We start from the raw sequence: 72,089 nt of genomic DNA, 5'->3' as shown, positions 1-72,089 counted from the left end.
AGGCGCAGGCGCCTGGGTCGACGCCTCAGGAAGGCTGACCGAGCCTACCGTCATTGGCGGGGAGGTACTCCCCTGCGCTTCACCCCGGAATGCGTCAACATCCACGCCTGCACAAAGAAGAAAGTGTTAGATAAATTTATGAAGTAATAAATCTACAAAGACATTATGATTGTACTTACGGGCTTTCTTGACCCTGAACGTACGGACGGGCGGGGAGGAACCCGATGGAGCCGGCCTCTTGGTACCGGTCACCGTCGTCTTCATTGGTTCTCCGGAGGTAACGGTCGTAGCCTCCGGAACAGTGGTCTTCTCACCACCGGGCTTCCCCGCCACCTCTTCACTATCTGACTCCGAGTCAGATAGAACCACCGGACCAGCCGTGGAGGCCTTCTCCTTCCCTTTCCCGCCGGCAGCAGCTTTCTTCTTCCGCACCAATGGAGGAGCATCTGAGGATTCCTCAGAAGAAGACAGGTCAAGAATTCCAACAGCGGGTACAGCATTGAGAGATTGAGGAAAGAATATCGCCTTACCTGGCCGCCGGTGGCTCAGGATCTCGTGGCCCAGCGGATAGACCTCCACAAAACGATCCGCCGTTTGCTCCAGGATGGGCAACTCGCCCTCGTCCAGAGCACGAGTACCCATCCGCGCGGGACCGTCGGTTTCCCGCGGGAACAGAAGCGACTCCAAATTATTTCCCTCTGAAAGAAAAGAAACAGTTAGAAGACAAACTTGTATCAAAAAGAAAGACAAGACATACCATAGGGAATAGAGTTCAAACCGTATTCGAGAAGGATGGGAACCTGAGACGCATCCTTCCACACCCGGCTCATCCCTAACATGACCATCCCGGACTCCGCAAACCGGTAAACCGGAGATTGGATCCGGGATATCTTCGAAAACCATTCCGCCTCCTGGTAGTTGGGGGCGTGAAGGCTCGGTATCGCTTGGCCATTTTTAAACTTCATGGCAAGAGGGATGGCGCGGGCAGAAATGTAGAAGAATTCCTGCTTCCACGCGCGAAGACTGCGCTCGGTGTCGCAAATCTTCAGACCCTTAATACGGGTCGTCAAGGTGTACCACCCCTGGATGCACCTCCAGGTATAGAAGGTCATCAGGCGGTCCACATGGGGCTCGATGCCCAAAATCCGGCACACCCACTCAAAATGGCGAATCTTGGCGATCGCCATGGGGTGCAGCTCGGTCAAATGAACACCGTGCCTCTCAAGGACACGGTAAACAAATTTTGTCAACGGGAATCTAAGATTCCCATAGACAAAAAATGCAGCATAAACCCCGATCTTGCCTCTGGGGGCATCATACACGGTCTGGTGGGATTCAGGAAACTCAGGCTCGAGATGATCGAGCATGAACTTCCTGACAACATACCGGTACTGATCGCCGGGCAGAGCACACTGGCACTCGCCAGCAGTACCCCTGTCGTCAGCTATAGCTTCAGCATCACGAGAAGACATCTTGCAGAGAAAGAAGAGAACGATTTCGAGAGAATGCTCGATTGAATAAAGGAGTATTCGCCGGAAATCGCCTTAAAGATGAAGAGAAGAGTGAAAAGTGTGAATTGCAAAGTAACCCTCTCCCCCTTTATATAGTAATCGCAATTAATGCGGTGAAATTAATGCGGAGGAGAGAGAAATCGAATGTGCAATGAAACTATGACACGTGGCAAAAACCAAGCTGGCAACAGCTGTTGAAAGGACGTATGCCAGTAATTTCGCGGCCACGCGCCCGAAAAATCGCGCCCACGCGCCTGAAAAAGCGACTGGAATGACCATGTTCTGTCACGTCACCATAACTTCCTGCACGTCCTGACACAGTCAGAAGAAACCGTCGCACGACGTTTCAGAGATTTGGACTGTTCTTATCCTTTCACCAACTCTTCGAATTTCAAAATTCAAAAATTTGAAAATATTAAAAAGTAAGCGGGAAAATACCCCTTACCCCTTGGCAAACAAGTAACCGTAAGACGGATGCGGGTACAGTGTAAAGGCAAAACCCTTCACATACCTAGCACCCGCAGGGAATTGAAGCCAAATAAACCTTGGCAAACAAGTAACCGTAAGACGGATGCGGGTACAGTGTAAAGGCAAAACCCTTCACATACCTAGCACCCGCAGGGAATTGAAGCCAAATAAACCTTGGCAAACAAGTAACCGTAAGACGGATGCGGGTACAGTGTAAAGGCAAAACCCTTCACATACCTAGCACCCGCAGGGAATTGAAGCCAAATAAACCTTGGCAAACAAGTAACCGTAAGACGGATGCGGGTACAGTGTAAAGGCAAAACCCTTCACATACCTAGCACCCGCAGGGAATTGAAGCCAAGTACCTCGGCAACCAAGTAACTATAAGACGGCTGCGGGTACAGTGTTCAGGCAAAACCCTTCACATACCTAGCACCCGCAGGGAATTGACGCCAGGAAAACCTTGGAAGTAAAGTAACCGTAAGACGAGCGCAGGTACAGTGTTAAGGCAAAACCCTTCACATACCTAGCGCTCCGCTGGGAATTGAAACCAAGAAGGATCTTCTGGGCAATGCTTGCGGAAACGGAAATAACATCCCCGCATAGCGGGAACGTCGAGAACTACGTTGTTTGAAGCTCCAGGATGGAATTGGTGGTCTTAACATAATTGATCACTATGTTCAAAACTACCAAAACCTCATGGAAAATCCATACAACTGGGACTCAATGCTCCTGACTTGCGAGGAGGTTACAGACCTACCCGCATCATACCCAAAGACCAAGCAGGAAACTCGGGCATTTCTGCAAGTGACAAGGACTTCCGCGGAAAGAATCCCCATGGAAAACCTTACAAAACCCTTTTCAAAACCCTTTGCTCAAGTCCAAAAGTTCACCTCACTTTATTAAACACTCAGGAGAAGAACATTGGACTGGGGGGACTTGAAGAGGTAGGTCCCAGCAGAGCCCAGTTGGACCCGCAAGACTCACCTTAAACAGGGACGTCTGCGCAGAGACCAACTGGATCCGCAGGACCAACCATGCTCAGAGACGTGACGTCCTTACGCGCAGTACGCAAGCTGGTCCCGCAGGAAATGCCTCCCAATGGTGAAGGACTCCGCCTGTCCCCGCAGCCTCGGATACAAGCCATTAGGGAAGGCCACCCGCGCAGCATGGCTACACGCACAAGGCACTTAGCTCTCGATCATTCAGTGTCACCTGAAGGAATGAGCCAAGCCGGGAGCAATCCCGCACAGAGGCGGGAGGGGGAATACTCCCGCCCAAATAAGCCAGTCCGTATACTGAAGGATCTTTTACTGTACCTGACGAGGTATGGGCGAAAGATCTGATCAGAGATACGACAGCTCATTGATACAGTATGGCGAGCAGCATGCTCCTGTACTGTATCACTATTAGCCGCTGCCTACTCACCAACTACTGTCATACCACGTGCGTAGCCGGCAGTTGGTGGAAAGGGAATAGTACACAGCAGGCCTGGTCACTATCAGCCGCTGCCTACCCACCAACTACCAACAAGGCACGTGCGTAGGCAACTGTTGATGAACAGGAACACTATAGCAGCCGGCCATACCTCCTTGGAAACCTACCTTCGGCTATAAATACCCCAAATGGTATGATCATCTCAACATTACATTATCACATTATCATCATAATATACCTGATATCTGCTCTAGCAATCTCTTAATATACTTTTATATTTAAAGAGCAATCTAGTCTGATTCTCACGCCGGAGGGTGGTCACAAGGAGGAACCCCCCCCCCCTTCTCAGTGACGAGCTCACGGTGTCTGTTTTGCAGGTTATCAGAAGAACCATCTTCCAAGGGTCTAACCCCTCGTGGGAAACATCTATCTAACCCCCAGGTTACCAGTAATCTGCCCGGGGTCTGGTTAGTGTTTCTTCACTTGCAATAAGAGCACACCCGTTTTCGCCATCAGTTTTTGATGCTCAAAACTTCTCTCACTTTGCCATTTCATCATATTATGAGCCAATGGTGACAACCACCCTAGTATTTTCCTTAAAGCCGCCTTCCACTCGCTAGCTAGAACCGGATCACTAGCTGAAAACCGGATTCCTTTTAAACGTGACCTTAACGAGGCACGAATGCTATTAGGTAACATTGAATAACTAGCGTCACGCGCGTCTACACCAACTAGTTAAGGTGACCTTATCATTTTTTCCGTGACAATTATTAAATTAGCGTAATGTAGAGCGAGTGCAGCCGTGCCTAAAGTTGTCGATGACGGTTTTAATATCTTCGAGTTTATATCGAAAAACCCGTGTGACATATGGGTTTTTTCTTGATGTTTTGCACTTTTGGCTAACGGACCCGATACGAAGTTGAACGAGTTTAAAGCGTGATCCGATGGGTAAACTGTGGCCGAAGCCGAAAGGCTTCTAGGCAGTGAATTAGGGTACCCATGATTAATATTAAACATGAGTTTAATTCTTGAAAGAATTGTGATTCACAACTTTTCTTAAGTTGTTTTCGAGCACGGTTAATTCGTCGATCGCTTGATGAAGCGCGGAAGTAGCCGTGACAATATATTAACTATAAAGTTTGTGCCAATTCACCAATAGGTTCATACAATGATTCTTTTGTATATATTTATGAGTATTTGTTGTAGATGTGTACTAAACCTTTTGACGAGAAGTTTGTTTATATACTGGAACTTTAATATCTTAAGATGATTCTTACGTGATAAAGGCGAAGCTTAGAAAATTAAAGTTTGCATTTTGCAAAATTCCGCACTCAAAATGAGGTGGTGAAAGCAAGAAAACAAGTATTAGTGAAACAAAATGGGGGGGGGATAAAATAGTGAGATTGATTCCCATATAAAATGTTATTAATGTAAGAAGCGTGAGAAGTGGTTCTAGCCACCCAGCTAATAAAATCGAAGTAAGAAGTCAATGGTTCAAATACCAAGACAAATAATAACGGGTAAATCGGATATTTGGTCACTAATTTTAGTTGGTTTATCAAATTAAAGTAGACGCCAATCTTTCAATCAACACTACTACATTACAACAACTTGAACCCACACCAAAGCATCAATGCCAATTATGGGTGAAAAAAACCATGCTTAGCCACGCTAAAAATCGGATTGTTTTCTATTTAAGAGGGTTTGGGTTAGTATATAAACAAACTTCTCGTCAAATACAACATTTTTCAAACTCAGTTGTGGCTTGCTTAGAGCTTTATCTCAAAAGCTCGAGCTGGGCTCGTAAAAAATTTTCTCACTCATCCTCGGTTCATTTGGAGCTTTATTTCGGAAACTCAAATGAGGCTCATGAGAAAAATTTTAAACTTGGACTCGGCTCGTTTATTATTTAATCATTTTAGTTATAACTTTTATTAGTTAAGTTTTGAAGAATTTTGGAAGGGAGGGAAGGTGAGTTGGAGGAAAGATATAGGAGTAAAATTCTCATACAAGAATTTTCTAAAACATGTTTCCGAGAGTGAGATAGAGGAGAGAGAACATATGAGAGAGAATGTTTATTGATATGCATCTACAAAAATCACCTCTATTGGTGATCTTCTAAGAATTATATACACACATATTTAATACATTAAATAAATATTATTTTATTAAAACCCCGTTTAAGCTCAAGAGCCATGTGTGGATAGCAAAAAAGAATCGAATTCCTACGAAGATGGCGTTTGTAAGAAGGAATATTCAAGTGTAGGATAATCGGTACCCTCTTTGCGACTCGGGCTATGAGTCGGCGGACCACATTACTACCGGCTGCTTAGTGGCGGCGGTAGTGTGAGAGCATATAAGTCGTCGGTGCAAAGTTTCTCTTATCTTTGGTTTTACGGTTATAGATTTATTAGACCTCTATAAATCTATTGAGCTTGGCGAAGTAGAGAAGAAGGTTTTTCATGGTATTATGATCGTCGCTTGTAGGAGAATTTGGAAGGCGAGAAATGAGAAAGTCTGAGGGTAAAGAGGTTAAGACAAACGAGCTGATTGGATACATAAAGTCGACCGGGTATTTTGGTTCAAGTTTAGGCCAAAAGACAAATAGATTGGTCTAAGTGGTGCAATTTCTTGTTCATATATTTTCCTTGTTAGTTTTTCTTTTTTTTTTTTGGTGGCTTCTCTCCGTTTGTGGAGGTGGCTGCTTGTGGTGTTATGTTTTTTTCGTTTATAAAAGTTACAGTTTTGGAAAAAAAAAAGCTCAAGAGCCAGCTCAAGCTTGATATGTGAAGCTCAAACTCGTACTCGATGTATGCATCATCTGACTGTCCCAATAAACTGCTTCAGCCAATAGCCTTATGTTGTATTTTACATGTATTACCTATATTCTCTTAAAAGGATCACAAAGCTTGTATAGGGTCATACCTCAATACATGTTTGACATCAATAGATAAAGATTCCTTCTAGTAAATAAACACTTGGATTTCTACCTTATAAGTTATACTAATTTATGCATATAGCTATAACATCTGCTCAGCATGTATTATACACCTTTTTTGTTTTAGTGATAAAGCGAGTAAGATAAACCAACTTATTGCAATCGCCAAATAAAGTCCGTTTTTGGCCTGGTCATATACACTACAAAAGAACAAAGGTTCACCTCAATATCGATGAAAGACGTCATATATAAAGCTTGGAAGTAAGAACAAAGGTTCACCTTAATACCGATGAAACAAGTAGCTCGTTCTAAACCAGAATAACAACCAGTTTTAGTAGCGGATAAAATACATAAAATGTGCTTGTTAGGGAGCTGCATCTGCATTATGCCATCCCTTAGTACACGGTGGAATGGCCATGAACTCATCAAATTCCTTCACATGAATATCACAACATTTCCACTGCACCATATACATGACGGTCACAAATAAAATATGTTAAAATGTTTAAAAGGTAACAGAACATACGAAAATAATGTTAAAAGTCTTACCCCTCTCATACGATCATGAAAAACAGCAGGACCGGGATGGTGAGTACAAGCAGTGTCATGATTATCAATTTCTTTAAAAGTTTGACCACATCCTTTGTTTTTGCAAATTTGGGGCTGGTTTATGTCTACAATTTTCTTTACCGGAGGAGGCTTCACACTTTCCTGCGAATCTGAATTACCTTCCTCAGCTTGATTCGAAGGTTTTGAATTCGTATCCTTAACCTGTGAGCCTAAAACAAGTAAAAATAGATTAATAACAGCTGAACAGGTTGACCTCCAAGATAAATTTCTAAAAAGCTAACTAGGCCTGGAAACGGGTCAAGCGGGTTATGGTCGAAACGGGTTTATGCAAAAAATTTTGTTCGGGCCAAAATGGGTTCTAAGCAAAATGAATTTGGATCGATACGGGCATCCGGGTAGTTTTGAAAAAGTATCAATTTGGTTGGGTCAAAACAGGTTTTAGCCAGAATGGAATCGGGTTAAAATGAGTAGTTTAAGAAAAAAACTACCTACCCACCACCAGCCCCACCCCCGAGTTAAGAAGAGTCAGCTTAAAAAAGAGAGGTTCCCACCCACCCCTACATCGGGTTATAAGGAGTCGTTTAGAAAACAGTACCCACCTCACTCTACCCCCAAATTATTATGACTCGTTTTAGAAAAAAAGTATCCGCCCACCCTATCTCCCGGCTTAAATTGAATCGTTTTTAGAAAAAAAGTACCCACCCATCACCGGCGGTGTTAGGGGGTGTTTGGGATTTGCTTATTTTAGCAACTTATAACTTATTGAAAAGGTTAAAAAGGTGTTTGGGATTGTATTAAATGTGAGGGGATAAGTTGATAAGTTACAATATTGTAACTTAGTTATCCCAAAAAATAAGTTATAAGAAGGTACAAATAAGGAATCCCAAGCACCCCCTTAGTGGTGGCGGCAACATTGATGATGGGAGCAATAGGTAGGAGAAAACAAACAATGTTCATTGATGATGGGATTTGCTTATTTTAGCAACTTATAACTTATTGAAAAAGTTAAAAAGGTGTTTGGGATTGTTTTAAATGTGAGGGGATAAGTTGATAAGTTACAATATTGTAACTTAGTTATCCCAAAAAATAATTTATAAGAAAGTAAAAATAAGGAATCCCAAACACCCCCTTAGTGGTGGCGGCGACACGGATGATGGGAGCAATAAGTAGGCGAAAACAAACAATGTTCATTGGTAGTGCTAACCCATTTTGACCCGTTACTAATATAAGGCAACCCAGTCTGACCTGTTGACTAACTTAAGGTGACCCATATTAACCTATTGACTAATTTAAGGTTACCAAATCAACCCATATCCAACTTATTTTTTAAACAATTGGTCAAAACTGTAGTGTGCAGAATAAACCAAGTTGAGTAGATTGAGATAAGTTTAGATTCAAACCATGGTCAGAACAAAAGAATCCTTGTCGGCATCTAGGGCAAGCTTCTTTAGCTGACACATTAGTTACAGGAGCTGTTGTTTTGATTGTTGGCTTTGGAGCAGCAGGAGCCTTTGCTAACACCGGCTTTTCTGTTGTGTGTTTACCAGTCTTGCATCTTGAATGAGACAAAAAAACGAGTGATTAACTGACATAATAATGCGCAATGCAACAATATACATACATACAAAAAACAGTATGATTAAAAATAAACAGCACTGCAAAAAACGTACCCAGGAATTTCAAGAAATAAACTGAAATCATGACTCCTTTTTTTGCAACAACTCCACTCTTTCATTCCATCGTGAAAAAAAGGCTGAAATACAAGTAGTTAACATACGTGTATAGGATAAAATAAAGGCACTAACTAACAACAATAAAGTAGGAAGATGATGAAAACTTACTCCCTGAAGTATTAAGAATGTCCAGTCAGTAAGCAAGGCCCATGCACACAAAACAAACGAATTAGAAAGCCGAGAAACAAATTCAGCAACAGAATTTTTTATAACAAAAATACAAATACAGCTAATCACTTAATTGAAACAATTGTAACAAAATAATGGTTAAATGATCAATAAGTGAATAAATAACAAGTTTCACTGTATAGTTTTGCTTTAAGAAAGAACACCAACAAAAAATTTTCTAGCTTTGTAAAAACAAAACAACAATACATATAAGATATTACATTCGCGTATAAGATGCTAAAGGATGTGGTCAAAATCCAACACGGGAGACTAGTGTGATGAAGTTATTGTAGCACATAGTTCCTCATATTTATGTCCATAAAATGGTAAGCTAAGTAATAATTCCTCATGTATATTAATGCTTGTGTATCTAGCGTTTTCCTTTCATCTTCTTAGAATAATATTGATAAACCTAATATATTTGTTCCAGTGCTTGCTATAGTTTAAGTTGTATAACCTAGGGCATTTTCAATAAAATTTAAAGTTGTTTTGCTACTTTCTAGAGTCTAGACTGTTATAGTGCCATAACTGAAATTGAAATTTTCATCTTATCATGTTCAACTACATATACTCTGTGTATGTTTAAATCGCATAACGCACACCTTCAAATCGAGACTTAAAATTTCCAAAATCCTCTATATCTCGGTAATCCGAGATGACTAGAAACCAGATTAGAATCTCTAGCAGAGTAGCAGGGGCCAAGGATGGGTTTCTTTAACAAATACTGGCACCGTACCGAACAAGTGCCAGTATTTGTTTTTTCATGTTTCCAATATCGGTACCGAAACGAAAGAATCAGTATGTTATTCGGTATATGGTGCCGCTCTCATCCCTATGCTTGACTACATATACTTTGTATAAGTTTAAATTGTATAACGCAAGCGTCCAAATCACGAGTTAAAATTTCCAAAATCCTCTATATCTCGGTAATCCAACATAACTGGAAACAAGATTGGAACCTCTAATAGAGATGAGCTTTTTTTACGGAGTACAACCAAACACAATCGGTGACAGTATCTGTTTATTCATGTTTTCGGTATCAGTACCATTTTGTTTCGGCATTATCAGTGGTATCTATACCGACCAATCACAGTCGGTAGTCGGTACCAGTATTTGTTTTTTCATGTTTTCGGTATCTGTACCATTCTGTTGTTTCATTATTTTAAATGGTACTGATACCAACCAAACACAATCAGTAGTTCGGTACTAGTATTTGTGTTTTCATGTTTTCAGCATCGATGCCCTTTTGTTGTTTCAGTATTTTTAATGGTACTGATACTGACCAAACACAATCGGTACCAGTAGTTGTTTTTTCATGTTTTCAGTATCGGAACCACTCTGTTGTTTCAGTATTTTCAATTGTAATGATACCGACCAAACACAATCAGGTATTTGGCTTTTCATTATTTAGTATTGGTACCGGTATTTTGGTTTTTTCATGTTTTTAGTATCGGAACAATTCTGTTGTTTCATTATTTGAAATGGTACTGATACCGACCAAACACAATCGGTACTGGTATTTGTTTTCTCATGTTTTCAGTATCAGCCCCATTCTGTTTCAGTATTTTAAATGGTACTGGCATCAATCAATACAGAACCGAAAAAATTTCATACGGTATTCGGCATAAGTTTTTACACTTTTAACTAGTTTTCAGTATGACGTTACCTACCTATCTCATCCCTAATCTCTAGCAATAATTAACCTACAGTTACGCAATTAATTACTAATATACTCCAACAACAGCTCAATACAAAAACACCTGTTAACCTAAGATAAACTATACAATCAATTGATCAATTACTAATGTAGTCTAATCTAACAATAGCTCAATACAAAAACAACAGTTAACCTAAATCTATGCAATTAATCAATTACTAATGTACTCTAGCAATATCTCAATCAATAGATAAACCTGTTAACCTAAAATAAACTTATGCTATTAATCAATTACTACTAATGTACTCAACAATATCTCAACAGATAAACCTGCTAACCTAAAATTTGCAACCAATTAGTAATGTACTCAACAATAACATCTTCATACAGAAACCTGTAAACCTATTCTTCATTAACATCATGATAATAACGAACGATCTGTTAACTAATTAATAAATAGAGAAAACTGAAACTGACTGACCGATTCGTGATACGTGCAGGAGTCATCAGGATTATCGTCTTCGGTAAACGTAGCGTTGCAGCCGATCCTCTGACACCGAAGCTGGTTCGCCATTGATTTGATTCGATTTGATTGCTTTGATTTGATTAGTTTCCGATTATTCGATGGATGCTTCTAGTAGCAGCGGAAGTTGTCAATAGTGGATTGACTCCGGTGTACGACTCACTATTATATTTCTTTATCGGTATAAATCAGGTTTCGGTTTCTTATAAAATTCGTATCAGGACAAGTTGGAATTGGTTCCATCTCTACTGGGTTAAAACCAGGACCCGACCTTGTAAATCTAGATAAAACCCCGATCATACACGAAAACAGCTCCGGTTAATAAAAATACCTTATTTGCCCACCTCTGTATTCACGTATACTATCGAGCCGGGGGTCTCACCGGAAGCAGCCTCTCTATCCCTATGGGATAGAGGTAAGGTTGTCTACATCTTACCCTCCTCAGACCCTAACATAGCTTTGCTATTGGTGGGATATACTGAGTACGATGATGATGATGATGTATTCACGTATACACCGGGGTGTGTACGTTTTGTTTTGATTCGGTACTTTGGTCTAAATCAAAACCAAAGTCATCGGGTATACAATTTTATTACCCCAATTGATTTGTGTTAATAAGTTTGTTGTATATTGTTAGTTTTTTGATTTTCAGGAATAATCAAAACCATACATGAAATAAAGGTATAAATACATGAAGTGAAAGTTTAAATACATGAAATCTAGTTACAAAAGCTAGAAATATCTTATTATAAGAATAAATCGGTTATGTTTGGTTAACCAAGGATACAGTATAAACTGATAACTGATTTTCGGCTGATCTTTTTGGTTAACTTGGTTTGACCATGTTGCTAATGCAATGTTGGATGTAATTCTAAACAGGAAACGTGAAACAACGAACAAATCTGGGTGACTTAATTTTTAGATTTTTTTTTTTAGTTGAATTATGAAATTTATAATGAAAGTTTGTTTTTAAAAGTATAATGTATGTTTTAACTAAAAAAGTAAAGAAAGAAATGATGTATACGGTAATTGAAAATAGTGGTGCAACTAAAGATTTGAATGATGTGATTCTGGACTTCTGGTGTAGTTCATAATGGTTAATGCAAAAAGCAAGGTGACAGAGTGTAATTTATAAAGCTCAAGGTTGCTCCATGGTATTTTAGAAACAACACTATGTATTAACTACTGATTTGTTTTTAAAAATTTATAACATGTGATGTTTTTGTTGAATGGCCTTTTGATGGTGAATGCAATGGTACGAATGGGGTAGGGATATGTCACACCCCGATCAAAGGCGGCGGAACACGCCGGGGTGCAACGTGATTGGACAAATATACAAGACACTATTTAAAGTGACAATATTTAATCAACTCATTTATTTCATAAATCGATAATCAACACATCTCTTTCACACAAACAAATTGAATACAAGTAACAATTATATTATTTGTTTTACTAATAACCTAATAGTCTTGGTAACGTTTTTGTCAAGTCCTTGAGTCAACAAAAGTCAAACCTGTAACATTTCATAAAATAAAGTTTGTCAACACAAAGGTTGATGAGCAATTCATAAGTTTGAGCATATAAGTATATAGTAAGAAAAGAAAGCCACAAAACTTGTATACAAACCAATAAATAAAAGCAACAACTTGGATAAATTGACAATCGCTAATAGAATTACGTTAGCGCCACCTAACTACAAGGGGTTGCCAAGTAGTCTAGGATTTTATAGTTATCGTTAATTGCATTACGTTAATGACACCTTGCTATGAGGGGTTGCCAAATGGTCTAGGATTTATAGTTCCACCATCCAAAAGCGATAAACACATAAGCATGTAAGCATAGAACACCAAATCGAGCAATTATTTAAGTAAGGTATACAATCACGTTTGTGGGTTTAAGATTCAAGTAAATAAAGCATTTAGTTTGATAAGTATGAAATGTCACCCCAAAACGAAAGATAGAAAACGGGGTATGAAAGTACTCACTTTCAAGTATGAATTTGGTCGGTAAAGAGTGCGAAAACGGAAGGTCGAAGTTTAACGAGCAAGGCCTACGTAAAAGTAAAGGTCTTGTATTAGAAAGATTGTTCTTGAAAAACTTTAAAATAAAAGACAATAAATATAAATAATTAAAGTTAAAGGTTTAAAATGTAACTATTTAATAATTTATAATAATAACCTTTTAAAATGTAAGTTTGCTCGAAGCTGAGTTAAAGTATCTAACCTTATTATTTACTTAACCTATGTTAAGTAATAAGGTGGGTAAAATGCAAGAATGCAAATTACTTTGGGACAAAGATACTAAAACGGGTTTCAACGAGTGTTTGGGGTTGTTGGTTCGGGCCTTGATAATTGGTCAGACCCAAAGTCAACTTTCTAAAATAATAAATGTTATGAGATAACTCAATAAAACTTAATAAGACTTAACCAAGTATTTAGTTCTATTGTTTTAGAACTAACAACGTACGTTAAGCGAGTATTCGGTTTTTGTCGGTCCAAGCTATTTTATGAGATCAAGTTAGATCCAACATTTCCAGGTACTTAAGAAAAAATAAAAATCATTTTGTAAACTATTTTAACTTTTTAAGAGAAATATACAAGTCTTGATAGCTAAAAACACACTTATGTGTCTTAAGTGAGTAAAAATCGGATTGGTTCGTTTTCCATCTCACAATATGTTCCTTGATGGTTTCCACATGCCCAAATATCATAGATCTTGTATAATAATTTATAAATAAAAAATATTTAAGTATTACAACTAAAAAGTTAACAACAAGTCTTTTAAGCAAAGTTTCGGTTTGGTTCGGTTTCCATCTCCCAATGAGTTCATAGATGGATTTCACATGCTTAATATCAAAGAACTTGTAAAAATGATTTTTGAAACTCAAATCTAACAATAAATATGTTTAAACAACTATTTTAACAAAATAGTAAGTAAAAGTTCGGTTTCCGGTCTAGAGCTATTTACGGTCGAACCGAAGCATAGACTCTTAGAACCCATAACCATGGAACTTGTAAGAAGATAAACAAACTAAAATGAGCAGAAATTAGTCATGGTTAGTATGTGCAAACAAGTTATATAAGTGTGTGTATATATCAAGAACACGAAGTCTTTCATGAAGCCTTGCCTTGCGAGGTCGAAACTTAACCGATCGGAACCGGAGAAGCAACTACCAAAGGAAACAAGGGGTGTGTATTATATATATGTTGTACCACCATATTCAAGTGTTAGTAATGTTAGATAAACAAGTTAAAATGAAAGACTATGGTTAGTTTGACTTGGGAAGTCAAATTACTAATAATATGAAGAACAACATTTAGATCTTTGATATTTGAGAAAGAATTTAGAGTAAAAATTGAATGAGAGTAAGGATGAATGAAGAAAAGGGTCTTGATAATAGAGGATAAGGTTGAGAGGATCATGCCTCAAACACTATATTCAGAAATTTTCAAAAGTTATAAGAGAAAAAAGTTATATTATTAAAATAAAAACTAAACCTTTTTTAAATAGTTTATAACTTGTATCTTGGTGTGCTGTGCTTTGGAAACTTGTAATTCACTATTTATAAAACTTCTTAGTAATATTAATGAGGTTTTGTACTCGTGCATTGTTTCATAATATAATAGGTGATTAAACACGTCTAAGGAGTAGTTAGAATATCACATGAGGTTTTGGTTTTGGTTTTGGTTTTGTTAATTTCCCATTTTAATTCTCTCTAGTTTTCTTTGTTGTTGGCCTTGTTGCATTGTTTTGTTTTCTTTTTTTTTTCTTTTTTTTTTTCTCTTTTCCTAGCCTCTGGTTAGTTTTTATATAGTCCAGCCTTAAAAAAAAGTGAATAGTTATAGCGTAATTCAATTCAATAGTATAATTTTAGTCAAGAAACTAATGATTCGATTATAGGTTTTTTATTTTTTAAATGATTTGCATGGTTCAAATCATGCTTATGTATCAACATCAGAACTGAATCACTATTAAATTAACCTCTGCATTCGTTTATAACTAGTGCATATTATTAGGAGTAAGTATTCTATATTCCACAACATTTTATAAATGATTTATCTGTTCTCGTTTGTGTTTGTGAAGTTCATGGACAAGTTAATTTCTTAATAACCGAACACGAATGAGAAATTTCGTTCAATTAGAAGTTCACGAATAGTCCACTTGTCCAATGAAATCTTAACGGACAAACATGAACAAGGTCACGTCTTGTTTAATTCGTTCATAGCCCTATGAACATATATGTTGTTTTTTTTCTTTTAACCCAGAATCTAATTAATTAAGTTAACCGAAGAAAATAACTATTGTAAACTTTTTTCATTCAACTTTAAATTTGGATAGGTAAATGGTTATTAATCTATTATTATGTGTGTTTATTTTCTAAAGAGACACAAAAATAGGGCTATTCACGAGCCGAGTCGAATCGAGCGAAGGTTTACTCGTTGCTTTGGCTTGTTTACAACCGAACCAAACCGAACGACTGAAATTCGAGCCGAGCAAAAATCGAAACAAGCCAAAATCGAATCGAGCATTTTTCGAACGAACGTCGAGCGATTTCGAGCATTATTTATTTCTTTTTCACTTTAAAATTTTCAATAAAAAACAAATTTGAAGGTTGTAAATAATATATTTTATAAATAAATTAGTAGTTTCTAAACAAACGTGTAATATATTGTAATTTTTTTATTAAAAAATAAGTTTGAAGTGAGATATAATGATCATTTAAACAAACTTCTAGTATTCTAAAAACTTGAATCGAACAAATAAAACTATAAAATTGACGGAATCGAAAAATTTAAAGGGGTAAAAATAATTGTAAGCTTGTATTTATGTGTTTTGTCTATATATTTATATATTTGTTCATATCTATACTATATAATAAATAAAAGTTTTTAATGCCACATGGCATCATACAAGATAGTTTCTTACAAAATTTCCCACATCTCTCTCTTATTAAATACATTTCTCTTTTTATTAATAGTTTTATATTTAACTTTTTATTCCCTTCTTAATCAATTATTCTCTTTTTAATAATTATTTTTTAATTTAAAATTTAATGCATAGATATATTATTTAGTTTTATATAAATATGTTGTATTAGTTATTAATATTAAGCTTTTATATAAGTTGGATGTGGCTCAATAATAGAGTCCTCACTTTACTAGTGAGAGGTAGGGGGTTCAAACCTCACTATCACCAACTTATATGAGAGATATGAGGGATGACCCTGGTTTGCCAGGGTTCGAGTCCTGATCTCACCCGGTTTTACCGGCTCCTCGCTGTCGTGTCGTTCGGCGGGCGTGGGGGTTGGGTTTTATCCGGTGAATCCCTCAACAGGTGGACCGCTAGGGGCTCCGTCCGTCCGGACTAGTGGCCAGCTCGGGCTACCTTTAGCCAATGGGGGCCGCGTACGGAGTACCCGGCGTTACTTAGTTGGTCGTTCAAAAAAAAATATATATTAAGCTTTTATAAGTAATAAATTTTCACGTTGATTTAGACAAAATAATTAATTTCAAATAAATAAATTCTAACTTTATGTTTGTTTTGCAATGAAGATTAATATAAGCTAAAGTCAATCACTAAAGATGATTTGATTTGTTTTGAGACAACCTATTTTAACGTGTGGTAGGTTATGTGTTTCATTATCTAAAGTTGAAATAAAAAACAAAACGAAACATCTAATTTTGATATGTAGGTTAATATTATATATAAAAAAATATTTAGAGATTTGTGAATTTTCAACAACTTTTTATTCCCATATTGTGTAATATGTAATTGATTCTACCATATATTATATCTTTATATCATTTGAACATATTTACATTGTGTTATTATATAAACAAATTTATTTATTCTAACTCGTGTTCTACATGGGTCTTAATGCCATTACACATGAGTGATCCTTACAAAATTTTTTCATTTCTCTCATGTTAAATATATATTTCTTTTTCTTAATAATAGTTTTATATGTTATTCTTTTTTTTCTTTTCAATCTATTATTATTGAGTGAACTGCGGTTTTCATTCCTATGTCGAAATCTGCAGTTTTAGTCCAATAGTTTTCCCTCATCTCTCATATTAACTATGTTGATCCTTACAAGGTTTTCCCTCATCTCTCTCCTATTAACTACATTTATCTTTTTAATATTTCATTTCAATTTTTAATAATTACATCCTAATTTAAAAGAATTAATATCATCATAAATATGTTAATTTGTTTAATATAAAATGTCGTGCGTTAGTTGTTAGTATTAGATTTTTATAAGTAACCAATACGAAACATGTGGAATTCTTTAACCGATTAAAGTATCAAACATTGTTCAAGTCAAAACAGTTTAAGATTATAATGAGTTTTGGTCCACGAGTTGGTTTAAAAAAGTTGTCATTTACAACTAAGTTTTGATATAGAAAATAACAAAGAAATAATTTATGATTTATGAAATTTCTAACAACTTTTTTATTTCCAAATTGCATAATGTGTAAATTTTTTACTGTATAATATGTCTTTATATATGTGATACATGTTTTTTTCGTATTTCACATTATGTTATTTAAAAAAAATTACTTATTCTAACCCGTGTGCTACACGGGTAACTAACCTAGTATAATTATATATAAAATAAATTAAAAATATTCGAGCCGAACCGAACCGAGCAGACCTTTGCTCGTTGCTTGGCTCGTTTACAAACCGAACCGAGCAGAGCGGCTCGTATTCAATCGAGCGTAAAAACGAGCGAGCATTTTTCGAGCAATTTCCGAGCGAGCGGCCAGCGAGTTCGTGCGACGAGCGGTTTGGACGGCCCTACACAAAAGACAAGTCTAGAACACAAACCCAATTCCGACATACATCTCATTAGAGCTTAATGTAAACTAACACCCATTAATCCATTATTGGCTTATTGCCAATTTGTTACGTCCTTTTCAGGAATTGATTACCATGTGCTTGCATTATCCTTATTTAGTTATTTATGAACTAGTTTGAGACCCGTATATTACACGGGTAATTGTTGAAAATTTTAAACTTTGACCATTAAGTGAAATACAGTCAACAAATTGATCTATATTGTTAATACAATTACAATTAATTTAAAATTACATAAATTAAATAGCTAAGATTACACAAATATGTTACAAATATGTAAAAACTTCATTTTACACTACATTTGTGATTGCATAGCAGGTATACATTATTTATCAAAAATCAAATTTTTAGTCCATGTCTGCTTGTAACTCTTAATAAAGTAACATATAGGTCTGCTTATAATTCTTGATATAGCTATATATAGTTGTCCGTGTGACAAAAAAGGTTCTCCAAATACATACCAACTCTAGATAAATGATAATATATATCCATGATACTAATAAAAAAATATTCATACACATAAAATATCATAGCTTTTAATCAATTAATATGATGTCATTTAAGAACATCTCCTCATGCTTATAAATAAAACGTAATTATCCCAAAAACCATATAGATGAACTTTGATGATATAATTATCTTTACAATCTTTACAATTTGAAATTGATTGATCATGATAAAGTTGTTCTCATTAATATTTTGTGTATGACAAATTTTTAATTGACTTTATATTTTACGATTAAAAATTGTATAATCAAGCAACATAAAAACCGAAAATTTAAATATAACAAAATGATTTGTTTATTTCTATGAATGTAACTGTCAGAAAAATTAAAATACATACTAACATTAAAACCATGTTCAAATAATAGTGATTATTATGAGTTAAAAGAATATTATAAGATTTAAAGTTGCATAATATGAATGTAGTGATTCTTATTTATAATCGTTGAAAGTAGGGCTGCCACTTTTACCCATAACATGAAACCCAACCCAAGAAAACCCGTACCTGAACCCAAACTAACCTGACCTGAGAAACTCGAACCCAAGAAAATACTAACCCGAACCGAAGTAATTCGGGTTGGTTCTTGGGTCCGAATTCTAGGTTTCGGGTCAACCCGAAAACTTTTAGTTTTAAAATCATATGTATTTATAGGTATTAAAGGCTAAGCCTTAGCCGCTGACGTTATCATAATCTAGTCCAAGTCGATTGTTATCATTCCACATATTATGAATCGAATATTTATTGTTTATTATTTTGAATATATATTATAATAAACACTTTAATTAACACTTCAAAATTCACTAATCGTCTCTTGTCAATCCATATGGAGATTACTTATTATATGTAGTAAGAGATTTAGTAGGAATAAATCTACAATTTTAATGTCATATATTGAAATGACTTAAAAGATAAGGATCATATATGAAAACTGGTTGAAAGAAAGGTGAAAAGGGCTATGATATTGATAAGTGACAAAAATGGTAGGCTTTTATTAAAATAGATTTTACTTTAGTATCATCACTCTTTATTAAATTGATGATTCACTAACAATGGGTTGGGTAGCAATGTGGGAACCGGATCATATTACATAATACATATCATGATGACAATCAAACTTATAAAATGAATGAGTATCACTGACCCACTGATCTGACGGTAAAGGTAGTCAATAGTTACTAATGTAAACCCGCCGGTGATTGGTCGTTGAAAATCGAACTGTGGGTAATCTGATTTTGCGACATATTATTTAACGGCGGAGTAATAAGAGACATATTACTGATTACTTTTGAAGGATCATCTACATACATGCACTTGTTCGGATCATATAGACCTATACAAGTCATACATTCATTATTTTTTTTATATTTTATAAACGAAAATATTTATAACTTTAAATATGATTTCATAATAAATCTGTAAAAAAACATACCCTCATATTTGTTATTTTTATACAATAACGGGGCTATGTTCTCTAGAGTATAACGAGGCAAGAATCTCGCACAACATGCAAAACTAGGCGTCTATACGATTCGTATACGCCCGGGGCTCCATACGAAACATCATGGCCTACATGTCTCACACGGTGTCACAAGGCTATTCACCTCAAATAAGCGTAGCCCGGGTCATACACCTATGCACCTATACGCTTCATACAGGCCCCGTTGTCTAGGAAATAGTGTTGGTGTCCGAATATAACGTTTCTGTTATTGCGGGAGTATAATAGTAATAGTAATAATAATAATAATAATAATAATAATAATAATAATAATAAGTGACAAAATCCAGTGAACAATATTTAAATAGAGAATCAATCAAATTAAAAATCAAACTTGAACCCATTTTTTTTATTTGGACTTCGGAGTCTGGCCCACTCTTAGGTTTTGTAGCCCAAAGAGGAAACCCAAATGCTTGTAAGCAGTCACAATAAAAAGACAAAACCCGCATCGTCTACTTAGGCCATGTGTAGTGAAGGGGCTATAAAATGGGGAGTTTTGCGTCATATTGATGCCCAATCAGCAAATGGTGGGTTTTTACTTTTGGGGTGTTATTGTGTTGTGGTCCAATATATAGGGTAAGGATCCTAAGAGAACCCTTTATAAATTGAGAACTTTGAGAACCATTTTGGACCATTAAAAACACTTTAAAAAAATATTTAAAAAAATCATAAAACAAAAAATAACAAAAATTTTAAAAAAGTAAAAAAAATCAATATTCTTATATTTCTGTCTGGTTTCATTAAAAAAATAAAAAAAATAAAAAAAAATGTTGTATTATACACATATGTATAATTTTATTTAATCTCTAGTTACGTAATATACACATATGTATAGTATCATTTATCTTAAATTATACACATGTGTATAAAAAAATCATGTAAATGTACATATATGTATATATTATACATATGTGTATATATTTTGGTAAACCGGGTTTTTTTTTGTTTTTTTATATGAAATCGGGATGTTAAAATAAGAATTTGGTTTTTTTACTTTTTTCATTTTTGTGTGTTTTTTTATTTTATGATTTTTTTATTTTTGGGTTTTTTGTAGTCCAAAATGGTTCTCATAATTCTCAATTTCAAAAAAGTTCTCTCATGATCCTGATCATATATATATATATATATATATATATATAACACAAACAAATATAATAATAATAAAAAGAAAACGGAAGCAGGCGACAAAAGGGTCCCCCCCTTTTTGCCCCATAATTCACGGGGGGGGGGGGGGGGGGGGGGGGGGTGTTCTCGCCGGATTTCGCCCCAACATCACGTCCTATGGATGGCCTTATGGACAATGTAACTTCTTGACCGACTCAAGGTACGATACTGCATTTTGTAAAGAAATTTCTAGCTGATTATTATCTTTTAATTACTGTTTGGAAACTTTGATTTAATTTTGTACACCCAATGTTGAACACATCTTTATGTTTTGAGTAGGGGTGGCAAATGGGTTGAGTTGGGTTGAGCGGGTCAGGATCGAAATGGGTTAGGGTCGGAATGGGTTAGGGTTAGAACGGGTCAATTAAAAAAGGGCAGTTTAGGTTTGGGTTGGAACAGAAACGGGTCAGAACGGGTTTTGGGTTTTTTTTAACTAGGTTTTTTGTTTTTAATTTATATATTGAGTTGTAATTTTTGTTTATCATCAAAAACAAAAGTAAAAAACTAAAATGTTTCATCTGTTCTCGTTAAAAAAAAAACTCGAGAAATGAGCCGAAACTAAAAAAAGTCGACGATAAAGAAACCAAAACCAAACAGAACCGAACCTATCACGTGTGAAAACTCGTCTCGAAACCTGTTCCAAGCCAAAACTTGAACCGAACTCGTTTCAATCTAAAACTTGTTTTGTGCCGAAACATGTCCAATCCGAACCTAGCCTACTACAATTCTTAAGGACACTAACCCACATCGAACTATTTGTTAAAATTTATCTAACAAGGTGGAATTTCAAGTGACCCATTTTTAATTAAATAGCTGACCCAAACCAACCCTTATAATTTTCAAAGCAACCCAAATTAACCCATTTAAAATGCTTTGGTCAAAATTTTCACCATAGTTTTAAGTGTTTATTGCTTGTTATGTATCATTTAATGTTTATAAGTTAAACTGATGTGGTGTTTACATTAACTAAGTGTCGGTTTAACAAAATCAACTTGTTGTATGAAAGCTAAACGTTTATAGGTGGATATAATCACCACACTTCCTCCAACCATAATAGAAACCATCTTATGTTCGTTGTCAATTAGGACCGTTTCCAAGAAGTGGGAAAAATTTTTGGACGAAGGCGAAAAAATTTTGGGCCTTAAATGATTTCAGTAATTGGATTTAAACATTAAGAATTCATATTTTTTTCAAACATATATATAAATAAATAAAAATTAGGCCCTATCAGGATGTCGGACCGGGATCAGTTGACCACTCAACTCTACCTCACAGTCGGCCTTGTTGCCTATTCAAAAGGCAACAAGGACTAGAGGTGCACAAAATACCCGAACCCGGAACCGGACCCGAAAAAAAAACCCGGGTATTTAATACCCGAACCCGACCCTACCCGTAGGGTACGGATAGGGTATGACTTTCAATGTTGAAACCCGAACCCGAACCCGTACCCGATCTAAACCTGATAATACCCGAAACCCGGTTCTAGGTATACCCGAAACCCGGTTTAAACTATACCCGAAACCCGGGTTTTTTGCATACCCGAACTGGATTTTTTGCATGCTAGGATATTAGTGTTTGTGCACATGTTTTTGTGTGGCTGTCCACAGATCTATAGTCGTTCTCCAACGGATCTTTTTTGGAGCACGTATATGATATAAATACTTGTTTAGAGCAACATCTTTTGATATACCAAACAACAACTGAAAACACACTAAATATATGTTTTTTGTATCATTGTTTAGTTGTTATGTATGTTTGAATGAACTTTGAAGTTTGTATGCAAAAAATTGGAGTTAGGATAAAAAAATGAAGCAAACATGTTAATAGAAGAAAACTGTAGAAAATGGGTTTTTTTTAATACCCGGAAAATAGGGTATTCAAAACCCATAAAACGAGTTTTTTTCAATACCCGAAAATAGGGTCTTCAAATACCCGGGTATTGAAGACCCGGTTCAATACCCTACCCGAACCCGGTACACAGGGTATGGTTTTTCAAACCAATACCCGACCAGAACCCGACCCAATTATTGTTAATACCCGATTTTTCAATACCCGAACCCGGTTTCATACCCGAACCCGGTTTTTCATAATACCCGATTTGTGCACCTCTAGCAAGGACAAGTACCCTCGGAAGGGAATGGAGGTACAAGTGGACCAAAATTCCTAAACTTAAATTTTCCAGCCGATCGGTGATGGAGTCTAGTAAACTTTTGTGTGCTATACAAAATGTTATCTTATTACACCAAGATCATGGTAATAACTATATCAAATTTGGATTTCATTTATATGAGGTTGATCACATTATACTTCAATTGTCGAGGCTCCATAAGGTCAAGACATTATCACTTAAGCTTATTACATGATCTGCTGATTATTCGAAGTAAAAATTACCCTTATCCATCTTCTCATTGCATCACTTAACGGACTTGGATTTTCGTGAGTATATATGCTATTGGCCGTCAACTGATATTTAACGAATTTGATAGCCTTACAACTTTGAGCTTGCATGGTGTGAATATCTTTAGGAAAACACTATATCACCTAAGAACTTCACTCCGAAGATTCTAAAGATTCTCCGGAGGTTCTGAAGGTTCTTCATAAGTAAGACAAATAATTATAATTGTTATCTAGAGTGTTTGTAATCTTTTTCTTGAATTCTTTGGATGCTTGACTTCCACACAACGGGTAAGTCAAAACTAGTCTTAGGTTGTTTTGGCCTTAAGTTATAAATTTTTATGTTAGGGTTAATTATAACTCTTACATGATTAACAAAGAAGCGGGTTTGATAGTTTGATGAGTAACCCTATAGCTACTGTTATGGATTTTAGGTTCTTTATAGAACCCTAAACCTTCATAACCAACTTCCATCTCTATATTCCTTTTTTTATGACAAAATCAAGCAAACCCATAGTATAAAAGACAATCTATATGAGTGATATAAGGGATGACCCTGGCTTGCCAGGGTTCGAGTCCTGATCTCACCCGGTTTTAACGGCTCCTCGTTGTCGTGCCGTTTGGCGGGCGTGGGGGTCGGGTTTTATCCGGTGAATCCCTCAATAGGTGGACTGCTAGGGGCTCCGTCCGTCCGGACTAATGGCCGGCTCGGGATACCTTTAGCCAATCGGGGCCGCGTACGGAGTACCCGGCGTTACTTAGTTGGCCGTTCAAAAAAAAAAAGACAATCTATAATATATATAAACGAAAACATAAAAATCCTACGTGTCGTGATGTGGTCGCTCCCCTTTTGTTTGGAGTCACCGGATTTGCTTAATTTTTAAATGAAGGCTTCTCATGCATTTGACCCGAATTCACGGGTATGGGTCTTATCAAACCCAGATATTTCTTAAATGGGTTATAACATCTCATTAAATTAAAAACTAATCTCACCAAATATTTAATATAAAAATCCTATAAAGTATGGATATACTAAAAATTAATATATGATTTATTTAATATATATATATAATTTATAATTTATAATTAAAAAATCAATTTTATAGTAAAAAAATAAACGGTGATTCACCAGATTTGCTTAATTTTTAAATGGAGGCTTCTCATGCATTTGACCCGAATTCACGGATATGGGTCTTATCAAACCCAAATATTTCTTAAACGGGTTATAACATCTCATTAAATTAAAAATTAATCTCACCAAATATTTGATATAAAAATTCTATAATGTAGGGATATACTAAAAATTAATATATGATTTATTTAAAAAAAGATAGATATAATTTATAATTAAAAAACCAATTTTATAGTAAAAAATTAACGGGTCTTGGGTCTCATCAAACCCATATAGCTTTTAAACCGGGTTATAACATCTCATTTATTTGTGAAACAATTAATCATCAAGCCATAAGTATATTATTAACTTTCATATAATGAAAAAAAAATAAAATTCAAAAAACAAATAAATATTAGAAACAAATAATATTAAACAACCCCCGTAATACGGGGGATAAAAACTAGTAATTATACAAGGAATGAAAATAAGAGCATAGCGTTTGTGATGTGTGAGTAGTTATAAAAGTTGTCGAAACTTTTATATAACTTGTTTTTGGTGAATGGCAATCGTAAAACTTCTAGGATTCAGGGTTTTAGGGTTTTATTGTTTATTTTTTTATCATGTAAAATGGCGTTGTCTCGGTAAAAATAAACAATTCTCGACTTTTATTTACTATGGAGGGGGAGACCACAAAAAAATAAACACAAACAAGTCATTACTAATCAATACAATCAAACAAGTTCATTTCTTAATGGTTCGAACAAGAACGAGAAATTTTGTTCGGTTTGGTGTTGATTAACCATTCATTTTTCAATGAAAGCTCAACAAACGAACATGAACGATATCTTATCTGGTTTGGTTCGGTTATAGCCCTACTAACATGTGTGTTGTTTCCCAATAACCCAAAATATAATTAACTAATTTAACCGAAGAAAGTAACAATTGTAAACTGTATTCATTCAACTTTAAAATTCTTTTATATGGACCATATTGATGTGTAAATAGAAAAATAAAGTATGCCAATAGACATAGCGTTTATTATATTAGTAAGATAGGTTGCTCAAGCATACTTTTGACCTTTGGATAATAATTTATTATGTGTTTTTCTTTTTGGAAGAGTGACAAATGACAAGTCTAGAACCAGATGTACATAATTTGGGTGAGAACGTGGTGTGCCAATTTTGGCCCACTTGAAAGCATGCTAGTTATCTTTGAGACAACAAACCCATCACTTGCTGAAGAAACACTAATCGACCCCGGGCAGATTACGGATAATCTGGGGGTTAAGTAATGTTTCCCACGAGGATGAGGTCCAGCAAAGAAAGTTGTTCTTCAGGTAACCTGCAAAACGAACACCGTAAGCTCGTCACTGAGAAGGGGGGTTCCTCCTTGTGACCACCCTCCGGCGTGAGAATCAGACTAGATTGCTCTGAATATAAGTGTATATTAAGAGATTGCTAGAGAAGATAAGATAATGAGATATCAGATGATGTCCTTACCATTCCAAGGTGTTGGAGTATTTATAGCCGAAGGTAGGCTTCCAAGAAGGTACAGCCGGCTGAATAGTATTCCTGTTCTACCAACAGTGGGCTACGCACAAGCCATGCTGGTTGGTGGATAGGCTGCGGCCGATAGTGACAAGGCCGGCTGTATATTGTTCCTTTACTGCCGGCTATGCACTGTTCCACCAACTGTAGGCTACGCACGTCCCATAGTAAGGGTTGGTGAGTAGGCAGCGGCTAATAGTGACAAACAGTACTAGAGGGTGCTCCTCCTCGTACTGTTGTCGGTGAGCTGTCACCCTGTGATTGGTTCATGGGCTGTTTTGGTCAGATCGTCTGTTTTGCCCATACCTTGGCAGGTATAGTACAAAAGATCTTCCAGAAGCATATGGACTGGCTCATTTGGGCGGGAGTATTCCCGCCTTGCTCATTCCTTCAGGTGACATTACTGAAGTATCGAGTTAGTGCCTTGTGCGTGTAGCCTTGCTATCAGTGCGGGTAGCCTTCCCTGATGGCTTGTATCCGCAACTGCGGGAACAAGCGGGGTACTTTACCATTGGGAGGCTTTCCCTGCGGGAACAGCTGGCGTACTGCCTTACCTGCGCGTAAGGTCTTCTCTGAGCATGGTGGGTCCTGCGGAAGCAGTTGGTCGTTGCGCAGACGTCCCTCTTCAAGGTGAGTCTTGCGGGTTCAACTGGGCTCTGCTGGGACCTACCTCTTCAAGTCCCCCCAGTCCAATGTTCTTCTCATGAATTATTAATAAGTGAGGTGAACTTTTGGACTTTAGCAAGGGGTTTTGAAAAGGGGTTTTTAGTTTTAAGGTTTTCCGTGGGGATTCTTCCCGCGGTTTTCCTAATGTCACGCAGAAATTCCCGACTTTTCTGCTTGATCTTTGGGTATGAAGCGGGTAGGTCTGTAACCTCCTCGCAAGTCAGGAGCGTTGAGTCCCACTTGTGTGGATTCTCCATGGGGTTTTGGTAGTTTTGAACATAGTGATCAATTATGTTAAAACCACCAATTCCATCTTGGAGTTTCAAACAATATAGTTCTCGACGTTCCCGCTATGCGGGGATGTTATTCCCGTTTCCGCAAGCATGGCCCAGAAGATCCTTCTTGGTTTGAATTCCCTGCGGAGCGCTAAGTATGTGAAGGGTTTTGCCTTGACACTGTACCCGCACTCGACTTACGGTTACTTTACTTCCAAGGTATTCCTGGCATCAATTCCTTGCGGGTGCTAAGTATGTGAAGGGTTTTGCCTTAACACTTTACTCGCACCTGTCTTATAGTTACTTGGTTGCCAAGGTAAGGGGTATTTTCCCGCTTTTGAATCTTTTTGAAATTTTGAAATTCGAAGAGTTGGTGAAAGGATAAGAACAGTCCAAACTATTGAAACGTCGTTCGACGGTTTCTTCTGACAGTGTCAGGACGTGCAGGAAGTTATGGCGACGTGACAGTATATGGTCATTCCAGGCGCTTTTTCAGGCGCGTGGGCGCGAATTTTCGGGCGCGTGGCCGCGAAATTACTGGCACGCATCCTTTCAACAGCTGTTGCCAGCTTGCTTATTGCCACGTGTCATAGTTTCATTGCACCTGCGATTTCTCTCTCTTCCGCATTAAATTCATCGCATTAATTGCGATTAGTATATAAAGGGGGAGAGGGTCCTTTGTAATCCACACTTTCACTTTTCTCTTCATCTTCAAAACGATTTCCGGCGAATACTCACCTTTTCAGTCGAGCATTCTCTTGAAATCGTTCTCTTTTTCATACCTGCAAGATGTCTTCTGCTTACGATCTTGAGGCTACAGCCCAGGAGGCTGGGGTGTACGCCGAGAACCCGTTATCCACGTCCGACAAGGATGACAAGAGTACTGCTGGCGAGTACCAGTGTGCTCTGCCTGTCGATCTATATCAGTACATCGTCAGGAAGTTCATGCTCGAGTCTCTCGAGCCTGAGTTTCCTGAACCTCACCAGACGGTGTATGATGCCCCCAGAGGCAAGATCGGGGTATATGCCGCATTCTTTGTCTATGGGAATCTTAGGTTCCCCTTGACAAAGTTTGTGTACCGTGTTCTGGAGAGGCACAGTGTACACCTGACCGAGGTACACCCGATGGCGATCGCGAAGATTCGCCACTTCGAGTGGGTGTGCCGGATTCTGGGCGTTGAGCCCTTCGTCGACCGCCTGATGACCTTCTACTCTTGGAGGTGCATCCAGGGGTGGTATACTCTGATAACCCGGATCAAGGGTTTGAAGATTTGCGCAACCGAGCGCAGTCTTCGTTCATGGAAGCGGGAGTTCTTTTATATCTCAGCTCGCGCCATCCCCCTTGCCATGAAGTTCAAGAATGGGCAAGCACTCCCCAGTCTTCACGCCTCCAACTACCAGGAGGCAGAATGGTTCTCAAAGATTTCCCGAGTCCAATCTCCGGTTTACCGCTTTGCGGAGTCCGGGATGGTGATGCTCGGGATGAGCCGGGTGTGGAAGGATGCGGATGCGCAAAAGATCCCGATCGTCCTTGAATACGGTTTGAACTCTGTCCCTTACGGTATGCTCTGTCTTCTTTGTTTATATAGGTGTCTTCTAACTGTTTTTCTTTTATTTCAGAGGGGAACGACTTGCAGTCGCTCCTGTATCCGCGGGAGGCTGACAGTCCCGCTCGGATGGGTACTCGTGCTCTAGATGAGAACGAGTTGCCCATCCTTGAACAGACGGCGGATCGGTTCGTGGAGGTCTACCCGCCAGGCCACGAGATCCTGAGCGCCAGGCGGCCAGGTAAGGCGTTATTCAACCCTCGACCCCTCAATGCTGAAACCTCTGCTGGAATTCCTCTAATCTTGTGTTCTGATGAGGAATCCGCAGATGGTCCTCCGTTGGTGCGGAAGAAGAAGGCTGCCGGCGGGAAGGGGAAGGCGAAGGTGGCCTCCACTGCCGATCCGGTGCCTCGGTCTGATTCAGAGACCGAGAGCGAGGAGGTGGCGGGGAACCCTGGTGGTGATAAGACCACTGCTCCGGAGGCTGCGACGACTGTCACCTCCGGAGAGCCCAGGATGACGACGGTGAGCGGCGTAAAGAGGCCGGCTCCATCGGGTTCGTCCCCGCCTGTTCGCACTTTTAGGCTCAAGAAAACCCGTAAGTACAAACTTCATTTATTTTTAACTTCATAGCTTTCCATCATTGATACTTATCTTCTTTGTGCAGGCGTGGATGCTACCGCATTCCAGGGTGGAGCGGGGAGGAGTACCTCCGGACCCATGACGGTAGGCTTGGTCAGCCTACCTGAGGCGACGACCCAGGCGGCTGCGCTTGCTTCCGTTGGTTCAGTTGCTCACCCAGTTGAGCCAACTGTTCCAACTGCGATGACATCACCGCCCGCTGTCAGTGCCATATTTACTGAATCTTTCACTGAGCCGGCGGTGACCTTTTCTGCGGACTCCTCCGCAGCGGCGACCACGGTTGTGAGTTCACCTACGGTGAGTTCACCTCCGTTGGTTTCTACTACCGCGGCGGCCTTCACCATGCCTCCATCATCGGCAACGACGGCCGATCCTTCAGGTATGTTTGGGGCTTCTCGCCAACCTCTGCCTCCTTCCCATCTGCTTGACCTCTTGGACGGATTTCCCTTGGGTTCAGGTGATGGGTTTGGCGGCTATCGGCCTGTTATCGACCCTACAGGTGCGTAGGGTTCTTTTGGCCTCTTTTTTTTTTTTTTTTTTTTTTTTTTTTTGTATCATCTTTTCCTAACTGCTTTTTGTTTTTTGCAGTGTCGGATTCCAATGAAGTGTATGTTCCACGATGGAACATCCGCCGAGGAACAACCCTTCGCACGCATGTGGAGTGCGTGGAGTGGGCTCGTCACGCAGCTCCCAGTGGTGCGTTGGGGGAAGCCATGGCTAGCTACCAGGAGGGTAGGCTAACCAATGAGCTTCGGGTTCTCCTGGCCCGAATGCAGCCGCGCGTCGAGCTGCTTTGTCGTGAAAACGACAAGTTAAAAGCAGCTCGCATCCAAGAAGTAGCTCAGGCGCGGGCTGTCCGGGAGGAGAATAGGAGGCTAACCGCAGTGGCTGCGGAAAAGGAGAAGGCCTTCAAGGCCCTCGAGGTTGAAGTTCAGGCCCGGCTCGAGGCCCGTTCCAAGGCTGCCCAAGCTGTTAACGAACAGCTTCGGCTGGCTAAGGAAACTGCACGGAACGCAACCGAGAGGGCCACCAAGGCTGAAGCTGTTGCTGAGCCACTACGCCTCGAGAATGAGGAACTTAAAGCCAAACTAGAGGCGCTCCAACAGGCTCATGATGCCTTGGCGATGGAAGACGCCAAGAAGCTCCAAGAGATCTTGGACCAGAGGGGCGTGCTTGACCACACTGAGCGGAAGCTAAAGGGCGTTGAAGAGGCTGCTGCAAAGGAAGTGTTGCTTGCCAACCTCAATAAAAGTGAAGCCGAACGCGCCCGTAACCAAGCTCAAGCCGCCCTCCAAGAGGCTCTGGTTGCCAAGGAATGGCTTCTTCGAGAAGCGTTGTCTCAGGTAAGCTTAACTTCATAATGTCTTTACGCTTTTCTTTGTAAATAGAAAAGGTTTTGATACTTGTATTTTTTCTTGTAGGTTGTGCATCGAGTCTTTACTGACACATCATACGACGATGCCATGAGCGCAGCCGTCAACGCTTCTCATGAGGATGGGGAAAAGGCCGGCTTCCTGCTTGGTCTAGGGTTTGTTGAGAAAGGCATCCCGCCTTCCAACTTCCCTTTATTTGATGTGGATACTGAAGCTGTATACGACCAAGCAGTGAATCAGTATGCCGCCTTCCCGCATCCGGTGGTGGAGAAGGTAAACGAAGTTGCCGTTGCTGATGATGGGCTAGCTATCCTTAAAGCCTTCCTTGAACCGCCACACTCTACTGATGGTGCGGGTCCAAGTGGAAGTGGTCCTGAGGCTTGATCTTGAAGATCCCTTTCCACCATTAGAGTAGATTTTTGTTTTTGTATAGCTTCTTTTGTATACGGGTATGCACCCAGCAATCTTTGTAATATTTGAATTTTTATGGAATAAAGATTGTGTTAATTCCTTGCCTTGTTTATTTTACGCATGTTTTGATTTAACTTAGCAATTTCTTTAGTACTTAGATAAGTTAACTTTTTATCGTGGCAAATTATAAGTTTGTTTCGCTTCCTCTTTCATGATTGTGCGGGTATGACCGTCACTTACACTTAGTAGGATGGCTTTACTTATATCTGACATGCGTGGAAGTTTTCCTCATCTTTTCCTTTGAAATTTTCTAAGTGTTTAGAATAAGTTAACCTTTGAACGTGGTAGATAATAGGTTGAAGTTTTGCCTCCTTGTTCGTGATTGTGCGGGTAAGACCGTCACTTGCACTTAGTAGGATGGCTAAACTTTGCCTACATCTGACCTGCGTGGAGGTTTTCCTTAAACTTTTGAAATTTTTACCGTTTTGTGTTTATGCGGGTTTTGCCGCCTTCCACACGTAACGACTTACTTCTTCCCATATTTATGCGGTGAATACCGGCACATAAGTGTGGGAAGTTCATAAGTATAAAGGTAAGGCTATCAACACATTGTGAAAGGAGAATCATTTCCATTAGAAGTGGCTCTAGGCCTTTTCTTTACAAGTTTGGAATTGATCTACATGTAACATTTGCGTAATTGAGCTCCATTCCATGTTCTTGGGATGAGAGTGCCATCGAGCCTTTCGAGCCGGTACGCGTCCTTTCCCAGAACTTCTTTGATAATGTATGGCCCTTCCCAGACCGGAGTCAGTTTTCCTGGGCGTTGTTGGTTCGAAGCCTCGTTGTTTCGCAGTATGTAGTCTCCTAAATTGAAGTTGCAGAGTTTTACCCGCGTGTTGTAGTACTTTTGCATTTGTCGCTTGTAGTTTTCTTCACGCACTGCGGCTAAGTCTCTGCGTTCCTCGGTTAGCATAAGGTCTAACCGTCTTTCCGCATCATTGTCTTCTGGCTGAATCAAGACCCTTGTTGAGGGTAAACCAATTTCGACCGGGACCATGGCTTCAGTGCCATAAGTGAGACTGAACGGGGTTTCTCCCGTACTGGCCTTTTTCAGCGTTTTGTTTGCCCAAAGGACGTGCGGAAGCTCGTCCACCCAGCCGGATCTGTGTTCCAAGAGTCTTTTCTTTATGCCTTCGACGATGCTCTTATTTGCTCTTTCTACCTCACCATTACCCTGCGGGTGCGCCACTGAGGTAAAAGTGTGGGTGATTTGAAGTTCTTCCAGCCACTTTTGTAGCTTCTTGTCAGCAAAGTTGGTGCTGTTATCGCTCACCAAATTCTGTGGAAGTCCAAAACGACAAATAATAAATTCCCAAATAAATTTTTTGATATGTTTCGCGGTTGTTTGAGCTAAGGGTTTTGCTTCTATCCACTTGGTGAAGTAGTCGATGGCTACCACTAGTAACTGAACATTTCCTGCTGCTGTAGGAAATGAGCCTGTCACATCGATGGCCCACTTCTGAAATGGCCATGAAGAGGTGACTGGAACAAGTTCATTCTTCGGGCGATGCGTGTTGGGTGCGTAGAGCTGACAAGACCTGCATTTTCTGATGTATGCCAGCGCATCCGTATGCATCCCCGGCCAAAATTATCCCGCGTTGTTTAGCTTAGCTACAACAGCGCGTGGACCTGCGTGTACTCCACAGATGCCTTCGTGTACTTCCCTTAGGAGGTAGTCAGCATCTTGGTTGTCCACACATTTTAAGAGTGGGCCAAGAAAGTTACGTCTGTAAAGGATGTCATCGATGAGTTGATAATTCAGTGCTTTACAGCGTAGTTTTCTTGCCTGTGTTTTTGACTCTGGTAGTGTACCTGCCGCAAGGTATTTTATTATTGGTGTCATCCACGTTTCTGTGCTGGTTTGGATGACACAAATTTCCTTGTGCGGGACCGAAGGTGCCTCGAGGAGTTCAATGCGGATGTCCTTTCCCAAGTGGGTGAAGGCTAATGATGCAAGCTTGCTTAACGCATCCGCAGATTTGTTTTCACTACGCTTGACGTGTATGACTTTGCAATCGTTAAAATCGCGCATAAGGGTTTTTGCTTGTGCGAGGTACAGGGCCATTGTGTCGTTCACGGCCGTGTACGTCCCGTTGATTTGATTGGCTACTAACATGGAATCCACGTGGGCTTCCAAGTGTTTCACTCCCATCTTACGCGCAATTCTCAGCCCGGCCAAGAATGCTTCATACTCGGCTTCGTTATTCGTACTTGGAAAATCCAGTCGAATAGCGTAAGTGTATTCTTGGCCTGCTGGGTTGGTTAGTTACAGCCCTGCGCCTGATCCCTCGTTACTGGCTGCTCCATCAGTGTAGAGTCGCCAGACATCATTGATGTCCTGTGCTGGAGAGGGTTGAGCCTCTTCCTGGCACTCTTTTTCCCGCGATGCAGGAACTTCCGCAATAAAGTCGGCCAAAACCTGGCCTTTTATGGCTGGTCTTGGCTTATACTTTATCGCGTATTCCCCCAACTCAATTGCCCATTTGGCTAGGCGTCCCGATAACTCGGGTTTGCGTAGAACGTTTGCAAGTTTGAAGTTGGTGAGAATGGTGATTGGGTGACCCTGGAAATATCGTCTTAACCTGCGTGAAGCGTGTATAAGTGCTAAGACTAATTTTTCGAGGGTAGAGTACCGGGTTTCTACGTCTGTTAGGATACGGCTGACATAATAGATTGGCATCTGGATGCCTTTCCGTTCAACTAGCAGGACCGCCCCGGTTGCTCTATCTGTTGCTGAAAGGTATAGGATTAATCCCTCCCCCGCTTCTGGTGCTGTGAGCGTTGGGAGTTCGATCAAGTATGACCGAATCTCCTGAAAGGCTGCTTCCGCTTCTGGTGTCCAGCGGAAGTGCGTTTTCTTTAAACAGTTTCTCAACGTTGACACGAAAGGGAACGACTTATCCGCGTGGTTTGCCAAAAAGCGATTAAGTGCGACTAGTCGTCCATTCAGTGTCTGAGCCTGTTTGATGGTAGTAGGTGATTCCATTTTGATAATGGCTTCGACCTTTTCAGGGTTCGCTCTGAAGCCATCTTTAGTGACGATGACCCCCAAGAACTTCCCTTCTTCCATTCCAAAGGCACACTTGCTCGGGGTGAGCTTCATGTTTATCTTCCCAAGCGTGTTGAAAGTTTCTTCGATGTCTTTCAACATCGCTTCTGCGTCAGGGCTTTTGATGACCAAGTCATCCATGTAGACTTCCAAGTTCCTCCCAATTTGGGCATGAAACTGGTTGTCCATCAGGCGTTGGTATGTGGACCCGGCATTCTTAAATCCAAATGGCATCATTTGATAACAAAATGTGCCATCGGGCGTCCGAAAAGCGGTTTTGTCCTGATCATCAACGGCCATGTGGATTTGATGGTACCCCTTATACGCATCCAGGAAGCATTTAAGGCGAAACGGTGCTAACGAATCCACCTTAAGATCAATTTCGGGTAACGGATAACAATCTTTGGGGCATGCTTTGTTTAAGTCCTTGAAATCTATGCACATGCGCCATTGTTTGTTATTCTTCGGTACCATAACGGGATTTGCAACCCATGTTTGATATCTGCTAACGCGTATGATGCCTGCGTCAAGGAGTTCCTTGACTTGGGTTCTACACGCGTTAGTTTGTTCTGGCCCCATTACTCTGCGCTTTTGTACGACTGGCGTAACAGCCGGATCGCACTTGAGCTTATGCTCTGCCTTACTTCGGGGTACACCAGTCATGTCAGCTGGTTTCCACGCGAAGATGTCAGCGTTTTTCTGTAGTAAGCGTTTGAGTAAGGTGCGTGTGGGATCAACAACTGTTAGGCCAATGGTAACGGCCTGGTCAGGGTATTTGCCGTTGAAGGCCCATCTTTCCGGTTCGGTGATGGTTGGTTTAGCCATCTTTGGTTTGGGTTTAGATGAGACAGATGCGATGCATACCTGGGGAATGCCGGTGATCATCGCTACACCCTCAGCTGTTGGCCATCCCATCATGCCGTGGACTGAAGATACCACGGCGTTGAATCTTGCCATCCCGTCTCTTCCGAAGAGAATGCCGTATGTGTGATGTGGCTTCCTCATCACGACAAAATCCACGTCTTCTGTGCGTGAGTGATTCCCGTCCGTAAGAGTGACGGGGAAAGATAGGATACCAGGGGGGTGTTTGTGCTGCCGTCGAACCCTTCCATCGAGGCGTAGATCGTTTCCAGGCGTTCCTTGTCTTCGTCATCTAGCTTGTCGAAGAACTGCCTGTACATCACCGTTAACGAGGCGCCGTTGTCAGCAAGAGTGCGAGAAGTGATGTAGTGCCCCAGCTGGCTTTTGATGACGATAGGGCCTTCTTTGCTGGGTCCTCCTGGCACTCGCGGGAAGCGCACCTCAGCTTCCTTCCACGCGCATGGTTCTGTCGCTCGCCTTTTTCTTCCTCTGATGTTGCCATGAACCATGTTGATGCTGATGTCAACGGGCTTTCGTCCGTTGCCTCTGTACCGGTTATCATTCCTTCCTCCCTTCTTGATTGATGCCACAAGGTGTGCAAGTCTTCCATCCTTGACGAATGTTTCAACAATATCCTTCAAGGATGTACACTCCTCCGTACTATGACCTTTTGTCCCGTGGAAGTCACAGGATTTGCTTTGATCCGCATTAGGTCGCTGCCGGATCATTGGAGCTTTTGGCCATGGTAGTTTTTCGGTGGCAAATATCTCCGTGACGCTTTTGGTGAGTGGCGTCCACCGGTGTTTTTAGCTTGAAGGGTGTGTGTTATCCCTTTCGCCAACAAGAGGGCGAGAGCTGGATGAGGTGTCAAAGTTTACCCTTGACTGCCAAATACCTAGCTTCCTCTTTTTGTTCTGCCGGGCGATCCGAACATTGTTTTCTCTAGTCCTTTGCGTGTAGAGGTGTGTACTCTGGGGAAGATCCCTTCCCAGTTGCTTCTCCGTCTCGGCAAAGCGCTTGGCCGCCGTCATGATGGCATCCCATGTGGATGGCATGCCGTCCTTACCCGTCAATGTGCGGATAAGCTCTGGGTATTCGGCGCCCTGGATGAAAGCGGCGCGAACAAGATCTTCACTTATGTTGCCCAGACTCAGCTTTTTGGAGTTGAAGCGAGTGATGAAGTTTAGTAAAGATTCATCCTCCTCTCTAACGCAGTTGAGGATCGTCCACTGTTCTTCAGTATATTTCCTCTGTTGGCTGAAGTGTTGGCTGAACTTGTTCTGAAAGTCCGCCCAATCATAGATGTGGTGGGCCGGTAAACGATCGAACCATGCCCTGGCCGCTCCAACCAGAGTCATCTGGAACATATAACACCACATGGGTTCCGTCCAGTTACTGACGGTTGCCCCCGCAATGAATCTGTTCAAGTGGTCGTCTGGGTCGGATAGACCATCATAAGTGCCGATGTTGGACATTTGTTTGGCACTTCTCGGGGCGATTGCTTCCGCAATGTCCCTTGCAAACTTTGACTTTCCTGCATTTGCAGCAGTTGGTCTAAAGGTTTTGGAGAAGTCACGTGGGTTTCTCCCCGCGTTCGTTGGTTTAAAGGTTTCTCCAAAATTCCTTGTCGGTTGGAAGTCCGTTCCCTTACGCTTCCCTTTTGCCTTATGGCGAGGGTTTGCGTCGGTATCGGATTCTTCCCGCTCTTCGTCCGAGTACTCGCACTCACTGTTCATGTTGAGATGTTGGCGAGTACTGCCGAATTCGTCAGCCTGTTGAAGTGAACGCAAGCGTTCATCCAACTCAGCTTGGAACTCTTTCTGCCGTGCTTCGGCCCACGCCTTAACTTGATCGAATGTTTGGCGAGGGACCCTCGTCCGTTTCTCCAACTGGGCATCAGTGAACCCCAGTGAAATATTGTTTACTGCACTTGTCCCGGCTTGGGTAACCGGGGTAGTGTTCGTAAAATCTGTATAACCGCCGGTGTTCCCCCCAGTTACTGGGGTTGTGGTCACCGGGGTTTCTTGGTCACTTACTGGCCTTGGGACCGGAGTAACGTTAACCATTTCTTCAGAAATTTTGAAAAAACTAAGAATTAGTTCTAGCTTTTATGCACGGATGGCGCCAATGAAGAAACACTAATCGACCCCGGGCAGATTACGGATAATCTGGGGGTTAAGTAATGTTTCCTACGAGGATGAGGTCCAGCAAAGAAAGTTGTTCTTCAGGTAACCTGCAAAACACACACCGTAAGCTCGTCACTGAGAAGGGGGGGTTCCTCCTTGTGACCACCCTCCGGCGTGAGAATCAGACTAGATTGCTCTGAATATAAGTGTATATTAAGAGATTGCTAGAGAATATAAGATAATGAGATATCAGATGATGTCCTTACCATTCCAAGGTGTTGGAGTATTTATAGCCGAAGGTAGGTTTCCAAGAAGGTACAGCCGGCTGAATAGTATTCCTGTTCTACCAACAGTGGGCTACGCACAAGCCATGCTGGTTGGTGGATAGGCTGTGGCCGATAGTGACAAGGCCGGCTGTATACTGTTCCTTTACTGCCGGCTATGCACTGTTCCACCAACTGTAGGCTACGCACGTCCCATAGTAAGGGTTGGTGAGTAGGCAGCGGCTAATAGTGACAAACAGTACTAGAGGGTGCTCCTCCTCGTACTGTTGTCGGTGAGCTGTCACCCTGTGATTGGTTCATGGGCTGTTTTGGTCAGATCGTCTGTTTTGCCCATACATTGGCAGGTATAGTACAAAAGATCTTCCAGAAGCATATGGACTGGCTCATTTGGGCGGGAGTATTCCCGCCTTGCTCATTCCTTCAGGTGACATTACTGAAGTATCGAGTTAGTGCCTTGTGCGTGTAGCCTTGCTATCAGTGCGGGTAGCCTTCCCTGATGTCTTGTATCCGCAACTGCGGGAACAAGCGGGGTACTTTACCATTGGGAGGCTTTCCCTGCGGGAACAGCTGGCGTACTGCGCGTAAGGTCTTCTCTGAGCATGGTGGGTCCTGCGGAAGCAGTTGGTCGTTGCGCAGACGTCCCTCTTCAATGTGAGTCTTGCGGGTCCAACTGGGCTCTGCTGGGACCTACCTCTTCACTTGCTTAATGACAAATACCACCCATTGCTATCAACTTGTTACGTCCTTTTCCGAAATTAATTTCCATGTGCTCGTCTTCCCCTTATTTATGAACTTTACAATCATCATTCATTAAGTTGCTTCACTTAGTGCATAGCCTGCCCTATGAAGAATAAGTGTAGGTGACTGGCCGTCGGAAATACGATCATGAGTGATCTGATTTTGCGAGAGATCACAGGCAGAATAATTAGTGACGGGTTTTATCTACAAATACTGGATGATCGTTCACATACGTATTTTGAGACATGTTACTGACTGATTTCAAACATACGTATTTTGATGCTCATTCAATGGAGAGTGTTGATAGTTTTTATGACGATGATACTCATTTGTTATTTGTGTATTAATCACTAATGGAAAGCTATCATAATTCTACTTGGATGTACTCTTAGATAAGATGCATAACACATGTTGTGTCTCCATTGCGTGCAACACCATGGTATTAATCTTATTTGTCAAATGGAGGTTGCTATCAATGCCAACTTTACGCCCTTCTAAAAAATATAGAGTATTTTAAGCTTAATAATTTAAAAGGTTCTAATTGCAAAAAAAAAAAAAATTAAACATTCTTTCGATACTTTCATCTCCATGAGAGAAAAAAACATGTGTTATAATAGTCCATTCTTTTGTACGACCTTATCCCTTAGATTTTTTACTTTACTTTCTTCTCCATGTACTGATGGAGTATTGACGGGTTTTAGACGACGATACTCATTTCTATAGTAATGGAAACCTATCATACTTCTAGCATAAGATGCATAACGCATATTAGAAGACTTGTAATAGAGAAGACTAGCTATCATGGAAAGATTGAGTAAACTAAAATACCAAAAATACATTGTTTTATGTTAAAATGATGTTTTTTCATGTATTCGATGCTTGTGATACCTTGGTCACTAAAGATGTGTACAATATGATTATTTAAGACTTAAGAGAATCATGAAATAAGATTGAATATGGTAACGAAATAAGAAAGTTCGAAAGTAAATGACAAATATTACATAAGTTGAAGATGTTGAAATATGGATGAGTGATGATAACGGAGTCAGTTCATAGTTCAATTATCCCCGCCTAACATAATACCACAAATCAAGAGCTCAACGTATACGACCTTAGAAAAGGTAATACGATGGAAGCCCATGACACAGCCTATGGAGGGAAAAAAAAGAGAGGCGATGTGATTAGTGAGAAATCCAACGAAGAATAGTAAGAGCAACTTTTCCTTGCTAATAAAACTAGCTAACATGTAACAACAAAGAAAGTAGTCTCGGGGCTCCAAGGAAAGCCTACTAGGAAAGATACGTATCCTTGCCCGAAGCAGCCTTTTTTATTTAAGACGAAGACACGTTATAAGTACATCATATGATCTAACTATTTGCAAATTAATAAACTCATTATTCTATCAACACTCTACTTATCAATCACATTATAAATCGTTTAGACTGTATTTACATCACCAGCTTAGTATAAAAAAATTCTTAACTACTTGTTATGCAAAGGAAACATTGTTTACCATGTGTTTTTCACTTTTCAAGTACTGACCGATTAAAAGAAGTTAATTACCACATGTTAATCTTTATCATCTAACTATCTAAGGTAAATGTGAACTTTATATCGTTGTCAATCCATATGTATTTTGGATTTTTATTATATCGTTAAAATTCCTAAGCCACATACTCATCAACCTGTCGGTGCATACCGTTTCATGTATCTTATTATATTCTCAATACATCGTATAATTCGAAATAAAATTAAGGAATCAAGTAAATACTTTATTCTGTTTTCATGGGAGTCTCACACATCGCTCAAACGTAGAATCCATTTTAGTTACATCACTTATAGCCACGTGCCTCTCACATGATCATTAGTTGCATTGATACCTACAACGTGTCACCTCATTAATATGCTTGTCCCCACCCTTGGTCTAGCTTGCTTCTCGTTGTATTCGGTCGTATAGACCATAGATCGTTGAACCGACGTACTTTCCGGTATGGTGTATCGTAGGGGTCGCAATCTTGACCCAAACTATTTTAAATGGGTTAATTAAGGTTGTTTTAAAATTTTTATGGGTTGATTTTGGTTATATATATTTGAATTAAATGAGTCACTTAAAACTTTACATTCTTATTTTCAGGTTAAAATGATCGATAACAGGTTAAAATGATCGATAAATTTAAATATATGGGTCGATGTAGGTTAGTGTCTTAAGGAAAAGTGGTGGGTTCGGGTTGAAATGGGATTTGAATTGGAATGAGATCAGTACGGGTCTTGGCTCGGATCAGATTTCGTGCCGACACGAGTTTTCGCACTGGGCAGGTTGGGTTTCGGTCTCTTTCGATTTTTCGCACTGGACGGTCGATTTTGGTTTTCTGTTTCGTTTTGGTCGGGTTTTTCAGTTTCATTTCTGTCCGGTTTGAGTTTTTTAGTTTCGGTTTGATCTTTTTTAAATTTCGATCAATTCGGTTCAGTTTTGGTTTTTGGTTTCGTTTTCATCGACTTTCGGTTTCGGTTAATTTGTCGGTTTTTTCTTTTGATGAACGAGAGAACGACGAAAATATTTTAGTTTTTTTTACATTTTTCGTTTTTATTTATATTTTGAGATATAATTTTTATTGTGTTTTATTATTTTTAAGGGTTTTTGATCTTAATAAATACCCTAAAAAATAATAAAAAATAATAAAAAAATCATAACTTAAAATATAAAACAAAAACAAAAAAAATAAAGAAAACTAAAACGTTTCGTCCGTTGTCCACGTTAAAAAAAACGACCCGAAACTTGTTTTGACCTGTTCCGACCCGAACCCGTTCTGACCCAAACCTGTTGACCGTAACCCGTTCCGACCCGAACCAAAACAACCTTTTTTTATTGCCCTATTCCGACCCTAACCCGTTTCAACCCTAACCTATTCTGATCCATGACCTGTTTCGACCCGACCCAACCCATTTGCCACCCCTAATGTAGCGGTATGTAGCCTGAGTTTTTAATAAATACTCGGCTTAAATTCTTACAGACAACATTTTAGGAGGAGCATGAGTGGCTCAATGAAAAAAGACTGGGGGTCTTTGTGATATTCAATTTGATTATAAGTAGTGTTACAAAAATCCAGACTAGGCACCGATTAATCCCCGATTAATCATTAGTTCTCACTTCACTGTTTAACTTTGTGCTAGTCGGCTAATAAATCGGTCAATGGTCAAATCCGGCAAAAATCGACGATTTCGGGGAGATTCCGACCAAAATCGCGGTTTCCAGCGAGATTCCGACCAAAATCAATGGTTTCCGGCGAGATTCCAACAAAAATCAGCAGTTTCTGGTGAGATTCCAACAAAAACCAGCGATTTCCAGTTAGATTCCAGCCAAATTCTAACCAAAATATGTTTGTGTTTGGATAAAACTGAAAATTACATATAAAAATGTGTGAGTGTGCATATAAAACTAAAAAGTATACATTAAAATCAGATCCGATTAATCCCGATTTATCTCGATTAATCCCGATTAATCCCGATTAATCGTTAGTCCCCACCTCACCGCCCGACACCGACTAGCGATTGTACAACACTAATTATAAGGACGTTCGGGTTTTATCACTAGTGAGCCTTCGAGCGGGTAGGTTTTATACGAAACTTGAGACAACTTGATGTGGTAAAGAGCTCCGTACGGTTTGGTTAGATCAGTTGCCGATGACCTTTTTCTCACTGGGTCACCATGTACGTAATAACTAGACAATTCTTTGTTTTTGTTAAAAAAATATAAAATTGTTGAAGTGACACGTGTGAGTAAAAGCTAGATTCTTACTCTTGGCAACCGGTAACCAGCCGGGCACGCCATTCCATATGCCTCAGTGGCTCTACTTCCCCTTGTTACATAAATTACCCAAGATTTTATGCTAATGACTTAACTACCCATTGGTTATTATACTTACAATATCAAAATAAAATTATATTTGAAAACATTTTTAATTTAAATTTTACTTTTTGTTGTACCTATCCATCTTTTTGGGTTTATCCTGATCTGTGTTTTTGTGGTCCTTTTACTTTGGCACGGTTCTTACAATTGTTTTTTGTCGTCTAGATGACAAAATGAATGTATCTACAAGTATCGGATAATAAAATCTTGGTTAGAATAATTTTGGATGGATGTAAACCTCGTAATTTTTACAAAGTATTTATTTTATTTTCCTTTACGTTTTATCATGACTACAAAACTAGTAGTGGAGTTTTTTTAGTCAGCTCAAATATAAAAAGTTGAGTGATTGATATTTTAAGCATGTTACTTTATCAAGTTTTCAACATCAATAGATTTTCTACAGCAGAACCCCAAATATGTAGTTACATTTGTTTGTAACTCAACACACGGGTGTTATATTTTGATGTTTAAAATGTCGGGAGTAAAAAAGCGCACCTTTCCGTCTAGTTGATTTGGCCACTAAAATAATTAATAATATTCAAAACTCATATCCCAAAAAGCGTTCTCTTATATGGTTAAACTGATTTAATGCCTAACTTATTTCTCTCTCCATTGGCATGTTGTCGTCTAGTGGTGTTGCGATATGTTCACCATCAAATGACTAGTCGTGTTTAAGTACAGACAATGTATACATATTTAAAGATTAAGAGAGATAAAAGGTGTGAACTTCATTTCTTATATGTGAATTCGTCGGCAGCTGAACAGATCGTCGATCTGATTCAGGTTGAGCACTAGGGGGCTAGGATTTTTAACTTTTTGTTGTAGTTTTATTCTAAAAAATATTTAATTTCATTTCTTTTATTATTATTACTATGTAAACAGATTTCACCATATCCATATAATTAACTAAAAATAACTAATCCTCTCTTATTTTCATTTAATAAATACTTTTTTATATTTGTATCATAATCTATTTTTTTTTCTTTTCTTCACTCAAAACCATTTTCAGTGAGTATTATAAAAATCATACAGCATGAACAGTAAAAACCTATATTTAACCTTCTCATATAACCTTTTTTTTTCTACTCACAACCACTTATAATCATATCATATAATTTCAAAAACCGGAATAGGCTAAAAATGCTTTAAAATGATAGAAATGTTTTGTGATGTAGTTTGGCCAATTGTAGTACTTGGAGGTTGATTACATAATTATTTAAAAAATCAATAGTCTGACTGACTACACCCTATATTTTCTCAACAAATAATTCAATCTTTCCATTTCAACCACCCTAGAATCATCCAACGCGTGTAATCAATAATATTCAATCTAACCCCACCTTTTTCTCCGGCCACACTCCGCCGGAAACCACCATAAACCACCACAATATTTCTCATGCTTCAACCGGAATTAGATCGGAAAAACTCCTTCACCTCTCTTAAACCTTATCTCCCTCGAACATGGCTCATCTTCTTAATATTATTCCTCCAGCTCCTCCTCCTCTTATCCACTCGCAACTTCCACACTTCCACCGTCATTCAACCACCCGTTGTCGCCACCGCCGTACACGGTAACGACAACAACGACAAAAACAAGGGCAACGACAACAACAACAACAACAACAAATGTCCATACGGTAAGATATATGTTTACACCATGCCACCTTTTTTTAACACTGAGTTGTTAGAAAATTGTGACGAGTTAAACCCATGGGGTTCTCGTTGCGATACTTATTTAAATAACGGCCTTGGCCCCACCGCTACAAGGCTAGCTGGGATAATTCCAGCTAGCCTTGTAGACGCGTGGTTTTGGACGGATCAGTTCGCATCCGAGATTATTTATCATAACAGGATGTTGAACTATCCGTGTAGAACGCTGGACGCGGAATCTGCGACAGCGTTCTACATCCCATTCTACGCCGGACTTGCCGTCGGGAAATATTTGTGGACGGAGAAGTACACGGCTGAGGACAGGGACCGACACTGCCGGATGATGGTTAAGTGGGTTCATGAACAGCCGTATTGGAAAAAATCGGACGGGTGGGATCATTTTATCACGATGGGACGAATTACGTGGGATTTTCGTCGGTCGAAGGACGAAGGGTGGGGTTCCCGATGCATATATTTACCTGGTATGAGAAACATAACGCGTCTTTTAATAGAGCGAAACTCGTGGGACTATTTTGATGTTGGGGTTCCCTATCCCACTGCATTTCACCCCACCTCACCCTCAGATGTTGCCACTTGGCAGGATTTTGTTCGTACACGTGCACGCACCACGCTCTTTTGTTTTGCGGGTGCGACACGTGGACTTATCAAGAATGATTTCCGTGGGCTCTTGTTAAACCAATGTTACAACTCGTCGGGTTCGTGTCGGGTTGTGGATTGTGGCGGGTCGAGATGCTCGAACGGAACCTCGTTGATACTTGAGTCGTTCCTCGGGTCGGATTTTTGTCTTCAGCCGCGTGGGGATAGTTTCACGCGACGGTCGATATTCGACTGTATGATTGCGGGTTCGATTCCGGTTTTCTTCTGGAATCGAACTGCTTACTCGCAGTACGAATGGTTCTTGCCGACCCAACCCGAAAGCTATTCGGTTTTTATAGACAAAAAAGATATTATAAATGGGAAATCAATAAAAGGAGTTCTTGAAAATTTTCATAAAGATGAAGTTACAAAGATGAGAGAAAAGGTTATAGAATATATTCCAAGAATTGTGTACGCAAAACCACATGAAGGCCTTGAAGGTATGAAAGATGCATTTGATGTGGCTGTGGAGGGTGTTTTGAATAGAATCAAGGAACAAGGACAAGAGGGGTTCAAATGGTAATTCATATGAACATTTTATATATTATTTAAGTTTATGATGATTAATGTGAAGCTTGATGATCATGATCATTGGTGATGGTAGAAATTAGTTGTATAGATATACAACATATGGCATATGAGTGGAGAGTGATGATGGTGAAGATGTGTACAATATATAGATGATTTGCTACAAAGTAGATAGCAATAATAGTGATGAACATTGTTATATATTTATTATCGTCATTATTCTTGTGTGTGTTGTTAGTTCTAGCTTGTTTAATTTACATTTTGACAGTGTTTATGGTAAAGTTTTATAGCCTATTATAAATGGGATTAAATGCAAATAAATATTGAGAAACATGTCACTAGTAAACATGTGATTGATGCATGTGATTGTCACTTTACTCGTGTTAAATCTACCCTCGTCTTAAAATGAATTGTTGAGATTTATTTCGTTTTGATCTTTTGCGCATCTTTCCTGATCTAGCTTTTCTTTTTAAATTGTTAGGGTTATAGAGATTGAAGCCATGGTTTTGTTTTAAAACGTTGTATATGTTTCAATATAACTTAAGTGTCCAATGTCCACATTTCTTACGTAATGCCACAATAGCTTTAGTAAAAACAATCCAACTAACTAAAACAAATGACAAAGTTGAAATTTTATCTCTCCCAATTCACTTTTCATATATATTTTGCTGCTTATTACGATTAATCATTAGTCCATACCCCATATCCCGACTAGCGTATGATGATTTCTAGTATAAATATAATACCTTTTTGTTTTTTGATGTGTTCTCTGTAAATATGATGAAAGAGTGGAAATCGGTGCATTATTGGCCATCAACTAAGCCAATGTTACGTTTTGAAAACCCTGTTAAACTCACGGACTTTGTGACACCTGCTTTTTCAAGACCCAAGTTATTAAAAATAAAAATAAAAAATGAATATCATGATTTGTATTGAGGTTTACATGGCTTTATGTTGTTTTCTTCTATGATGGTTTAAATTTTTTAATTTACGAGAGGATACAATAAGCAAACAAAATATGACATATCAATTGTCAAATGATCGTTGTTGTTTGTTTTGTGCATGAAAGACCGGTACACTAGCTAGTCTGAATCTATTAGGGAATGACCTCAATGATTTGCGAAGTGTATAGATGGTTTTACATATTGAACGCGTCACCGATGAAAAGCGGTTCTTGCTCTCCTGATGAATCTATGACAAACGAAATTTAGTGACATTTACTATAAACACACAAAATGGAAAGCTCTTCTTTTTATTCTTGATCATGGTACTCTTATGGGATGGAAAAGGTGTATCTGTGTGATAATTTAGTAATTTAGTATTCTGAATGTTTGAGAAGTAGAAATATAGGACGAGTTGACTTTTGCTCGCAAAAATGTACTTGGTGTAGTGGTAAAACCGTAAAACCATTGTTCATTAATTTGATTGTGTGTTTTCTAATTACGTTTATTAAATAATTTTGTATTTTAATATGTACTCCGCCTGGCCCGGCTCAGCTAAAAAATTTTAACATTTGGTTGTGAAAAATTGACTACCGAAAAAAGGTGCATCCGTTGAGAAAAATCCTAAGACCGCCATAGGAACAGAACCTTATCTCAACATATCTTAAATGATGGTTACACTATGGTGATGGGAGAAGGCTAAATTGCGTGGGCTCTATACTAGGTGTTAATTGCAAGTGATGATCCTTGCGAGCCACAAGTATTAGATTGTGAGCTCCACTCTAGTTTGGAAAGGGTAACAGGCCTCCGTGATCAGGTTCAAAAACTTGGCGCGTTAGTGTCGCTTAAAACATACAACACACTTTACTATAGTAAGAGCTTGAAACCTTGTTCCTTTAGTCAAAAGTTTGAAGCTGGCTTTCAATGTCATTCAAGTCTTATACCTTTGTTGAACCAATCCAACACAAAGTTTCGTCGTTGCATGATGAATTATCATACGTCCCATTTAACCAAAGTAAACATCTTTTTTGCTACGTGAATGTGAGGCACTTGCAAGAGGGTGTGCATGACTATCAGAGAAAAAGTGACATGACAAATGTTTTATCACCATTATTGCTTGTTTTGTGCTTTAACACTCGCGTTTACTAACTAGTCCGGATCTCAATAGAGGACAACCCTTTGTGAGTTTGTAAAATTTATGTGGTTAGATGTGTTTACCCATTGAACACACCACTGGTCGAAAGTTGTTGTCGCTCTCTTTTACGTTGCACTTGTTTAAGGCTTCTGGTTTTTTCTCAAAATATATAAAAATAATTTAAAGAAACGTATATAAATTAACCAGCCAAAACCCTAGCTCGAGCTCCTGTAAATCGAAGCTCAAGCTAGTCGCGCTTGACTCTTCTAAACCCCTAGATTTCTTATAAACTAAAATATAAATTCTGGAAATAAGTTGATATCAAAATTAAAATTCGTACATTGTGTGTCATCTTTAGTTCTCCAGGTGTAGCAGCCCAATCCAACGGCCCACAACACCCGTAATCCAACGGCTGAAACCTCATTCAAACACCTTCCCATTATAAATATCTGAAACCCTAAACCTCTCTTCCTCCTCTTTCTCCTGTTCCTTGCTAACCGCCTTCCATCACATTTAGCAGGAACAAACAAAGGAGCAAATTGTTATAACAAACCCTAACTAACTATTATTATTATTATTATTATTATTATTATTAATACCGCTATGCCTTCACTAGCTGATATATCTGAATCCGTAGCTGCTGCTGGTTCTGAGAATAATAATAATAATAAGAAGATTAAGAAGATGAAGAACACCGCCGCCGACGAAACCGAAACCGCCGTAGAAGAATCGAAGAAGAAGAGTAAGAAGAGTAAAATCGAATCCGATTCAGAGAAATCTGAGAAGAAGAGTAAGAGGAAGCGTAAGGCGTCATCGGATGAAGATAATAGCGATACTTCTGAGTTAGTTGAACCTGCCAATCTCAAGGTATGTTGTTGTTGTTTTTGTTATTATTATTATTATTATAATAATTAACGTTGTGTGTAAAGATATAGCTATAGCTTAATTTGTGCATTATGCTGTTACTCTGTTGAGGTAGTTATGTAAATATATTATGCTTAGTGTTATGATATTAATATATTTGGCGAGGTAGCTATGTAAATATATTGCGATAGTTCTGAGTTAGTTGAGCCTCTCAATCTTAAGGTATGTTTATTATTATTATTATTATTATTAATGTCATGTGTTATGATATTGATGATGTAGCTTCGAGCTTAATTTGTGCATATTAGTGTTACGTTAACTCAATAGCTTTGAGCTTAATTTGTATATGTTGTTACTCTGTTGAGGTATATATTATGCATAGTGTTACGATAGCTTTTGCAGTGTATTTGTGTGTTCTGGTACTCTGTTAGTGTTAAATCTATTGTATGTTCATTGATTGATTAGCTAGGTACGATATGTATATAATTTGAAGCTTAATTTTGCAGATATTATTGTATGTTGATTGATGGATTATTTAGGTAGGTATGTAAATATATTATGCGTCGATAGTTTTAAGCTTAATTTGCGGATATTTGTGCGTTTTGGTACTCTGTTAGTGTTGAAGTTATTGTATCTCTATAGATTTAAGCTAGTTTGTCTGAATTTTTGTGTCTCGATAGTCTTAAGTCTTCATAGTTTAAGCTTAATTTGTGTGTGCTGATGGTTTTAAATTTATTGTACGTTGATTGATTGATTGATTGGCTATTATTAATTTCTAGGTGTGTAGAAGTTTATGCAAAATGTTATGGTATTGATGTAGTTTCAAGTTTAAGCATGAGTGTGTATGACGTTAGTCTTACGTTTATTGTGTGTTGATTGATTGATTACCTTTTGAAAATCATTGTTTGGAAATTGTGAAGATTGAGGAGTCTGAGAAGAAAAGTAAGAAAAAAAAGATGAAGACGGCTGAGGTGGATGAAATGGAGACCGAGGTTAAAGAAGAAAACCCTAATGCGGTTTCAAACTTTAGGATCTCAGAGCCATTAAAGAATGCTTTGAAGGCTAAGGGGATTGAGGCTTTGTTTCCTATTCAAGCTCGGACTTTTGATTCGATCTTTGATGGTCTGGATTTGATTGGGAAAGCCAAAACCGGACAGGGCAAAACACTGGCTTTCATATTGCCTATATTGGAGTCTCTAACCAATGGAATCGAGAAGGTGTCACGGAAGACCGGATATGGAAGGTCACCTACAATTCTTGTGCTTTTACCAACAAGAGAATTAGCAAAGCAGGTACTTTTTTTAAGTTCATATATTTATAGTGGTTTATTCTGTTATATATATGGAAGATGGTTAATTACGTCTGTTGTTTTTCTTGTAGGTTTATGCAGATTTTAAGTACTATGGTGAGGCTTTGGGGTTGACTTCATGTTGTTTGTATGGTGGAGGTGGAGCATCTATTGGACCTCAAACTGTGCAGTTAAAAAGAGGTGTTGATATTGTTGTTGGAGCAGTGGGTCGTGTTAAGGTACAAATCGCTCTTTACAACTTGTAATGTGTATTCATATTAGTAATTTGTGATGTAACTTTAAATTATTGTCCAGGATCACATTGAGCGAGGGAATCTTGACTTGTGCTCATTGAAGTTTCGTATCCTTGATGAAGCTGATGAAATGTTGAGGCAAGGTTTCATTGAAGATGTTGAATATATTCTAGGTGTGTATTATTGTCGGCTATATTTGACTTTTTTTTTGTTATTTACTTATTGATTTTAGCTGACTTTGTTTTTTTCCTGTCTGATTTGATGGCAAGGTGAATGATGCTACTAAAGTTCAAACTGTTCTGTTTAGTGCAACTCTACCATCTTGGGTGAATCATGTATGTTATTGACTAATTCTTTTACGAAACATGCCAGTTTAGCATACAAAGGTTGCTAAATTATATTGTTTTCTCAGATTGCATCAAAGTTTTTGAAACCAGAGAAGAAGATTGTGGATCTTGTTGGTGTTCAAGTAATGAAAGCTAGTGAAAGCGTGAGGCACATTATCATGCCTTGCTCTTGGTCTGCTCGGTCTCAAGTCATTCCTGATATTATCCGCCATCATAGCGGGTGAGTTAAATTTACAATTTGTATATTTCTATTGCTTTGACAAATTTGTATTTTTCTTATTTCATATTGTTTTTATTTCAGTGGAGGCCGTACTATTATTTTCACCGAGACCAAAGATTATTGCTCTGAACTTTCTGGACTGTTGGCTGGAGCACGTCCTTTGCATGGTGATATTCAGCAGTCTGTGCGTGAGGTGTGTTATAGCATATCATTTTTATTGTAGAACTTTATGTACGCCTTTTAGAATATTAATATTGACAATTTGACATATTTATATAAAATGTGTTATTATTTTGAAATAGGCAACACTTACTCAATTCCGGACTGGCAAGTTTATGACTCTAGTTGCTACAAACGTTGCAGCACGAGGACTAGACATTAATGATGTCCAATTGATCATTCAGTGTGAACCGCCACGTGATGTTGAAGATTATATTCACAGATCCGGAAGGACGGGAAGAGCGGGTAATTTCATATTTCTGTTCTTATTTTTGATAATAAATAATCTAAGAGTTGTTGGCAGGTTTTAATTTATTAATTGGTATTTCAGGAAAGACGGGTGTTGCCATTACTCTTTACGAGCCAAGGAAGGCGAATATTTCCAAATTAGAGAGAGAAGCGGGCGTGAAATTTGAGCATATTTCTGCTCCTCAACCGGCTGATATTGCTAAAGCTGCTGGTGGTGATGCTGCAGAAGCTATAATTCAAGTTAATAATAGGTAATTAGTTACATAGTTTATTTTACTTTACATACTACTTTCTGTTTAATGATTACATATTTTCGAATTTGTTTAGTGTGATCCCGGTTTTCAAGGCAGCTGCAGAGGAGTTGTTAAATACTTCCGGCATGACACCTGTCGAACTCCTTGCAAAAGCGCTCGCCAAGTGTGTGGTAAGTTTTGTGCAGTGTTATGTAATATATATGTTTTATGGTAATTAAAGTATTGAATATTTGTTTTCTGTTAGGGGTATACTGAAATTAAACAGAGGTCACTTCTTACATCAATGGAGAATCACGTGACACTTCTTCTCGAGGCCGGAAGACCTTGCTATACACCTTCGTACGATTTATTTTCAGCGCTTGTTTATTCTATTTTCACAAGTCATAACGTAAATGCTTTGCTTTGTGTCTTACTGGTTATTGGTTTTCAGATTTGCGTATGGTGTTTTGAGGAGGTTTTTGCCTGAAGACAAAGTCGAGTCGATTCAAGGTCTTGCGTTGACTGCTGATCAAAGAGGCGCCGTCTTCGATGTTGCTGCGGAAGATTTGGACACTTTCCTTGCTGGTACAATAATTAATTTTATAAATTATTTCATTTTTTTTTCGAAGTTCGTTTTTTATTAAAAAAAGCGGTGATGCATACAGGTCAGGAGAATGCTGCAGGTGTAAGTTTGGAGGTGGTTAAGGAATTACCACAATTGCAAGAAAAAGAGCAGTCGAGGGGAAGATTTGGTGGGTTTTCAGTCGGACGTGGCGGTGGTGGTGGAGGGTTTTCACGCGGTGGACGTGGTGGTGGTGGCGGATTCTCACGAGGTGGACGTGGTGGTGATCACAGAAACGATAGATTTTCTGGTGGACGTGGCGGTGGTGGACGTGGCGGTTATAAGAAATGGTAAAGAGCTTTGGATCCGAATCGAATAAGCAGTTTTGATCGAATGATGAAGAATACATAGCCGTCGTGACTTTTAATAGTTATATAGTATCTTATTTTTGTTACGAGTGGTTTAATTAATTTTCTTTGTTTTTATTTTTATGTTGTTTTTCCTATTTATTTTGTCCACTTTTAAGTTAAATGTAATGGAGATGTTAACATTTTTATGAACTGAAATTTAAATTGGAACAATCATTTGTCATTTGATGTTTTATACCCTGGAGTTTAAGATTATTTAGTGAGCACTTTTTACATTATGGTTTAGTAATCGAGTTTTAGATAGGGCCGAGTTTTGACCGGGTGTTTTTGGCTATTAGACGTGCACAATTCGGGTTCACCTTGAAAACCCGAACCGGTTTTTTTCACCCCGGGTACAAAATGACACCGGTTCCAGTCAAGAACCGGTTCGGTTCCCGACCCGAACCGATGCCCAGAAATGCAAACTTTTAGGAACCGGGTAGGGTGGAACCGGAACCGGTTTTTACGTAAAAACCGGTTCCACCGTTTTTTTTTGAAATTTAAACATTATAGCCGTTAGGAACCGGTTCCAACGGCTATATAGCCGTTTTTGACCGTTGGAACCGGTTTTTTAACTATAAATAGGTTATCTTCTTTCTATAAATAGCAAGGTTTGTTTGTGTACTTGTTAAACCACTCCCAAAACTATAAAACACACTCCAAACCACAATTAACCTTAAACCGACAACAAATGGCAACCAATGATGACGTTATGGTGATCGAAACAACAAGATGCCCCGATGTTTGGGTTCATTACGATTTGTGTCTCATGACCGACTCACATGAGTTGGCACGTTGCAAATATTGCTCGAAGTTTCTTAAAGCAGCGTCCAACTCGACATTACGAAAACATACGAATAAGTATTGTCGAGAGAAAAGAAGATTGGAAGCTAAAAAACGGAAGTGGGAGAGTCGTCCGGCTCTACAACCCAAAAATAAGTATTCCCGGATTAAAACGACGGACTTTGTTTTTTATGTTTTAGTTGTTATGTTTAGTATCGTTTATGTTTTAATAATGTTTGTAATAGTTATTTTTTAGATGAATAAAATATTCGTCGTTATTAAAAAAGTAACAAACAATTAATCATGAGTAACAAAAGTAATTATAATAAAACAAATCAAAACTAAATATTAGTTGAACAAGTTACAAATAATTTTACCAAAACAAATAATTACAACTCTTCTTCGTCTTCACCCTCGTCTTCGTTATCGGAAGAAACCCCGTCCTCCGCCTCCTCATCATGAATATGACGCTCTATTTAATGATAAATTTTTCAGCCGCCTTAGTATTGTTTGAAGCGTTGTCAAACGAAATCGAAAATATTTTATTTCTCAAGTTGTAAGTCGTTATAACTTCATCAAGTAATTCAAACAATTTTTCGGCGGTATGTGGGAACGGGAAGTTTTCAAAAGCGATGGTGCGTTTCATCAATTGCAATGTCACCGGATCAACCCAATGAGCGGTGACACATATGTATGATTCGGGCAACCCGTGTGGTGCCGACCAAACATCGGTAGTTAAACTAACCATGGCTTCTAAAGAATGAAAAGACTCGATTAACTCTTTTTTAGCACACTCCCACAACCTGATACAATGACGTCTTAAGGTAGTACGACTTACATGTGTGTATCTCGGTTGTAGAGTTTCGCGAATCAACGACGTCAACTCCGGGTCATCAAAGTGGTTAAACGGCAAACCTCGTTGAATAACGAACTTTGCCATTCTATCTTGAACTTGAGTCGTGTTGTAACGAAATAGTGTACCATCTTTACCCAAGTCAATTTGATCGGTCGCGCCAATCCCTTTCAACGCCTTGCAATGTGGCTTCTCGATGTGCTTTCTCAAAGTAGAGTTGGAATCGTGCTTTAATATTGAACCACATAGTTTGCAACGAGCTTTTGATAACCTTCGTCATCCACAATCAAATCCCAATTCTTCCATATGTCTTGGTTGCTGTTATGGTTGACTACCGTAACAACCCTTGGGTCCTCCGTAACAGGAACGGGGGCAACAAAAACACTCTTCTTAGCCTTGTTGTTAGTTTTTTTGATGGGTGCCATAATAATATTTAGTTGGATGGTCGGGTAAAGGAACGGGTTTGCTAAAGGAGTAGTATTGTAGTTTGTTTTTGAGTTTGGTGGTGAAACAAGTAATGGAAACAAGTTATATATAGGTTTGGCCCAAAAACCGGTTCCAACGGCTATATTACCGTTGGAACCGGTTCCAACGGATCTATTGTCTCAAAAACCGGTTCCAACGGCTATATTACCGTTGGAACCGGTTCCAACGGCTAATTGGTGTCTAAAAAAACCGGTTCCAACAGCTATATTACCGTTGGAACCGGTTCCAACGGCTAGTTTGACTTTTGTTTGACCCTTCAAAAAAACCCGTCGGAACCGGTTATTCCGGGTACGAACCAAACCGGTTCCAATTAAGAACCGGGTAGGAACCGGGTTGGAACTGGTACTGACATACAAATAGGAGAACCGGGTACGATTTTCGGGTACAAAAATACCCAAACCGGGTATTGTTCCAACCGGGTTGGAACTGGAACCGGTTCCGGTTCGGTTCCACCAGTTAGGTTCCGGAACCGGTTTTTTTGTGCACGTCTATTGGCTATGATGAGTCCAAGTCGGTTCTGGTTTCGAATTGGCCCTGACGTGGCAGTCGATCCTGAACACAACGGAGTTGCACGAGGAAGGGCATGGGCTGGCTCGTGGCTACTAGTGGTGGCTGGAGGGAAATGATTTCATGGATTTGAGGGCGCTATTTGTTCACCCACCACAATAGGCTCAAGTGAGAGCGCGCACGATGTACGCTATGTGCCACAATATTAGAGAATAAATCTATGAATAAGCTTCAACCACAACATAAAACACATCTTAAAAGAATAGCCTTCGCAAATTGCAAATAAAACGAAACCTCTTTACATTCTTTCAAGCAGCAGATTGCTTAAAATATTCTCATGCATTTGACCCGAATTCACGGGTATGGCCGTATGGGTCCAATCAAACCTAGATAGCCCTTAAACGAGTTTCAATATTTCATTAAACTAATAATTAATCTCACCAAATATTTGATATTAAAATCCTATAAAAATAAGGATAAACTAAAAATTAGTATCCGATTCTTTTAAAAAAAACTATTATTTATATCTAAGAAATAATTTTATAATAAAAAAAACTAAGCGTGTTATGTGCCTCATCAAACTCAAATAACTTTTAAACTGAATTATAACATCTAAGTTGTATATGAAATCATTTAATATCTTTACAATAAACAAAATTAAAAAAAAACATATAAATATTACAAACAAATAATGTAAAATAACCCGGGTAATATGATGATAAAAATGAGCGGTATGCTATTCTTGTACATCATCATCGGTGATGCATTGACTTCATGAGTTGTCACAATCCAAATCAACCTCTACGACACTGCATCATATTATTATTAAAATACTACGTATTCTTCTTCTTTGTAACCTTCTTTTCCAATTCTCTTAACTCACAACCACCATGATATTTCTTCCATTATTATTATTTCTCGCCTCACCTTTTATTATACCCTTGGTGAAGGGATATGCACTCGCCTTAACATCGAGTGGGGCGGGTCAACCCACAAGATATAGACAAGAGGCTTGAAATCAGGATGTCATGAAGACACAAAGCCAAAACCTATGCGCAAGCGCATGAAACATCTGCGCGTGGCGCATATCACATATGCACACAACACACACATTTAGTGTGAGAATAAAGAGAAGACCTCGCGCATCCCCGGGATAGGCGTATAAAGGTCGCGCGTAAGCGACACACAACAAATGAGACAATAGTCTAATCCAAATCAGGATAAGGACAACCATGATTGTACTCATCAGACAACCTTCCAGAAGGTATCTTTTAAGGAATAAAGAATGTGCTGATGTTGACAGCTGCCATTGAAGGGTGGACAACTCAGCAAAGTCCATGTGCCACCGCGTGATGGCACATGGGTCAGGTGAAATACATTGGTCAGAGAATAATCAATGAAAAAGCACCAGGTGTCCTAAGTACACGTGGCGCGAAGCAATAGGAGGAGGCCAAAAAGGCCCTAATTGGGTCTGAGCCCAATCATTGGAAACCCTAATACTATAAATACCACACCACCTCCACAGTTGGAGGCAGGCAAGAAAATATATTCTAAGTCCTTTACTCATTTTCACATCCTGTTTATCCTCTCCTACAATATCTGATTCTCACACCGGAGGGTTACCACAAAGAGGACCCCTCTGTCCCTTTCTGAGGGGTAAGCTCACGGTGCTGTTAGTTTTGTAGGCGGAAGAACTCGTGTCTCGGAAAACCATCGGTGATATAGCACACTCGTACCCGAGGAACGTTGATCGTATACATGTAAGTCGATACACGCTTCTTCATTGGCGCCATCACCTGTTACAACGGCAACAAAACCACTATTTCATCAATTTTCTCTCTGAAAATCTTCACCATGGTTTCCGGTGTTCGAAACAACGATCAGGTTCTGGAGGATAATGAGCTTGAGGATGTTAATGAGGGACATCAGGTTCTGAGGGCACCGCGTGACACTGCGCGCACCACCAGTAACCATCCCTTCAACACAACACCTCATAGTCAAACTGAAACCCCCCCAGACGATCTCACGTTCCAAAATCTGACTGGTACAAAACAAAAAGGACCAATGGGCCCGGAAGTTGAAACCAATGACCCTAAAGAATGGCTTATAAACGAACAACGGCGTTTAATGGACAAATACAATGAGTTGGTAAAACACAAAAAGTTAGCCGATTTAACACAAAGGCTCCCATTTGATAAACAAACCATTCAGGGAACAACAAAAAAGACGGGCGCGCTGGAAGACGGTCATTCTGTTCACACCGAACAAGCTGATATTAGTGATGAGGAAGAGGTGCACAGCATGAAGAAGACGCGAGATACTCATGCAGGAGGTTCACAGCTTCGCGCACACATGCACATAGCACCTGGAGCCAAAGCTGATATGGATTTATACACACCATACAACCCACAAGCGAAAGGGCAAGTGGACGTAACCACACCATATAGGCCATCCATCTTGGTAAAACATTCAAAATTCGCTGAGCGCATTGCGAAGGCTCCCATTCAACACAAAACCAAGATGCCAAGTGGTTTAGGCAAGTACGATGGTACAACAGATCCAGATGATTTCTTACAAGGTTTTTATAACACTGGAAACTTAGAAAGCTGGACGATGCCAACATGGTGTCACATGTTTGCTCGCTGCCTCACGGGTGCAGCGCGTGTCTGGTTCAAAAGCTTGCTGACAGGACAAATCGATGGGTTCGAAGAGCTATTGGAAAAGTTCCAGGCTCACTTTGTACAGCAGCGCAGACACACGCGCGACCCCGATGACATCATGCACTGCGTACGCAGGAATGATGAAACCATTGAAGACTACATAACTTGTTTCAATCAGGAATCTCTTGCAATTGGAGGCATCACTGAACAACTCTTGCGCGTGGCCTTTATACAAGGTGCGCGCAGTGATCAATTCCGCAGAGCTCTCGTGAGCAGAGAAGGCATGCCAACCACTTGGGCTAAGCTTATGGAAGCATCGCGAGTCTTCGCGCGAAATGAAAAACAAATTGCCCAAGACAGAGCAAGAGATAAAGGGCATCAAACAGAAGCACCACGCAACAAGGAAAGGAGGGGCAAACAAAACTCCGTATGGTCCAGGTTGCAACAAACCAATTATTCTCCTGCAGAAAAGCAAGCGCAACAAAGTTTACCCCAACCCCAAAAAGACATTCTTAATCGCGGAGAAGGTGACAAGAAGGAAGGCGGCAGAGAGCCTAACTGACCTCTACCAAGAATATGGACTCCCCTCACCAAAACGCCTTCGCAAGTGTTAAGCACAGAGAATGTCCAGTTTAAAAATCCCAGGCCATTACTCCATAAGGGACCACCGAACAGTGGCAAATATTGTGAGTTTCACAAATCCACAGGGCACAACACCGATGCATGCCATAATTTGAAGGATGCGATCAAAAAAGATGTGAAATCAGGCAAGTTGGCTCACCTGGTAAAAAATCCAAGACCAGAGAACGAACAACCAGACGGAGCCTCAGCCAGTAAAAAATTCAAAAGAATCTGTGTAGCTGAAGGAAGAAGGCAAGGGCAAGGATCGAGGAAGAGAAGCGCGCAAATCCAAGGGGATTGGCGCGAGCAACAAGTAATTTTTCCAAGAATCAGAGGAGGCCCGTCTATCAGCAGTCCTCTAGTCATCACTGCACACATCGCCCATTATGAGGTGTCAAGAGTCCTGGTGGACACCGGTAGTGAGTCAGACATCATGTATGAGCAATGTTTCAGGAAGTTGGATCCAGCAGACCAAGCAAGGCTCGAAGTTGTGAGTGCACCAATCTCGGGTGTCTCAAACGAAATTATTCACCCCCTAGGTCAGATACAATTCGAACTAACTATGGGGGATGAGAAGCACAAGCGAGCTGAAATTGTCAACTTCCTGGTCTTGCCCACCACTTCATGCCATAGTATGATCTTGGGTAGAGGAACGATTGCCCAATTCAACGCCATACCGTCACCAGCGCATGGCGCATTGGGGTTCCCAACACCAACAGGAGTAACATTTGTGTACCGAGATCATTTATGCGCAGTAATAAGTATACCTCGAGAGGGGAGAATGAAGCTTCCAGTGGCAAACAACGCGCCAGAGGAATGGATTCTCAACCCAAAATTCCCAGAACAAACAATCACAATCGGAGCTACGATATCAGATGACACAAGAGTGAGAATGAAAAGATTGCTCACAACGTATATGTCAGTCTTCGCGTGGCAACATTCTGATATGACTGGGGTTCCGCGAGACCTGGCTCAGCACTCTCTCAACACATTCAAGTCCGTGGAGCCAATTGCTCAAAAGAAAAGAGTCATGGGAGACGAGAAGACAGAGGCCATGAATGAGCAAGTAGAAGATCTACTGCGCGCGAATATCATTCGCCCAATACGATATCAAACATGGGTAGCCAATCCTGTGATGGTAAAGAAGAGCAATGGGTCATGGAGAATGTGCATTGATTTCAAGGACCTCAACAAGGCGTGTCCAAAAGATTGTTACCCCCTCCCAAACATTGACATGAAGGTGGACTCTGTGGTGCCATTTAAGCTCAAATGTTTCCTGGATGCCTATAAGGGCTTTCACCAAATTCAAATGGCACCACAAGATGAAGACAAGACTGCTTTCAGAACTGACAAGGGTGTTTTCTGTTACACAAAAATGCCCTTTGGTTTGAAGAATGCAGGAGCCACTTACCAAAGACTCATGGATGCAATTTTCAACGAGCAGATTGGAAAAAACTTAGAAGTCTACGTGGATGATTTGGTGATTAAAAGCAGGGAGGAAAAACAAATGCTCAAAGACATCGAAGAAACCCTTCGGCGCCTAAAGGAAGTAAACATGAAGCTCAACCCGAGCAAATGCACATTCGGCGTGGAAGAAGGGAAATTTCTCGGCGTAATGGTCACCAAGGATGGTTTCAAGGTGAACCCAGAGAAGGTGGAGGCTATCCTCGGCATGCCCTCACCATCCACCATAAAGAAAGTTCAAAAGTTGAATGGTAGATTGGTATCAATTAACAGGTTCCTAGCAAACCATGCAAGCAAATCTACCCCATTCATTAACACATTGAGAAATTGCTTAAAGAAAAGCTAATTCAAGTGGACGCCTGAGGCCGAGCAAGCTTTCAGTGAGATAAAAGAATGTCTGATAAATCTGCCTGCGCTCACAGCTCCACTACCTGGTGAAACTTTAACGTTGTACTTGTCAGCAGGAGAGCACGCCATTGGCGCAGTATTATTGGTGGATCGCAAGGGAATCCAAACACCAATTTATTATGTAAGTCGGGTGCTGACAGATCCTGAGACGCGCTACACCATCATAGAAAAGTTAGTTTTATCATTAACGCATGCGTCGCGCAAGCTTCACAGATATTTCAATGGTCATCCTATTGAAGTCCTGACTGATTACAACATCCAGCAAGTCTTGCGACGTCCCGCGCTCTCAGGAAGGCTGAAAATGGGCGCTGGAATTAGGGGAGCACACGATCACCTATAAGCCTCGTCCAGCAATCAAGGGACAAGTCTTAGCTGATTTCATCGCAGAAATCCCTGAAGGAAAAGTCAAAGAGGCTCAGCGCGAAGTAGACCCTCCGCAAGCCAATAATGAAGAAAACGTTTGGAGATTATTCATTGATGGAGCTTCAAACAACGAAGGGTCCGGCGCAGGCCTCAAACTGGTGGATCCAGAAAATCATGAGTATACTTACGCAATCAGGTAGGATTTCAAGAGCACCAACAATGAAGCTGAGTATGAAGCCCTGCTAGCTGGTTTGCGCATCGCGCACAAGTTCGGAGTTAAAAAGCTAGAGGCTCATGTAGATTCATACCTGGTAGCAGCACAAGTCAATGGCCTTTATGATGCCAAGGAGAACACCATGCCTCTGTATCTAGAGCAGGCGAAGAAACTCACCGAACAATTTGACTTTTTCAGAATCATACACATTTCGCGCAGTGAAAATAAGTCTGCCGACGCGCTAAGCAAGATGGCATCAACCAGCTTCGATCATTTTGTCAAAGATGTCAGGGTGGAAGTAATGAGCAACCCGTCAGTGGGAGCGAAGTCTGTTCTTGTAATTCATACAACACCTTCATCATGGATAACTCCAATAATGGAATTCTTGAAGGAGGGAAAGGTACCAGACGATCGCGCACAAGCGAGGAAGATAAGACACAAGTCGCAGAACTACGAAATGCTCGATGGTACGTTATATCGACGCTCTTATCTTGGACCACTCATGAAATGCCTAGACGCTGAGGAAGCAAGCTATGTGATCAGAGAGATACACGAAGGAATCTGTGGAATACATGCTGGCCCGCGCATGGTGATCGCCAAGGCAATGAACGCAGGTTACTATTGGCCAGGCATGTACTTGGACGCGTTAAAAGAGATCCAAAAATGCAAAGCGTGTCAGAGCTATGCGCCAAATACCATGCGGCCAAAGAACAACTTGATTCCGGTGACCTCTGCATGGCCTTTCCACAAGTGGGCAATCGATATTGTGGGTCCCTTACCACAAGCGCCAGGGCGAGTAAAGTTTTTGGTAGTGGCAGTAGACTATTTCACAAAATGGGTTGAAGCCAAGCCACTGGCAAAAATCACAGCCGAGGCAATGAAGCAATTTATATGGAGTCACATCGTATGCCGTTATGAGCTGCCCATGGAAATCGTGAGCGACAATGCCAAACAATTCACTGACAGGAAGATATCCAGTTGGTTCAAGGAATTGCACATCAATTAGGTCTTCACTTCAGTATACCACCCTCAAGGGAATGGCCAAGTGGAACGCGCGAACCAAAGCTTGCTGAATGGGCTGAAGAAAAGGTTGGAGGGAGAGCCCCATGCATGGGTCGAGGAGTTACCTAATGTCCTGTGGGCGCACAGGACATTAAGCAAAACCAGCAATGGCGAGTCCCCGTTCAGCCTAACCTATGGAACGGAGGCTATGATTCCAGCAGAGATTGGATGCCCATCCTATAGAGTGCTCATGATGAGTAAGACGGATAACGAGCAAGAAAGGAGGTTGGATCTCAATTTACTTGAGGGACGCAGAGAGGCGGCTATCATCAGTGAAGCCAAATACAAGAAAAAGCTAGAAAAATACTACAATCAGCGCGTGAAAGAATGCCACTTCAAGAAGAATGATTTTGTCCTTCGGAACAATGAAGCTAGTCGCGCAATACTCCCGGGAAAGATGTCTCCCAACTGGGAGGGACCTTATCAAGTCTCGGAAGAATTGGGAAAAGGCGCATACGCTTTAAAAGATTTAAATGGAAAGAAGATCCCGCGCACATGGAACGCAGCACAACTTAGAAAATGTTTCATGTAAAAGTTGGCAAGTTTGTAATCAAGGCCTTTTAAGCCATTATGAATAATGATACGCTCTATTTTTTCTTAATATGCGTTCTATTACCTTTTGCTCACATGTTTCACACTTCCCTTTATTAATTTTGAGCAATACGACAACATTGTATTGACATCAAACTAAAAATAAAACGAAGTAAAACATACATGCACGAGCTTCAAGCTCAGACGCGTTAACGAGTCTTAACTCTAAAACGTCAGGGCCTTAGCCCAATAATATGAGCCTTAGCTCAAATTACTCATAGCATCCATCCTACGTATTGCGCAGCTGGACCATAAAAATACCTAAGCACAACTAAGGCAAAGCACATGCCAAAGCATAGTTGTTAAGGTCTCAGGTCGGGGCCGCGCATGGGATTATAATGGATATAGGCAGAGTAACACATACTGACACGTAAAGGCTAAAAAACTCATTCATAATTCCCTATAATAAATGCACGATAACGTCGCGCAAAAGAGGAATAATGAAATGCCAAGGCACGTGTCAGCATATTCAGAATATCGCAAAATAACTTGAAATATGACAACTGTTAAGGATTAAGTAAAAATAATTTCCTTACAGCCTTGTTCAAGTTTCAATGTGTAAGCATACCTTATATTCAACAAGCACACACATGCAATATAAAGAGATGAATTGGGAATGCGCAAGATGCGAATAAGGGAAAAACAAAATTTCATTCCGAAACATAGAAGTTTACAAATTTACAAATGATGAGGTAAAAACTACAGACACAAAAAAAAAAAAAAAAAAAAAACAAGAAGGGCTTTTCAAGTCTCTATGTTAATATCAGCCTCTTCATCTTCCTCATCATTATTTCCTCCCTCAGCATCTGGCGCAGCCCGCTCCTCGTCATCTCCAAACTTACCATAATCAAGCTGTTCGTCTTGAATATAGTCGTCTTCTGTCATGATAGCGTCAGGAGTAGGTCCTTTGGCCACGCCAGAGCCACTGGCAGAGGTAGCGTTGCCCGCGCCATCATCATTGCCACCAGTCCCTTCACATTCATCAAGTAACTTCTTTAAAGCGCCAAGATCGGGCTGGTCAGCAAGCGCGGCTATCTGCAAGTCACAAGGAACAGTATAAGTACAAAAGATTATGAAAATAAGTCAAGTAAACTCATTAAGGTTAAAATACCTGCTCAAGGATGGGAATTGGAGTATTCAAGTACTTCTCCCCCACCTCAGCCATGTCAGCGCAGACAGCGTCGAGCTGATAAGGGTAGTCGGATGGATTCTTCTTTAGCATGCCATATTCATAACCATCCTTAAACCCCTCAGCCTGACCCACCAAGCGCGACGCCGCATTACAGTCCATCACAAGGGTCTGAAACTCGTCTGAGTATTTCATGGCATAAGCGCAACGAGTCACACCCTGTGAAATCAGCCATTGGCGGTCCTGCGCTAGGGAAGAAACAGACGTCTCAAGAGCAGGGATTTGAGAGTTTAACAACTTAACAGTTTCCTTGGCTTGTTTTAGCTCTTCTTTGTCAGACGCTGCTGCCGCCAAGGCTTCATTCTTTTCCGCTCGCGCAGCATCGAGCTCTTTCTTCAGGCGCGCAACCTCACTCTCCAATAAAGATTTTTCAGTATTAACCTGCGCGATAGTTTGGTCATGCGCCTCCACTGCCAACTCCAGGCGCTCGACGCACGTACTTGGCCGCATATGCCTCTGCCACTTGCAGTTTCTCCCGCGCAGCTTGCAGCTCAAGCCCGCACTTCACAAAAGCAGCGTTGGAACTTGCCCGGTTCTCGCTAAGTTCTGCTTGGAGTTTCTCAGCTTTCTCTCGGGCATCAGAAAGATTCCAAGCAGAAATCTTAGCCTCTTGCTTGGCCTCCGCAAGGGCATCGCGTACCTTTATATAATCATTGCGAAGCTCTTGGGAGGCAGCAAAAAACGCAGACCCAGCAAAAAGGTGGTCATTAAGCAAATCCACGCGAGCGCGGTCCTCTTGAAACCTCCTTTCAGCTGGAGGAACAGAGTGAGCCCAAAAGTCTTCACATACGCCCAAGGATTGGAATGAGCTCTCTTCAGTGATACTCCAGCTCGGGCGGTATATGTGATCGGCTCCCTACAAACACAAAGCAACGCAAAGAAACGTTTTAGTTATCTAAACACTAATTTGGAAGTCTGCACAGCGGAGCAAAATAAACTTATACGTTGAGGAGAACCGGCAGAAAGATTAGCGCCAGCTGATGAGCTCCTGCCTGCCCCCATGAGAAAAAGGCTGTGCCACGAAATCTCGTGGCGCTATAGGGCTTACACGGCCACCATCAGAATTTTCAAAATTAACCTCCTCATCATCCTCTATAACAGGTCTCTTCTTCTGCGACTTCGAAGAATCAAAAATAGTCTCACGAGGAGGGCTGCGCGCAAGAGGAGGTGAGGGAGGTCTTGACGCTGTTAGAGCAGCGCGAAAAATAGTCTCCTGCTCCTTAGTGATCCCAATGAGGGGAGATTCAGTACTTGTTGGAGCAGGAGCAGAACTAACGGCGCCAGCGCTAGCAGTACCACCAGCAGCTTGTGTGCCAGCTATAATTCCTATGCAAAAACCAACAAGGAAAAATGATTCATGACTTGAACTAAAGGAAAAAATCAGACAATCAAAGCGCAATATATACCTTGGCGCACCATAGTCCGCGAATTAAGCATCGCCATGAAGTCCATTTTTCCCCTTTTTGAGGGCAAAACAAAGGACTTCAAAACAATTTTCGGCATAGCCTGGGCACCTTGCTGCGCCTGAGGTTGAGCCACCAATGTTGCCGGCTCTACAAACATTTGAGTGAACAAAGCTTCATTAATAACTCCATTGGAATCACACTCATAAAACCACAAAATATAAACAAAGTACACCTGTTGGAGAAGACGAAACAGCAGGCGCAGCACCGCTTCCCTTGTCCGCCGCGCGCAGAGATGAGGTAGCAGCACCATACCTCGTGTGGACTGGAGGATTGCCCACACCTTGAGGCAAAGAAGACAAGGAAAACTTGGAAGTAAAACCCTTGGTTTTCTCAGGTTCCTTCACTTGAGTAGGAGGAAGATTCTGGGCAACAGAGGCATCATCTTTTTTCTGTTTTTTACTGGCCCCTGCGCCAGTTTTGCCTTTAGCCTTGCGCTTGAGTTTTTGCGCTTCAGCTTCTTCCTCCTCCCCCCCTCTTCCACAGGCTCCAACTCATAATTAGCGAGCGCATCTACAATACGCGCAACAGAAATGTTAAAACCAAATTTGGTATTCTAAGGGCCTAAACACAAATACAAGGGCTTACCAGGCGCATCGCTGTCAAAGCAAAATTCTAAGTCGACAGGGATGAACATATCATCGAAGCGATCAGGGAAAGCAACTTCCCCAGCGTTCAGGGCGACAGAGCCACCTTCTGTATGCTCGTCATAGGCGGCGTGGATGTATTCCTTGCTTTCTGCATAAAACAAGACAAGTGATATCAGCAAAACGAATTATACTTGCGCAAAATTAATGCAATGAACAAACAACCCGCCTGAGCCATCAACATGGATGACAGGCTCAGTCTCGCTGCCAGTCCACCTCTTGCTCATACCAACCCCCACCAACGCTTCCTCGCAAATATTCTTGGCGGGGGATGGTTCAGCAGTTAATTTTTTAACCCACGCGCCAGATGGATTCTTAAGAACGTCATCATCCGCGGGCGCGGAAGTAATCGCGCGCATGGTCATACGAATGAGAATAACACCAGCCTTGATATAAAAGAATTTTTCAGCCCAGTCATGAAGGCTTTTGAAGGTAACAGTGCAGCACTTAACCTTCTGACTGCGCGGTGTGAATGAGAACCAAGAATCTTGGATTTTCGGCTTATAAAAATATTGAAAGCGCCGAGGGGTGGGCTCCTCGCGCTGAGCTTTGCACATGAACTCAAAATGAGTCATGCGCACTAATCCACAGGGATGGACTTGAGATATATGAATCCCGTAAAATCGGAGGAGCGCACTTATAAACCTCGTCATCGGAAGACGAAGATTACAGTGGGTGAAAATGTGAGAATATAAAGAGATATAGCCGGCGGGAGGATCCGCCGCCGTTTGCCCGGTCGCCGGGAGCAGACAACCATACTCAGGGAGAAAACACTAAGAGGCGACGAGATTATCAAAATCAGGTTGTTTCAACTTGCAGGGAATCTCATCCCATCTCTTTACCGCCTTGTTCTTCCCTCCCTCCTCCGACGAGGCCTCGGCAACCCGAGTACCCTTGCCGGTTTTCTTCAAAGTAGACATAACCACTGATTTTACACGGCCTTTACTAGGAGAAATTGTGGTGTCTGGGTTATCAGACATACAATTGAGAATCGAACAATATGGTTACTTTAAACACGGAATTCAGGGACAAAGACGAAAGCTCTTAATCGGAATGTATATGATAGGCAAAAGCTCTGAAAATGACAGTGGAGATGACGAAAAAACCGTTCAAATGGTTTGGTTTTATAGGCCCAGGAGAGAGAGAGAGAAACAAGTAATAATCAGATCTACGCTCACGCGCCCCCACTCGCAGGCGTAGGTCAACATAAGCGCGACACGTGTTCCTGACACTGTATGAGGAGACGTGAAAAGCCACTGTAGCACCTCGAGCACACGAAAGGTCTGACACATAACGTCTCCATCTCTGATGCATGTCAACACCAACCAACCATGTGCATTGACTATTCATTTTAACCAAAGGGATGGAATTTCGCGCAACGCGCGTACAAGAAAAGAAAAAGAAAAAACAAGCCCTATTGAAAAAGCAAACTATTAAGTCTAATATCTATCATACCTCGCTCGCGCGAGACAAGACACACATTAGACTGGGGGGGCATGAAGGGGTATGCACCCGCCTTAACATCGAGCGGGGCGGGTCAACCCACAAGATATAGACAAGAGGCTTGAAATCAGGATGTCATGAAGATACAAAGCCAAAACCTATGCGCAAGCGCATGAAACATCTGCGCGTGGCGCATATCACATATGCACACAACACACACATTTTGTGTGAGAATAAAGAGAAGACCTTGCGCATCCCCGGGATAGGCGCATAAAGGCCGCGCGTAAGCGACACACAACAAATGAGACAATAGTCTAATCCAAATCAGGATAAGGACAACCATGATTGTACTCATCAGACAACCTTCCAGAAGGTATCTTTTAAGGAATAAAGAATGTGCTGATGTTGACAGCTGCCAATGAAGGGTGGACAACTCAGCAAAGCCCATGTGCCACCGCGTGATGGCACATGGGTCAGGTGAAATACCTTGGTCAGAGAATAATCAATGAAAAAGCACCAGGTGTCCTAAGTACACGTGGCGCGAAGCAATAGGAGGAGGCCAAAAAGGCCCTAATTGGGTCTGAGCCCAATCATTGGAAACCATAATACTATAAATACCACACCACCTCCACAGTTGGAGGCAGGCAGGAAAATATATTCTAAGTCCTTTACTCATTTTCACATCCTGATTATCCTCTCCTACAATATCTGATTCTCACACCGGAGGGTTACCCCAAAGAGGACCCCTCTGTCCCTTTCTGAGGGGTAAGCTCACGGTGTTGTTCGTTTTGTAGGTGGAAGAACTCGTGTCTCGGAAAACCATCGGTGATATAGCACACTCGTACCCGAGGAACGTTGATCGTATACAAGTAAGTCGATACACGCTTCTTCACTTGGCTTTACTGTTTGTACCTTACCTGACAGAACTAATATTATCCGACCACCACCACCGGCCGCCGGTGGTGGGACCAATAACCAACCAACTGATACACTTCCAGAAGCTTTACGACTACATGACGTCACTTGCTAAACGACACACAACTTTTCGTTTCATCACACCTTCATACAGTGAAGTCTATACTGTTGATCCTCTTAATGTTGAGTACATACTCAAGACCAATTTTGCTAATTACAACAAGGTATTTATTATTTGATATTCAATATTATTCATTCCGTGCCGGGAAGTCAAAACTGGGTCGGGTAGGAACCGGTTCTGGGTCGGGTCCGAAACCGGGTATTTTGTTCACCTTGACTATCATGTTGACCTAAAATTTTGGTGTTTTGGTGGGTTTGTTAGGATCAGTGAAGCCTTTTGGGTTCAATTGTCGGTTTGGTTCGGGTGATGGTTTGATTTGTTAATTATTAGGCTATTTGGGGTGGTTTTTACCGCCAAGTTAAAGTGTCACAAAACTGCCACGTAGGCAGTTAGACTTTAACCAAAACATAAGACACACCTTTAAGTTTAACACTATGTTGTGGTTTAAAGCCCCACCATTTCCTTGTTAAAAAATTTGGGCCCCGTCATTTTCTTGTTAAAGCCCCGTTACCACGTTACTATTTCATTGTTTAACGCCCTGGCACGGTGTTAAAGCCTTGTTAATACGTCACATCACTTTTGCCGCACTTGTTGGAGCCCCACAACTAGTAGACTTAGGGCCATATTTAGTTTTTGTAGCCACCAAGTTACAAATCCTAATACTTGTTTATTTATTGTATTCTTTGAGTGTGGTTAAAAGGCCGGGAACGAACCGAATGAATGCAAACAAGGGCATGTTTGCGCGTTCATTTAAGTTTAACCGAATATGAACACGGGCATAAAAATATAGTCGGACAGAATTTTTTGTTCGTGGTTTTTCATTAAGAAAATAGGCATGTTCGTGTTCGTTCACTTTTGTTACTAAACAAACATAAAAGAACACAAATGAACATAATTGACCAAACATAAACGAACACAAACGGACATAAGTTGGCATTAATGAACATAAACACTGAACAACTCTAATATATATAATTTAAACGAACCCCTTTTGTGTTTATATTAATATAAATATAATTACTTATGTATATATTAAAATTTAAACGGGCAAACACAAATGAACGAACAAAACATGTGTTCATGTTCGTTTGTTAGTTAAATAAACGAGCATAAATGAACTTCCCGCTGAACAGTTCATGAACGTTCAGTTTGTTTACAGGCCTATGTATTGTTGTACTGAGCAATAATAATAATACCCTAGTCACAGCCAGTGGACATAGTATTCACACAAACTTCTTGTGTTTCTTTTACTGCTTTCGTTTGTGTTTCCGTTGCGTACCGACTCTGATTAATACCTAACATAACAGACTTTCAAGTTGACCTGCAATTTTGGTGCGTTTGTTTAATTGTTTACAGGGAGAGTATAATAATGGAATAATGAGGGATCTGTTCGGGGAGGGAATATTCGCAGTGGATGGAGATAAATGGCGCCATCAACGGAAGCTTGCAAGCTTCGAATTCTCAACGAGGAATTTAAGAGATTATAGTTCTGCTGTATTTAGATCCAATGGCGTTAAACTCGTGAAACGGATTTCATTATTAGCGGCTGCTGAGAACTCAATGAATTTGCAGGTGAGTTTCATCTCTAGGGGTGCAATCGAGACGAGCCCGACTTTGTATAGCAAGATTGTTTGGCTCGTGGAGCCTTAACGAGCATATTGCCTTTTTATATTTAAACTCTTGGACTTCTACGTATTAATATCACACTGCAAAATATATAAATATAATTGTAAACGTATGTAAATTAACTATAAGGCAAATTGGAAATAAATAATTCCAACTTTTATGTATTGGCTGATAATAATCACAGCTTTAAAAATCACTACCAGCGGTCCCAACTTTCAACTATTTTTGTCTCAATGGACCTCTGTTAAGAAACACTTAACGCCGTTAAGTTTTTTTCCGAGTTTCAAATAGTTTTACTTTATGATTTATGATTTTTTTTGTTTAGGATTTTTTGATGAAATCCACTTTGGATTCGATATTCAAAGTGGGATTTGGGTTTGATCTTGACACACTTTCCGGGTTGGACGAGGCAAGTAATCGGTTTATGAAAGCGTTTGATGAGTCGAATAGATTAGTCTTTTGGCGATTCGTGGATCTTTTGTGGAAGGTAAAGAGAATTTTTAACATCAGTTCGGAAGCTGATCTTAAACGAAATATCAGAATTGTCGACGAATTCGTGTACGGATTGATACGTAACAAGAGGGAACAAATGAAAGACACAAATCTTCATGTGGGTAAACTGTTCTCTCTTAAGACACCATTGACATGTCATATACTCATATGAACCGTATGACAGGGGATAATTGTCATACGGGTCATATGAAGGGTTAGGACTGACAATGGTTCGGTTTGGTTATTAGGTAAAACCCAAACCGAAGTCATCGGTTTTTTGAATATACAAATCGTTCAGTTTCTGTTTTTCGGTGATTTTTGGTTTCGGTTCGGTTATAGTCGGGTTTTTTTTCCAGTTATGTGTAGACATTGCTAAAAAAATTTATAAAACGAAAATTATGAATTTAAGCTTGTAATAGCGTATTAGAGTACCACGTATATATTGAAATCAAAAAACGAAAATATGCGTGAGTTACGTGGAACCATACCATACGAATACAAAATTGCTAGAATATTAGAATTTAGAATTCAATAAAATTCTTAATAAAAAAACACTAAAAGTTATTATCTTGTTCATCTTCTAAGTTTAGTCCCAATAGTCATAATCTTCATCACCATCAATCAGTTCGGTTGTTTTTTTTCCAAAATGGAAAACCGAACCGAAACCGAAAATTCGGTTTTTCAAAAAAAAACAAAAAATTAACCGTCGGTTAATGATTTGGTTCGGTTTTTTCGATTTTGGTTTTGTTTAATCGGTTTTTTGCCCACCCCTATGAAGGGTAAATTATGTGCCCCGTATTATGTTTTGACTGACAAAGAAATAACTGATGTGACCACTGAAAAAGTCATACGGCCCATATGACTAATTTTAACGCTATCATATGACCCATATGATGTGACATGCAGTCATGCACGCTATAGTACATTTTTTATTATGCTTAATTATATTTTCTTATCATCATAACTGAGAGATAAAGAGGATATACTATCAAGATTTTTACTGGAGAGTGAAAATGATCCAGAGAACATGAACGGTAAGTATCTACGCGACATATCGCTGAGTTTTGTGATTGCTGGAAAGGATACGTCCGCAAACACACTCACATGGTTCTTTTATATGCTTTGCAAGCATCCGTTGATTCAACAAAAGATTGCGGATGAAGTGAGAACCGCCACAGAAGCCGATGATGATACATCTATGGATGAATTCAGGCTCAAGTTAACTGAAACCGCACTTGAGAAAATGCATTATCTTCATGCAACGATATCAGAGACTCTCAGGCTATACCCTGCAGTTCCATTGGTAATTTTCGACTAGGCTAGAAAACGAACTCCGTTTGGCGGAAGGTTCGTTTATTTAATAAACGGACGAACATGAACAAATGTCTCGCGCGTTCATTTATATTCAAGAACATTTGTGTACATTTGTTCATATATTTTTATTTATGTGCGTTCATTTAAATTCATTTATATTCGTTGTTCTTTTAATTTATCGTTACCGAACAAACACGAAAAACATTTATTTTCTTAATGAACCACCACGAACAAGAAAATCTCGTTCATTTAACTGTTCGTGTTCGATCATTTGTTCGTTTAAAGTTAAATGAATGAACATGAAGTACGTGTTCGTTCGGTTGGTTTACTAGCCTATTTTCGACTATGTGTTAGATGCCTCTAGTTCTTTTTATATTATTTGATTTTAAATTTTTTTATATATTCTTTTATAAATTTTTATCAGGATGGCAAGAGTGCTGTGAAAGACGACGTCCTTCCAGATGGGTTAAAGATCAAGAAAGGAGACGGTGTAGCTTATATGGCGTATCCAATGGGGCGGATGACTTACATTTGGGGAGATGACGCCGAGGAGTTCAGACCAGAAAGATGGTTTCACAATGGCGTTTTTCAACCCGAAAGTTCTTTTAAATTCACTGCTTTTCAGGTACGATTAAGTCATAAATAAGTCAAACCGATTTCAAACTAGTTTAATGTTTTTTATGTCTATGTTTGTTTAGGGCGGGCCGAGGATATGCTTAGGGAAGGAGTTTGCATATAGACAGATGAAGATATTGGCTGCTTTTCTTGTATACTTCTTTAAGTTTAAACTCGTTGACGAGAGTGAAGAAGCAACGTATCGAACCATGTTCACTCTTCACATGGATAAAGGACTTCGCTTGTACGCTTTTCGTCGTTATTAACGACAAAAAGAATGAGTTGTCATAAGATAAAACATGATGATTGTATACATACATACTAATAAGTGTAGACATGTTCTGTGTGTTTAGCTAGTTTAGGACTTATGTCATCATTGTAGTTAACAAGTAAATGCATAATATAGTATTTGTCCTCAACCCGACCCTAAAATTCTGTTACGCCCACGAGGCAAAGAAGGAATAGAATATCCCCATAACCTAACCGTAATTTACTTTAAAGTTATTTTAAACAGTATTAGGCTATATGTGGTGGGCGAGAAGTTTGGGCGAATTTGGGCTAAAAGGGGCTACAACACCGCCCCCTTGGGCTAAATGTGGGGCGAATTGTGTGTCTGTGTGGGGGGGGGGAAGCTGTTATCGCCGGTTGTGTTTTTTGTGGGGGGCGAAAAGTGT

At 40.0% G+C, this 72,089-nt stretch overlaps 3 protein-coding genes and 1 pseudogene across 4 annotated transcripts; 3 read left to right on the top strand and 1 right to left on the bottom strand.

The window, feature by feature from the left end:
- Positions 1 to 6,541: 6,541 nt before the first annotated feature.
- LOC143627092 (cysteine and histidine-rich domain-containing protein RAR1-like) lies at positions 6,542 to 11,080 on the bottom strand. 2 transcript variants are annotated; one of them, XM_077096990.1, is made up of 6 exons: positions 10,964 to 11,079; positions 8,766 to 8,768; positions 8,595 to 8,677; positions 8,325 to 8,479; positions 6,904 to 7,133; positions 6,542 to 6,814 (listed from the first exon to the last, which is right to left on the bottom strand). In XM_077096990.1, the coding sequence occupies exons 1-6, from the start codon at positions 11,054 to 11,056 to the stop codon at positions 6,719 to 6,721; spliced, it is 660 nt and encodes a 219-aa protein (XP_076953105.1). In that variant the 5' UTR covers positions 11,057 to 11,079; the 3' UTR covers positions 6,542 to 6,718. The 2 variants fall into 2 exon arrangements, with proteins under 2 accessions (XP_076953105.1, XP_076953104.1); XM_077096989.1 differs by lacking the exon at positions 8,766 to 8,768 and having other exon boundaries at positions 6,545 to 6,814; positions 10,960 to 11,080.
- Positions 11,081 to 43,187: 32,107 nt separating this feature from the next.
- LOC143627089 (xyloglucan galactosyltransferase XLT2 pseudogene) lies at positions 43,188 to 44,970 on the top strand (annotated as a pseudogene).
- Positions 44,971 to 47,523: 2,553 nt separating this feature from the next.
- Positions 47,524 to 51,794, top strand: LOC143627091 (DEAD-box ATP-dependent RNA helicase 7-like). The gene is made up of 13 exons (XM_077096988.1): positions 47,524 to 47,802; positions 48,720 to 49,091; positions 49,180 to 49,326; positions 49,403 to 49,516; positions 49,611 to 49,676; positions 49,754 to 49,908; positions 49,990 to 50,101; positions 50,211 to 50,373; positions 50,459 to 50,627; positions 50,704 to 50,800; positions 50,875 to 50,969; positions 51,061 to 51,194; positions 51,275 to 51,794. Exons 1-13 carry the CDS (start codon positions 47,539 to 47,541, stop codon positions 51,523 to 51,525), a joined length of 2,139 nt encoding a protein of 712 aa, XP_076953103.1. The 5' UTR covers positions 47,524 to 47,538; the 3' UTR covers positions 51,526 to 51,794.
- A 15,436-nt stretch (positions 51,795 to 67,230) lies between these two features.
- LOC143627088 (cytochrome P450 704C1-like) lies at positions 67,231 to 71,796 on the top strand. Its single transcript, XM_077096987.1, has 6 exons — positions 67,231 to 67,471; positions 68,725 to 68,940; positions 69,320 to 69,608; positions 70,458 to 70,789; positions 71,225 to 71,425; positions 71,499 to 71,796. Exons 1-6 carry the CDS (start codon positions 67,346 to 67,348, stop codon positions 71,679 to 71,681), a joined length of 1,347 nt encoding a protein of 448 aa, XP_076953102.1. The 5' UTR covers positions 67,231 to 67,345; the 3' UTR covers positions 71,682 to 71,796.
- Positions 71,797 to 72,089: the final 293 nt, after the last annotated feature.

Source organism: Bidens hawaiensis, unplaced genomic scaffold (genome assembly GCF_021521415.1).
Source record: "Bidens hawaiensis isolate Kalapana, Puna unplaced genomic scaffold, B.hawaiensis_p1.1 tig00004595_1, whole genome shotgun sequence".
In the NCBI taxonomy this organism is placed as follows: Eukaryota; Viridiplantae; Streptophyta; class Magnoliopsida; order Asterales; family Asteraceae; genus Bidens; species Bidens hawaiensis.
The sequence above is the reverse complement of the archived record's forward strand: the minus strand, read 5'-3'. Positions and strand labels throughout refer to the sequence as shown.

Coding starts and splice junctions, on each gene's coding strand:
- LOC143627092 (XM_077096990.1), bottom strand. CDS start 11,056: ATGGCGAACCAGCTTCGGTGTCAGAGGATCGGCTGCAACGCTACGTTT. Junction 8,480..8,594: donor TTATTTCTTGAAATTCCTGG/GTACGTTTTTTG, acceptor GTCTCATTCAAG/ATGCAAGACTGGTAAACACA. Junction 7,134..8,324: donor ATTCTTTTGTTCTGACCATG/GTTTGAATCTAA, acceptor TACTTGTTTTAG/GCTCACAGGTTAAGGATACG.
- LOC143627091 (XM_077096988.1), top strand. CDS start 47,539: ATGCCTTCACTAGCTGATATATCTGAATCCGTAGCTGCTGCTGGTTCT. Junction 49,677..49,753: donor TACCATCTTGGGTGAATCAT/GTATGTTATTGA, acceptor TTGTTTTCTCAG/ATTGCATCAAAGTTTTTGAA. Junction 50,374..50,458: donor CGGAAGGACGGGAAGAGCGG/GTAATTTCATAT, acceptor TTGGTATTTCAG/GAAAGACGGGTGTTGCCATT.
- LOC143627088 (XM_077096987.1), top strand. CDS start 67,346: ATGACGTCACTTGCTAAACGACACACAACTTTTCGTTTCATCACACCT. Junction 70,790..71,224: donor TATACCCTGCAGTTCCATTG/GTAATTTTCGAC, acceptor AATTTTTATCAG/GATGGCAAGAGTGCTGTGAA. Junction 71,426..71,498: donor TTAAATTCACTGCTTTTCAG/GTACGATTAAGT, acceptor ATGTTTGTTTAG/GGCGGGCCGAGGATATGCTT.